The sequence below is a fragment of the Ostrea edulis genome, chromosome 3 (genome assembly GCF_947568905.1).
Source record: "Ostrea edulis chromosome 3, xbOstEdul1.1, whole genome shotgun sequence".
NCBI lineage: Eukaryota > Metazoa > Mollusca > Bivalvia > Ostreida > Ostreidae > Ostrea > Ostrea edulis.
In genome coordinates, this window is record NC_079166.1 from 3003591 (window position 1) to 3064538 (window position 60948).

At 35.2% G+C, this 60948-nt stretch overlaps 1 protein-coding gene and 1 long non-coding RNA gene across 3 annotated transcripts; one reads left to right on the forward strand and one right to left on the reverse strand.

Moving 5' to 3' along the window:
• Positions 1-31228: 31228 nt before the first annotated feature.
• Positions 31229-36381, reverse strand: LOC130053126 (uncharacterized). Its single transcript, XR_008801612.1, has 2 exons — positions 36217-36381; positions 31229-31466 (listed from the first exon to the last, which is right to left on the reverse strand). It is a non-coding gene; the product is annotated as an uncharacterized LOC130053126 (long non-coding RNA).
• A 1179-nt stretch (positions 36382-37560) lies between these two features.
• LOC125674283 (organic cation transporter protein-like) lies at positions 37561-58121 on the forward strand. Of its 2 annotated transcripts, XM_048911410.2 has the most exons (10): positions 37561-37857; positions 39721-39916; positions 40299-40402; positions 47144-47298; positions 50526-50694; positions 51370-51603; positions 52505-52728; positions 56482-56663; positions 57082-57242; positions 57455-58121. In XM_048911410.2, the coding sequence occupies exons 1-10, from the start codon at positions 37715-37717 to the stop codon at positions 57510-57512; spliced, it is 1626 nt and encodes a 541-aa protein (XP_048767367.2). In that variant the 5' UTR covers positions 37561-37714; the 3' UTR covers positions 57513-58121. The 2 variants fall into 2 exon arrangements, with proteins under 2 accessions (XP_048767367.2, XP_048767368.2); XM_048911411.2 differs by lacking the exon at positions 37561-37857 and having other exon boundaries at positions 39730-39863.
• The last annotated feature ends 2827 nt before the right edge of the window (positions 58122-60948 follow it).

Genomic DNA, 60948 nt, shown 5'->3' on the forward strand with positions numbered 1-60948 from the left:
CATTATTATGCAATAGACTGAATCGCGCGGGGAGAGAGAGAGAGAGAGAGAGAGAGAGAGAGAGAGAGAGAGAGAGAGAGTTTAGGGTTTCTATTGTCTCTATTATCAAACTCAATTTTGTAAGTAGACTTGAAGATGAAACGCCCATTAGCCTGGGAAATGTCAAGTATTTCGAATTTCAACATCTTTAAAGTAGTAAATTGCCAATAACGTGTTTAATCCATCGGTAAATATACCTTCAGATGTCCTCAGATTGAACAATTAGGACATAGTATTGACACATTTAAAAGCTCATGAAGTTCGTTTCATTAACCGACATTTAATTATTCACATTTGTTGTAATTGTTGATCATTGCTTCATTAAAATACACAAAGAAGTGAAAAGCTTTTATTTCCCTTTAGCCATGACGTCAATTTGAGAAATTTCGCTTAAATCCCTATTAAACAATATTGATTGACTGAAGTTTTAAAAGGGTCAATTTTTAAAATTTCATTCGTGCATAAAAGTGCGTGTTTTCTCTCTTATTATATAGGTTATCAAGAAGTTTCTTCTGGTCCTTTATATCTTCTTATCATAACACGTACAGAACGTTATTAAGACAATATTGATGGATTTTAACAGCCATCAGATTGTATATCAGTCGATACGTCAGCATTGGTGTAAACTTTCTTCAGTGCACTGCGTCTTGTTTTGATTTCTGACATTTTGGGTACACATATTTACACAAAAACTTTAAATCATTAAATGTAAATTGTCAGAGAGAGAGAGAGAGAGAGAGAGAGAGAGAGAGAGAGAGAGACTTGCATGTTATCTTTAAATGGGCAACAGCTGTTATTTTGTCGTCAAAATTGAATTCAATGAAAATTGATTTGTATTATATATTTCAGTAATAACACTAGTATTTAATTATTTAAAAAAAATTTAAACCTCAAAGCAAGCACAGTGAAATGTAATGTTGGTGATTAAATTATTGTCTTGCAAGGCAGTAACTTTTCATAGTTTTATTAAGTTTCTATTATTTTGTACAAGCTAAATGTTTTTATTGATCATTGATATATATTCCTATGCCATTGAGAGATTTTGAGAGAGAGAAGAGGTTGCCATCACTTTCACAGCTAATGCCTAAACTATCAGCGTGAAATAGGATAATGCATCCTTCATAATAAGGGGCGAGATGACGGATAAAAATCTGAATTCAAATAGTTACGGGGAAGGGGATAAAATTCTCCGTAAGTTTCTGTCTTTCGACATCGATTGCACTTTAGTGTAAAATGGAAGAAAAAAACCTAAGCGATTGTTATGTGATTGAAAAACCACATAATGCTATTACATTTTTATGAACATTTAATAGTTTTAATGTATATATGTACACTTTCATTCGTTACATGTAATAAGCAGTAGAAAAGGTATACAGAGTGTTATCTATAATCGTATGGTTTTACTTGTTAATCGATTAGTTTCAACATTCCTCAGCTTTAGTTTTAAAGGGGGTGGAGGTGGGGGGGGGGGGGGGGGGGTCTTGGTGAAAACTATGTTAATTTAGCTTTTTGTCAGACATCGAACTTTTGATCTCGCCCCATAAGTGTTTTTTTTTTTTTAAATACACAAATAATATATTTCCTTCTACCACAGCCTTGGCGCACAATATAACAGCTCACGGCCATACACGGTACACATACACTATTAGTCAGGGTGCGGGTAGTAAGGCTGAATAATCATTGACCATCTAACTTATTTCAAGGTCAAATGAACAATTCATTATCTTAATCTATTTCCGCTACAGCACACTCTAACATGAATATTGTTACGCTCCTCCTATATTTCAGTTTTTCAGCAGAATTGGAGAAATTATCCTCAATTGAAATTTAGTATAGAGAACAGAGCGAAGTTACAATGCTTAATACCACCTTCTCCTTGTTTGGGGGAAATTTCTATCACTTTAGTGGCCTGGCATTTCATCTTTAGTATCAATTAAAGTCGCACCCCTGAAAAAATTCTGTATTTACCCATAACATTATTTATCAGTTTTATCATACGTACAACAGCTTCGAAGATCTTGATCCGTTGCTGAAAATTTTATTTGAATTAAAGTAGATAGGTTTTAACGACTGCAAAAAATTTCCACCTGCTTTCATTGACTTTTAACCAACTCGATTATCGTAGGAAACCCCACAATCAACAGTTATTCTAATCGGTTCAGAACTAAGTTAATATTAGTGCGCCGAAAAAGCAATATCTTCTCATTACAAATCTACCGCCTTTATTAACGTAGGTCGCGGGTTTACAGACCTTTTTTTCTCACTCGTAAACCCCATCTGAAAATTTGACCTATGTATCTTGACAATGTATATACTACTCTGTGAAAATTGTTTTTCATTCAACAGCACAGTTTTTTTTTGGTAATTACATTTGTACGTCTTCAACATATCATTGTTTTAACGGTAGCGACTCTGTTTTCCATTGAATTATATAGAAAATAATAGTGATTGACTTTATTCATTGCATAATTTAACTTAAAATAGACATAATCTGGTGCTGTTCATTTTGATAATATTAATATCAAAGCGAAACAAAAATTATTTGAAAAATATTTATGAAAATAAATTATGGGGTATTCGAGTTCGTTTTTTAAAGAAAAAGATGTTAAAGTTTGATAAAAACCACCAAAGCAACAGTTTTTAACAAATAACGTTACAAATATTCGAGACGTCATTCAACAACGTTATTCATTCACTCTTCATGCATCACTTCAAAAAGAACTCAAAACAACGTTATTGACTCCTGGTTTTGAAGGGGAAATCAAATATGTATGGACAAAATGATCAATTATTTACAAAATGTATATCAGAAAATTTCTTAATTTATATAAATGTGTACATATATTGTGCTTTATATCTGAATTGTGTTGCGCGGCTAATAATTGAAATATTCTTCTTTTGCGATCGCATTAACAATGAATAAACTAATATAGCCTACATGTAATAGTGTAATTTTATTTTTGAGTCCCATGAAGGTTAAATTTTTAATTTCATATACATGTAGTTTAATCATCTCTTAATATTCTAACCAGAAATACAACTAAAGTTGTTTCTATTTTACAATATATTTATCTTTTAAAAAAAAAAACCTCACAAACACATAGAAATGCTCACTTTCCCAAGCCAAATAACCCCTCAAAAACATGAACGTGGTTTAGAATTATAATTATTTTTAACTTGTATCGCAGATTCACTTGAAATGGCAGCTATTTTTTCCCCCCTAATTTTCGACCAACTTCACATTCTTGTTCTTTATACATTTAAAGTATTGAGCAGTGTTTGAAATAACCGTGAGCCCAACCGCCCGAGACGCATGTAATTTACCACAGGCGAATAAATTTCTTGGTATAGTCGCCCGATCGGACGTGATAAAATTTCCGCTAAATAAAATTTAGCTGAATCAGCTTCATTATTGTACCTGTAACTAATTGACAGACCTCGTCAATTTAGTACATTTTACTGCATATCCTACCGTATAAAATTTTTCAATACAATATAATGTACTAGAAACGAATTAGGTCCATCGTACTTCATTAGAAGAGAGATACATGTAGTAATACATGTAAAAAGTAATTTTAAAATATGCAGGGCAAGTAGGTCTATGGCATGGCTAGAATACATATATTGTTAGTTTGCTGTTCTCCAATACCAGCATTCATTTGTAAATATGATAAAATCTCTCTCTCTCTCTCTCTCTCTCTCTCTCTCTCTCTCTCTCTCTCTCTCTCTCTCTCTCTCTCTCTCGTACTCGTATAGGCAACTCCTGCTCAATTTTTTCCATGGGTTCTGGAAATGTTTTCAGAGACATTTGCAGCAGGACACATTGAAACATTTCTCTACAGGATATCCCTGCCCAACGTTTTTAATTATTCAATGTTGTCCGATCTTCACGTATGATGGAGTAGGAATAAAATTATGAACTCGCCATTTTCAAATGTCCTCCATAAACGCGTCAAATCTCTGAATAAAATTTACATGAACTGGGAAACTCCCGTTGGATTTTTCTCGGGTTCTAAAAACGCTTATAAAAACATTCCCAACATCGCCAGCTGTCTCACCTCCCCAAGTTGTCCGCTGCTAAACTTTATACAGTAACAATATGAAACATATTACTAGTTAGCCGAAATTTTGCACCGTAAACGAAAATTAAACTAAGTACATGTATGTTCTACTTTGATAATAATTGTTGGTAATATTTATGTGATATCGGTAAAGTATTACGTTCTTTATATTCAATCAATGACCCATGTATACTTTATTCAGATAACTGTTACGTCACAATTGAACGTGCACGTAAAAAGACGTCGAGTCGTAGGATTTGTGTACCCGAAAACGATGACGTAAGCAAACCTGCGACCTACGTTAAGTTTCTGTTGTTTTCGTATCTAGGAAGCGCATGCGCATAGTGTGCTAATGTTATCTGAATTCAATTAAAACAGATGGGACGGGTATATGTGTTTTTAACATTCACAATTATTATATAAGGGGGAGGGGGGGGGGGGGCTACAATGTAGTTTGCGACACATGTACATATGTAGCGTGTTTGTGACAAACGAGATGAGGAAATTTTAATGCCTCCGTCTTGTGCATGATCCACCCCTAATCTTTTTTATTTCTTACGTGATTTCCATCGGAATTTTCATCCTTTCATTCAATATTACGGGTAATAATATGTTGTACGGTGTGACCGTTGAGACGAGCGAAGCCCATTAACATCTTGCAACACGACTTTTATCCGCCTCTTCATTTAACGCGGGAAATATAACACGCTTGGTGGAAACAGTTACAAATTGTGACGTCATATTAGCTGCAATATTTTCTTCTTCTCTCAAACCAAGCAAAAACAAAACGTTTGAAGCTATGAGAAAGCTTGTCTGGAATTTAAAAACGTTAATTGTACTTTCTAAATAATCTAATTATTTTAATTACGGGATTGTCAATGAAGTATACCCCAGTGACGGCGACATTTTTCCGGAGGCATTATGGGTAGTCCCCATCATGTTTCAGCTGATGAAGAGCAAACCACGTGACTCAAATGCGTAATCATTGGAGCGAGCTCATCGCGTCGCTTCGCAGCGAGCTTCGCTCGCTATAAGAAACTAATTATAAATGTTTAATATACATGTACATATATTTCACATCTTATATATAATCTAGTTTCATAATATATTTTTTTTTTATCACTCTATATAAAATAATTCATGATGCATGTTATCAATGGGAATTTCGTATTCAAAGTTGTATGAAACTATTGATTTGAAAAAAAGATTGATAATTCCACTTGAAAAAATACAACTATTGTCTTATTAATATAAACCCAGAACCGCGTGGCTACGGTTCTTTTAGTGAGAAGTATCCCAACATTTTAATAGGTATACATACTTCATGACTATTCGATCTATTTCCTAAATGGATTGGTCAAACGAAATTAAAAGAAGTTGATTCAATATAAATATCTAAAGGGTTTTCTCCACGATAGAATAAATATTCCAAGATTTCTTCCTTGATTGACCGTTGGTTTAAAACTACGGAGGCCGGTAGGTACCGAGGGGTAGAATATCAACATTACTTTAACCGGCGATCAGCATTTTATCTGTGATTTATTTAAACTATATTTCATTCACAGAGTGAATGGGATCGGACAGCAGGCATAACCTATTTAAAAGCCCTCTCCCTACAACAAGGTCAAGTGTGAAATGGAAATACAAGTCACACACATATACAGATAAATAACAAATACACCAGAGAACACTCACATGAATGTGCACATATATATAAATAGAAATAGATAGACTAAGAAAAGTTTTATCTGTGTGACGGCAGCCTCTACCTGCCATCAATTATCTAAATGTCGTCTTCCCTCTCTCCAAATTGAAAAGGGGTTGGGGGTGCAACTCCCTTGCTCATCTCTCCGATCATTACTACTTGTAGCTACGTAATGTTGTACAATTCAGAGTGTCATTGTTTGTCAATCTCACGATCTACGCAATGTTGTACAATTCAGAGTGTCATTGTTTGTCAATCTCACGATCTACGTAATGTTGTACAATTCAGAGTGTTATTGTTTGTCAACCTCACGATATACGTAATGTTGTACAATTCAGAGTGTTATTGTTTGTCAACCTCACGATCTACGTAATGTTGTACAATTCAGAGTGTTATTGTTTGTCAACCTCACGATCTATTTATAAAGTGACATGAGTGTACATTTTCTATAATGATAAGTCCTAATTCCTAATACGTAATATGAAATAAAAACCGTCGTAGCCACTTTGCACAAATGAGAAATCTTAGCAGCGTGCAGTTGTACTCATTAAATATGGAAATATCCTTTTTGAAAATTCAAATAATAATTTCGATCACTTCTCGGGCTTCCTCCCGGAAATGGGTCAGAATGTAGAGGTACAAGCTGCTTAGTTTATGTTTCTTCAGTGACTTTTGATTCTAAAAAGCACATATGGTCAAACAGTATATTTAGATTTTGTCCATAAAAGATGATATAAACAAGATGTGTTTGTGAAACACAAATGCCCCCGATAATGGCCAATTCCAAAGATGGCCAAGGTCACAAGGGCAAATATCTTGGTACCAGTAGAAAGATCTTGTCAAAAGAAATGTTCATGTATAATATTAAAGCTCTAATATTTACCATTTAGAAGTTATGACCAATGTAAAAAAAAAATAAAAGTAAGTTAAATGTCAAGGTCAAAAGGTTCAGTACCAACGGAAAGGTCTTGTTACAAGGAACACTCATGTGAAATATCACAGCTCTATCAGTTATTGCTCAAAAGTTATTAGTAAGGTTAAAGTTTTCAAAAAGTAGGTCATACTCCAAGGTCAAGGTCACAGGGTAAAAATATCGGTACTCACGGAAAGGTCTTGTCACATGGAACACTCATGTGAAATATCAAAGCTCTATCACTTACTGTTCAAAAGTTATTAGCAATGTTAAAGTTTTCATAAAGTAGGTCAAACTCCAAGGTCAAAGGGTCAAAAATGTTGGTACCCCCGGAAAGGTCTTGTCACAAGGAATACTCATGTGAAATATCAAAGCTCTATCACTTACTGTTCAAAAGTTATTAGCAAGGTTAAAGTTTCAGACAGAATGACAGAATGACAGATTTACAGAATTACAGAATGACAGACAGGACAAAAACAATATGCCCCCCCCCCCCCCCATGATCTTCGATCTCGGGGGCATAAAAATGCAAAACGCATTACATATGTACATATTAGTCTAGTCAATCTAGCTCAAAAATGAGCAAAACCTCAAACTAATTGCAACAGAAATGAAATTTTGATTATTCATGCAAGAAAACACATGCAAACAACATATTAAAAATCGGCTTTTGTATTTCCATGGGAAAATTGGAATTTTGGGGTAAAATGATGTGTTTTTTCATGAAAATCGCTAAAAACTGGAAATTAAAGAAAATGTCCATTTTATGTAACATACAGTAAAAATAAGTTTCATATCTCAAATTTCAACCTGGAAATGTTCGATTGATTTTTTTTTACAGCAAAATATATTCTTTCCTTGACTGTAATTTTTGGGTAAAATCTTGCTTTTTTTAATATAATTGTTAAAGATTGAAATTTTAAGAAGAAAACCCACATTTTGTCATACGTTTGAGTCTACCAATAAAAAATTGAAGTTAGGATTTATTTTAAAAACTGCTAAACAAATAAGATATATAGATTATTGGCAATATATTTGAAAAATACCATTTTAGGTTGGAAAACCTACCTTTTTCTAACACAAAAATAGTGAAAAACTGGAAATGATAGGAAATGACTGTTTTATAGAAGAGATGACATTGATCTTATAAATTTAAGAATAAAACATCCAAATGCACAACTAAACTTTTTTGCACCAAAATTTATTTTCCCTTGCCGAATTTTGGGCTGAAATCTTCATTTTCCAACAAAAATCGTTAAAAACTGGATTTTGGAAGAAAATACCTTTTCCTGTCCATTAGGCATATATGAGTTACCACATGAAGAATTATACATTAAAATAAACTGTTAACACAAAAAAAGTGCCCCTTCAAAAATGGTCTGTAAAAGATGACCTACATTTTTGCAGTTACTCCCCTTACATCGGAAGTTGGAGGCGCGCTTACCATTCCGGTCCTATATTTCACATAAATAATGTAGTATTTTAAAACAAACAGTGTATAGTAAAGCTTACGTTACCAAATTCTTTATTAAGCTGAGTTTTAACAGTTTGTACTACATCTATGACGAAACAAGTTTCAGTTTCTTTGATTTTATATAAAGAAATCTTTAATACGTGCACTTCCTCTCAAGTTCTAGAGTTTGGGAAAGAGGGAGGAGGGGTATAGCCGTATTTGATGTTTATTTCTATCCAAATTATTGTGCAATTAATACCGAAAATTTCAGGAGTAATCTGTTTTAAAAACAATGGACACATAGAATTAAAGCAAAATGAATCAGGCACGCAGCATCGTAAAAAAACAAAGGGGGGGGGGGGGTGAAGATAATTTCACAATATTGCCTGAAAATTGACAAGTAAATTTTAATCCAAAGTTATAAAAATCCTTGATGTGTGTGTGTGGTGGTGGTGGTGGTGGGGGGGGGGGAAGGTTGTTTTCTCAGTTCAATTTTACACTTCCACTGTGTACAGTTTACGAGAATGCTATTTTAAGGGGAAAAAAGAGGAGGGAGGGCAACCAATCTGTCTAAAAATCGACCTCTGTACGTAAAAATTTATCAACTTTGCATGTAATGAGAAAAGGTGTAGAGCCATTGCTACGTGCCTGATAATTATATAAGTGATCATTTGAGTAATTGCAGTACAGTTCAGTCCATGTTTTTACAAGTACAACGGCTAGTGTCACAATTTGCCTTGCATTTACAGCGAAAAACGTTCAAAAGTTTATCTGGCGCGACTTGTAATTTAGTTTTAACGGATACAAGAATTGCTGGAAAGTGATAAGCCCCAATTCGAAGGATCCAAATTAATCATTTCTTTAGTCCACTCTATGACTTAAAAAATAATTCTTGCAGTGCTCCTCTTCTGCAGCTGTAGTTAGTAGTTAATAGTGGCAATGACTGAACTTATAAAAATGATATTGTGTTAGATAATACTTCACAAAGCAAATATCCTATAAGTGTCTCTATGGTATTCCATCGTACAAAGTCGATATGATATCGACACCAGAATATATCTTTTTGCTCTATGAAATCCTCATATAGGAAGGTGAAGATAACGAACAGTGATCCATCTCGTAACTCCTATAAGCAATACAAAATAGAGAGGTGGGCAAACACGGACCCCTGGATATACCAGAAGTGGGATCAGGTGCCTATGGACTATAAGGAGTAAGCACCCCCTGTTGACCGGTTACACCCGCCGTGAGCTCTATATCTTAATAAGGCAAACGGAGTTACCCTTATTCAATATCATTGTGCCAAAAACGGCCTAACAATCTATATGAAACAAGTTAGACAGATTTGACCCAATGATAGGTTGTATTGGCAAAGTAGATTGTTATAACGACCATATAATCGCGAAATGCTGACTTTAAACGAAACAGTTGAAACCCTTCACCATCAACTTGTTTGTCAGTAGCCTGCCTCCATTTAAAAACTAATCATATACAGAATTTTTTCGCGATTTGTCTACATTTTGACTATACAGGACCTGTTCCGATGCCGAACATTCTTGACGTTGTGTCGCATCTTGTGAATGCATGTAGAAAGGCAAGGATTGACAAACTTCGTTTCCTAAAAAGACGTCTGGTTTTAACGATATTCTTCACTTAGGGGCAAGATCAAAAATTCAATGTCTCACAAAAAACTAAGTTCACATACTAGTTTTCACCAAGAACACCCCCTCCCCCTTTAAAACTTAATATGACAAATGTTGAAACTACATATGTAATCGAATAACAAGAAAAGAAACGTACGATTATAAATAACACTCTGTATACCTTTTCTACTGTTTATTCACAAATGAAAGTGTACATTAAATCTATTAAATGTTCATTAATATGTTTTAAATATTATGTGGTATTCAACAGTCGCTTGTCTTTTTCCTTTTTCCACTAAAGTGTAATCGATGTCGGATGACAGAAACTTACAGGAGTTTTTATCCCCCCCCCCCTAGCTAATTGAATTTAAATTTTCATCCGACATTGATTTCGTCCCTTAGGGCAGTTATGTTTATTTCAGAGTTCGTTGCTATTTCTGTGCTTTATATATAGACATTTCAAACACAATGTGCATTTTGTATGATCCTCTAAAATTTACGATAAATAACTGTATCCCATTTCCATTCTCAATGATCGTGTGCCAGCGTGGCGAGAATGCCATCGTCATCGAAAACAAGTTTTGTCTTGAATAGATGGCCGGGCGGTCTAGCGCGCTGTTCGCATGCTGCTAGGAGATGTGGTTCCGCAGGTCGTGAGCCCAAGACTAATTAGAAAGAGTAACTACTCGATTTTACACCAAATCATGATACTATGCGCAAGTGTTTATTATTTATATTATCAATGTTTTATTATCTTTATTATTACCCATGAATGATTCCCCAAACATGAATTTGAAAAAGAAAAGCAAAAATATTTTACTTACTTAGTTTTATAAAAGTTTTTAATACAAAGCGCTTGCTCAAATGATGAAGATACAAAATAACTGAAACTTTTAACCCGAATGGTTTTCCATACTTTTGTTTTTAACAACCGTAATACCCCCTTGTAAATTGATACTAATTCTTTAAGATTTCATTTATAATTGATATTTCATAACTTTTAAAGTAAATATTGTGTTTTATAATTAAAATTAATTCAGTAGAGGGTCAAACAAAATATTTTGAAGCTTTATTCGCGAAAGTTCCCCGGGATTGGAAGCCGGCAAAGAATATGAGATGCTGAGCAATATTGTATGTATATAGAAGGTCTTAAAATCACCTTTTTAATACAACTGTTTAGCTGTTTAATAATTTTTTATTACATGCACTTTAGATCGTCGTATATAACTTTATTCTGATGACTGTCACAGTTAAGTTACTCCCCTTTACGTGTACGGCGTGCCGTAAACACCACAAAATATCGATGGTTTACTAAAACATTTAAGTCTAAATTTTAAATATTTCCCATTGTCCGATTTTGTCCGATTTTTTGTATGTTGTTAATCACGCTTTTGTTTATTAAATTCCATCGAGTTTGTTTCTGTTGCAATTACTTTGAGGTGATTTGCTAGATTGACTAGACTATATGTATGACAAAATGAACTTTGTTTTCATTCTGGATTTTTTTTTTTTTTCCATTTTATTGATTTTTTTTTTTTTTTGTTGGTCTTGATCAATCTTTGATTTTTTGAAATAGTGTAATTTAAGTTTGAACAATATTTCATTATGTAAAAAAACAAACAAACAAATCATAAATGGATTGAACAACAGACATTACCTCTGTGCAAGCTCTCTCCATACATTATACATGTACATGTATAGTGAAATAGTCTGATGTAGATTGAAATGTAAATTTCATGGTAAATTTTGAACAATTTCACCTTTCACCCTAAAAGACTTAACCAGAATATCGAAAGCTAGAGTTCGGTCATTTAACATAGAACCTGAAATGAAGTAAAATACAGTTTGCTGGGAACATGTTTTAGCACTCGACATCAAACGAAGTAAAATTGAGAGACGAAACTTAGATTTTGATTTTCAATTTCAATTTATCTTTGTGAACTTTGTCCACTTTTCAATTGTAATAAATTTTGAGTTACACCTTGAGAAAATGACGTATAAGCTGTCTATATACATGTGCATGTAGCCGTTTAACCTATAAGGAATATTCGCCGCTTGCGGTGGGCAGTAGTAGTAGTTTTATTCAGGCAGAACAATCATTTTTGTATAAAATATAATCAAAATATGAATGAATAAATACAAATGTCAATTGTATAAAACTTAGCATACCAGATGTTATCCCGGTCATTTATCACAGTATTGTCATCACATACAAAATATTATCACTGCTGCATTATGTGCTTATATCACAGTCTACCTAGGATAATATATTAACGCAAAAATATTATTGCTTATTTCCAATGGGGTCCTTGAGAATTTAAAAAATATATCTATGTCAATAAATAAATTACAATTGGATGGCATGGACAAAAATGTGTAAAATATTTTGGTAAATAAATGATGTAGTGTGGCCTGAATAGAGTAAGAACAATGTACAATTAAAAACTTAAAATAAATAATAAAACGTGAATGTGGTTCAGTTTCTATATACAAACTCCTTATTCTCCCTCTGGCGGATGTGTTTTTTTTAACTATTAATGATTTGAAATTTATTTTATTATTAAGATAAAATAAGGGACAGCCGCTAGATATTGACAGCCGCTCAGTTAAATGGATATTTTAAAACTCTCCTCCCTGGCACCTACCGGTCTCCGTATGAAAAAGATTTATCTCGGTTTGTACAGGAGATTAATCTTTTTAAACATAAATTCTTAGGAGACTTAACATATATTCTATAAGTCACAACTTCCTCCTTCCTTATCACATACCGAAAACCTGTCACAGGGTTGTTCTTTTTTTACCATTTATTCTCTGAGAAACATGATCCTCGCCTTTTTTATGTTTCTTTAACAAAAGATTGATTGCTTAATTGTATATAGTGTAAGTGTTAGGGTTGCTGGTTAGGGTTAGGGTTACATGTTAGAGATAGGGTTCAAGCTAGACTCGAGTCAACAAAAAACTCCCCCACACCAGCGTACTGGTGAAGAGGACGAGTTCGTGAAAAAAAATTGATGTTTCTTTAACATAAGATTGACTGGTTAATTGTATATACATTTATATGTAGTTTAACGTCCCTCTTGAGTTTAACATAAGCAAGTTTACCGAAGAACTAGATGTGTTTTCTAAGGTGAAACCTGTCGCATTGACCAGGAAAGAAAACTCGTTTTCCAGATAATCCTACTAAATAATTTTATACACACACCACAGAAATTTTAAACTAGACACAATTCTAAACTTTATAACAGCCTCTAATGTTAATTGATATGACCACCTCCACACAAATAGTATAGTCTTTCACAGTTTTTGATAGCTACATAGTTATTTGTAAATTTTTATCGCTTTAAAACCCATGGACCACATGCTTCTCCTTCTTTCTTCGTTCGTCATGGGCTCGGCTAGGGCGCCATTGTTTTTCACACCGTGGGTTGATCATCTATTTCGCGTCCATTGGTCGAGGATTAGATGAAGTATAATTATCTCCCTATGATGGCCAAACTGTAAGTGATGTTCCTCCACCGACTTAACGACTTTCATGAAAGTGATAATCGCGCTATTTCTCCTAACGGTAAATCGGAGGGTATTTCTTTGATGATCCAATTTCTAATAAAGATAAATAGCAGATAATGATGACGCAGAAAATTGTTCGATAATGAATGGATTTTCATATAAATATTATACAGAACAACTTTCAAAATGTTCATGAAATCACAGCGACGCTCATGTGTGTGCATACATGTACAATGTCGACGAATTTAAAGTACAATGTAAAACGCAATTCCAGAGAGCGAAAACGGGTGCAACAGATTAACGCCATCATTCGAGAGCTGAAAAATAAACTTCCGGTGGAATGGACTAGTAAGAAAATGGGTAAACTGGAAATTATTCAAAAGTCTACCCTGTACATCAGGCACCTGATTGATTTATCGAACGACTGTCAAGAAACTGGACCAGTTTATACGGAGAGGTCTCCCAGCAATTTAAGATTTGAGCAAGTAAGTTCGATTCGGCTCCAGTCTCCTGTTGCGTTTGAGGAGTTAGTTCGTTGTGAAAGGACTACGACATCGGGGTGTCCAGAGTCCATACGTCCAAGTGCACAAAGTGAATGGAACACGGGTATCAACTAGTAACCCAAGCTGAAATGGAGGACAGTGAAAAGAGTTATTCCCTGTGAGTTATTCCGCTCAGACCGAATATTTAGTAAATAACAGTGTTAAATAGGTGTTTAAAATGTTTTAAAACTCTATATGTTTAGTTTGAAATTCTATGATACCGTCTGTCCTCCCTGATTACCAGATGCGTATTTACTTTTTTTTTTTTTTTTAATATATATATATATTTTATTTCCCAGAACCTAGTCTATAACAATAATGATAGTAATAATAAAGTACACTATAGGGCAGCTGTCAGGGATTGGGCCCTGGCTAAGCTCCCTCAAAATTTAACAAGACATTTCCTACTGTGCCACGCAGGGCACATTCTATAAATTCTATTTTATAATGTACAAGCTTAAGTATATTTATCTGTCTAGCGTATTATAATGTATATTTAAAAAATTATTATGTGTATCAATTATGATATTTGTTTGGACAAACAAAACAAAATATTATACATTTTTTTTTAAAGAAAAAAGAACATCACTATAGATGAAATGATTTAAGATTTGATTCATAAAAATAATGTTATATAAATAGACTGAAGAGTTAATATACCGCTCATGCTGCCTTAAAGGTCCACACACGCCAACTTAAAGAGTCCATAGATGACCCTTAGGCAGCCTAGCGGTCCACACACGCCAACTTAAAGAGTCCATAGATGACCCTTAGGCAGCCTAGCTGGGAGACAAGTTACTCCCGGAAGTAGCGGTTTATTAAATACATTTATAATATTGATTTCAATCACACAAAAAAATAAACCTTGTTACTATGAATAAGTTCATAGTGTGTATTATAAAAATATACAATGTGATGACAGTATGTACACATATACATACACACATATACATACATGTCACAAAACATACCTAGTTTTTCTATAACATCCATATTTAGATTACATTTACAGTATTTCAAAATTTTATACCAAAATAAAACTTTTTGTTTGATATGGTTCTGAATATTGTATTCCTGTTCATCCACATTTTCTAGTCTACAGAACATCTTATATTTATATATTTGAGAGCAACAAAAGATATGATATTGTTTAACAATTGTACCTTTCTGTTATTTTCATGATGAAATCCAATCAATATATCTTTCCATCTGATGTTAACTTTTGTGGTGAGACTTACAATTTTCCAAATGTTTTGTACATTTTTACATTTGAAAATCAGGTGTTCAATATTTTCAGTCATATCACATAAAAAACAATTTCCATTTTGCTCTTTCTTCCACTTGCTCAGCATTTGCTTGCAGCAAAGTGTATTATTTAATAGATTATAATTAAATTCTGCAATATTTTTGTCTAATGAAAATTTGATTTTTTGAATATATATCTGTTTCCAATCTTCTTGGTTTATTTCATATTCAGTTTGGAATTTTTTTTTATACAGGGGATATATAATTTACTTTTTAATAAAATTTCATAAAAGATTTTACATTTTATATTTTCTAAAATATGATACTCGTTTTATGAAATAAGAATGTTCTTTTATTTTTTATGTTAACAAACTTTGCCTGATTTTTTAGTTTTCAATTAGATTTTTGAAGACTGATTTAACACCTTATATTCACATATATAGTTAGCTTTACAACTTAATGTACTTTTTATATCATTGATTGTTTTGAATTCATTCTCTATAGATAGGTCTTTCACGTATTTTATCCCGCTTTTCACCCAATTCGTGAAGAATATCGGTCTTCCCATGTACGTAAAATATCTGTTATACCATATGGGCTCTTGGAGTATTTCTGATATGTTCATTGTACTTAACGGTTTTAATTTTTTGCATTTATTAAAGTATATGAATACTTCTTTGTAAAACATTGGCAGATTGCCAAATGTATTTAAATCTCTAATATCTATAGAATTCATTTTATGACATATTCAATATCTGTATTTTGACTTCTGAGTATGTTTTCTATATGCTTTTTAATAGTATTTTGATTATCATTTTTGATAAGTCTTGATACCCATGCAGCTTTAAGTGCTTGAAATTTAAGGATTATATCAATAACACCTATTCCTCCTTCATTTACTGGACCTATTATGGTTTTTCTTTTTATTCTGTCTTTTTTACTCCAAAGAAAGTTAAAAATGCTTTTGTTTATTCGTTTTAAAATATCAGTTCCTGGAATTGGTAATACAGATGCTATGTAAATAAATTTGCTAGTACCTAAAGTATTTATGATTTCGTTCTTTCCAAAGATTGTTAATTTTCTTTTTTTTCCATGTTTCAAAGAGTTTTTCCATGTTTTCACATTTATCTATCCAGTTTTTGCGGTAACATCTTTCTTATTACTTCCTAAGTATATTCCTAAACATTTTAAAGACTCAGTGTTTACTTTTATACCAAACATTTCATTTGTTGTGTCTTTTAAAGTACCAGTTAATATGCATTCTGTTTTATTAATATTCACTTTAGATCCTGCATTTTTACAGAATATTTTCAATTCTTTCAAAGCTTCTTTCATTGAATTAATATTTTTTAAAAATAAAGTGAGATCATCTGCATGGTGAACATGTTTTATTTCCTCACCAAAGTGAGAGGTTTTTATTCCAAATATTTGTTTATTCTGTTTTAGTTTCAGAACCAGGATTTCAGCTACAAATAGGTATAATATCGCAGAAATTGGACATCCCTGTCGTATCCCTCGTTTCATGTTGCAGGTTTTAGATATCCAACCATTATTTTTTAACCTAAATATTGGGTTTGTATACAATATTTTAATCCATTTTAGAAAATTTTCTTTAAATTTGAATTTTGTTAATGTTTTGAACATGAAATTCCATTCGACAGAGTCAAAAGCTTTTTCAAATCTACAAATAGCAAAATTCCTTCATCAGCTGATTCTTCGCAGTATTCTAAAATGTCTAGAATTAGTCTAGCATTCTCTCCAATATATCGACATTTGATATATGCGGACTGGTTTTTATTTATCAGATTATCTAACACCTTTTGAAGTCTTTTTGCAAATATAAATGCTATAATTTTATAATCAGTGTTTGTTAAACTTATTGGTCTATAGTTTTTCAAATCTTTTGTATCTCCTTTTTGAAAGATTAGAGAAATTACAGCTAATCTCTGTGCATAGCTTAGTTGATTATTTTTGTAGATATGTTTTAGTGTGTCATAGAATAAATCTTTGATATACTTCCAGAAGCACTGGTAAAATTCATTTGGTTAAGCCATCTAAACCAGGAGATTTATTTAGTTTTAAATTATTAACAGCTTCTGTGCATTCTTCAAGTGATGGAAATTCTTCACATAATTGTATGTCATTATCACTCATTTTCATTTTCTAGTTCAACAGATTGTAAGTAGTCATCAATTTCGTCATCCGATATGTTTTGGGAAGAATATAAGTTTTCATAGAAATTGCACATGGCATACATTATGTCGCTAGTTTTTGAAATATCTTTGTTATCAATTTTTAAATCTTTATAACACTTTGTTTTTGTCTACTTTTTTCTAAAGATAAGAAATAACTCGTACATTTCTCACCTTCAGTTATCCATTTGGATCTTGATCGTATAAAAGTATACTTTTTGTTTTTATTCTTCTTTATATAATGTACCTCTGACCAGTGTTATAGATTATGTACGTACATATATTGTTACCGTTCCTCATGTACCATTAATGGTTTGAGAGAATAAACTGAACTATGAACTATTGAACTATGAACTATGAATATACATCTATGAAATTGAATCGATTTTACGATTTTCTTACAATCTATGTACTTGAACTTATATCAGCAATCTGTTTGAGATTGGATTGATTGTATTCTTAATTTCGAAGAAATTTCGAAGAAGTGTTGCCTCTTGGCAAAATTAATGATAATATATATATATATATATATATATACATTTAGTACAGGTTTGTTGCACATGTATTATAGCATGGAAATTATATTTAAGCTGATGAGTAAAAAATCGTTATGCAGTATTTTTATTGTGTGTGAATGAGATGAAATTCTTTAGGTCACGATGTTGCATAAATAGGCTATCAAATTTTGTTTAGAGAATGCACTACATGTAGTGGACGCATGCGCAAGTCCTTACGGCCCGCACAAGAACGCGGTCCATTCTGATACGGGTGCTGCTACATATAGGGTTGCGCATGCGTTGGAATGGCAAGTTGGAAGTTTTTTCAGCTCATGATGAACTGAAAAGAAAATGGTTTCACGATAGAGGTGTGTGCATAAAAGGTTACAAAAACTGCACAACTGGTACAGGGCGTTGGAAAGTCCTTATAAATACTGAAAAATCCAAATGTATGCACTTCCGTAAAACTAGAACAAAAGGAACAGAATTTGAATTCACTATTGGAACAAATACATTAGAAATAGTAGATAGCTATAAATATCTTGGAATCATATTTACTTACACTGGAAATTTTACAAAAAAATGCAGAAAATCTTGCTAAAGCTGGAAGACGGGCACTTGGAAAAATTATCTCTACAATACACAATAATAAAGAATTTGGATTCACTGCTTACGAAAAATTATTTTACTCTTGCGTTTTATCTATATTAGACTATTTGTCCAGTGTTTGGGGGTTCAAAAAATCCCAATCAATAGATAATGTTCAAAATCGAGCCATTAGATATTTTTTGGAGTACATCGTTTTGCGCCTTTATTGGCAATCTATGGAGATACGGGGTGGATACCCAGTCAATATCGTCAGTGCGTAGCTTCCGTTGAGGCAACCGAGGCAGTTGCCTCGGTAAAAAAAAACCACACCCTTTACGTTGTTAAAATGTCGATAGCTTCGGGGGGGGGGGGGGGGGGGGGGGGGGGCGCAGCCCCCCAGACCCCCTGCCTCGGTAATATTCGAACCCAAGCTACGCCTATGAGATTCGTCGATGGATTAATATGATAAGATTTTTTAATAGAGTATTGTTATTTGACAGTGAACGCATTACTAGAAAAGCGTTTGAAATGGATTGTGATATATGTAGAAACAACTGGTGTAGTGCTTTGAAAGAAATTTTGCAAAAGTTGGAACTGGAAAGTTATTTTGACTCAAAATTGTTAATAGACATGAATGTTCTTCAAACAAAAATGCATTACTATTACTCAAATATCTGGGAAAATGAGGTATTTAAAGTACCTAAATTGCGAACTTATGTGTCTATAAAATCAACCTTTGGTCGAGAAAATTATGTAACATTGGATATGCCAAAATACTTTAGGTCAATTATGTCGCAGTTTAGATGTGGTATTTTACCTTTAAGAATAGAGACGGGAAGCTATTATGGGGAACCTGCTGTTGAAAGAATATGCTCATTGTGTTCATTAAATTGTGTGGAAGACGAAATTCATTTTTTACTCTATTGTCCATTGTATTCTAAACTCAGAACAACTTTGTTTGAAAACACGGGATTTGATCAAATGTCAATGTCAGATGTAGAGATTCTTCGAATGTTATTAACAAACTACCCAAGACAATTAGCAAAATACTTGTACTCCTCCTTTTCTCTTAGACAATCTATTACGTTTGGAAAAATCAACAACTGAGCTATTTATACATTATATACTTATTATACATGTATACACATGTATGTATATATAATTATAGAAAATGTTATTATGCGCAATTATTTGCATTATATATTATTATATCAACGTTTAAAGTGGCATATAGGCCCGACGGGCCGGGTGTTTATTGATTTGTATAATGTGATGAAATTGGATGTATGAATATATGTACACATATCACTATAATAAATAAAATTACTTACTTACTTATACGGAATTTGATGTTTTTATTTCTGCGGTGTTTTTGGATGTAAATGTACGTTTTAAATATTTCCAAAATTCATGTTATACATACTCAATTAGGCGTTTGAGTTATTGCTGATACATGTATATTAGCCTTCAAGTGATAACTAACCGAGTGGAGTCCAGACAACTGAAAATACCGAACAAGTATAAATGTGCAGATATGCCTTTTAATCAAAATCGTTATCCTGCTGCGTAAAATTGCTTGTACTTATTTTGTTACTAACAGTGAAATGTTATTCGAGTTTTACGTTTTTTGACTTTTATTATAGATAGATAGATAGACAGATAGATAGAGTTTGTTCATCTACTACGGTCTGATGTTTTTGACACTAGCGTTGCACGGTCTTTCGTTGTATTTGGGACACGTAGTCGTTGAAGTGTTTTAGTCATTAAAGGCTTGAAATCTAGAGTTTGCAAATTCTTTGTCAACATTTAAAGCAGTCAAGGACGGTATATAGTATTTCTGTAAAATTTTTTTTTATATTTGGTCATAAATTGATAAAAGCCATCACCCCAAACATATTTTTAAAGTCCATTTTAAAAGCATCATGCATGGTTAATCCTAACTTTCAAATAGCCATGAAATCTTCTTCACCAAATGTGCAAAAATGCAATTGGGCATGAATTCAATTTAGACCCTTTGATCAGCTCACCGCATTGATCAATTTCAGTTGACCCGAAGTAGTAATGACTTTTATTGATCAATTAATTTTAAGGACTTTCAATTTTACTTTACAGAAAGTTGTGTGTGGTAGGAATAATATGACATTGCTTCCAAAGCTACACACGGCGTTATTGGTAAAGGTACAAAGCATGATTTCGCTTATTAATGATTTCTTTTTTAATTCACAGAGTTCAAAATTGTCTGCAGAATTTTTTTTTTGTGCATTGAAAAATTATAAGAATCGATGATGCGAATTCGTTAAAAAACTTTTAAAGAGGTTTACACCTCAGATTTGGAGTAATATAAACTTTTTGGGAAGTGTATTTCTGATTATTTTTTTCTATTTCAAAGATAATTAGGACATTGAAATGAGAAACTGGGACCCCAATGCTAGTTATTGAGCTGCAGTGTTCTAAATATGGCCTTTTTGCACTTACAATTGACTCAAAACTTGATTTGTCTTTTGGAGTCAACACAACATAAGCAACACAAATCAATCATTACACAAAATAGATAAATAATCAAATCTTCAAACAATACTGCTAAAAATGTTTAAGAAAAGTAATGTAAATGAATAATTACCTTTTTGCACTTGATGTACAAAAAAAAAAATCATGATATAAAATTTTGAGAGTTTTAAAAGACACATTAGAAGTAATGTCAATTTCTAAACTTTCACATAATTTTCAAGATCTTGTCTAAAAAGTTTAAATGGTGCTTTAAAAATTGTGGGTCAGAAATCACATTTTTAAATCATTGGCAAAAATACTGAATTTTTATACAAAGTTTCAAGTAAATTGATTTAAACTTTTTGAAGAATCGGTGTTCTGTTGGAAAAAAAACATATCTACCGCATTTATAAATTACAACATTTGAACTAGTTCCAAGTCTGAACTACTTGTATCATAAATCATAAAACTGAAATACATTTATAGGATTATAAAAAATAGACGATATATTGGATGAAACAGAAACAGTAATATCACGCAGATTTAGAACTTTTTGATTAATCAAGATTATTTGATACATATCAAATAGTCCACAATTAATTAAGATTGGCTAATACAGTTCGTACCGTTTACGAAATAAACCTGGTTCGAACTATCTTGCCTCTTACAATTCCGCCTAACGGGGAACGAGTTAACTTTTCATTCTGCTCAAACCTTAGATTCAACACTTTGTGAAGAAAGTGTCATGTTTTACCAATCTAATTCCTATAAACAATACAATAAAACATCTCTTCCAACAATGGAATCGTCACCACTGTCGGCGATGGATTGCCTAACTTTGACCTGAGTTCGGCGTTTTCTCGGCCGCTTAGCGGGGAGCCTCAGCCTCAGCGATTTTTATCGTGCCACCGCCCCACCTGCTGTGACTCGGACCCGCGGTTTAATTTGAAGGCCTGTTACAACTGCGATGGGTGATGTGGACCTTTCTATCCTGGATCCCCACGGGACTTGAGTCCGAGACTTGGAGGGCAAGGCAGTGAAGCACGGCAACGTTATGGTCACCCCCCCCCCCACCTTTTAAATGCAGGAGGTACCCATTCAGCCGGTGATGGAGGTTTAATCCCAGGCGAACGCTACTCTCCTTTCTCAAGATCAACCTGAATAGAATCGTCACTGTCGGCGATGGGTTACAAATTTTGGCCTGTGCTCGGCCGCTTTGAGGGGAGCGATTTTTATCGTCCCACCACTCACGGACCTTTCTAATCCGGATCTCCACGGGACTGGAGCTCGAGACAAGGACGACATACCAACCAGGCAGTGAAGCACGACAACGCTGGTCCTCCCCTGAGGGCAGGAGGTACCTATTCAGGCGGCGATAGTCGTCTAATCCCCGACGAAGGCTATCATCCCTTCTCAAGGTCAATATGGTGAGTCGCTGCATTTATTTGATATTCCTTAATATTCACTTAGTTCAAATTCTACCGGCTGTCGTAAAGCACTCGTACAACATAGCCCGTAGGGCGATACTATACTCAGACTTAGTTTCTGTATGTATCTTCTGGCAGCCGCCATATGTAAATTCATATCCTGGTTATGTCCTACACCACCTAATATACCTAGCATCGCCGGTGCTCTATTATTATGCATCTCAATGGCAAACCTATGGCACAATTTTGATTGTATCTATTTGGCCAAAATGCCATTCATGATTCAAGGTACTTGGTTAACGTAGGTTTCATGATCTTTCAATAGGCATGGCTAGCGAGTCGGTCAAGCAAAGGGTACCAGCTAGTCAGATCATGCTACACATTCCAAGACTTGCTTACTCTTAATTCGTCCCATTCTGTAATCAGTTCATTATGTCGCGTTACTTTGTATTTATTCATTTACATGCCATACAAAGGTGAACCTGGATAACGTTCAGGTATACCTGATTGTGCCAAAATGACGGCACTGCATAGACCAGGGGCTCGGACCTCAACCTACCACGAGGTTCAATTTGCAATGTGGCCAACCACTACATTATCTCGTTAGGTTTACTTGCTAGGCATTATTGGGCCCAAGTTTCAGGGTAGGCATTGCTATTCACGGCCACAGGGGTTCACGGGTTTTACTACAGCACGATCACAATTTTAGGTACCAAGGACCTCACCGGTCAATTTATGCAGAGTTCATAGTACTTATTTATTATTAACATCCCTATGCAATCACGTGGTATTCTTGCTAGTTCAGCAACTTGCCTCTTTTTATTTTATGTAGTTTACAGATGATTCCGACAACGTACGTGACGTGGAGCGCTATATGCTATTTCGTACACACGTTTCAGGTTTGTGCTAGAACCAGCATCACAGCGTACGAGTCGCAGTATATTCTCACCTTGTCGTTCTTTGGATATTTAGCGCTTTCCATAGCACAAAGACCCTAGTTCCATATCATTAGTTGCATTTAATTGCAGTTTCTGTTTCCGATAATTGTCCACAATCTCAATTTCAGTTCGGACTTGAAGATAGTTGATCGGTTCGTTGTTGTTTATTCTCAATGTCAAGCCTAACCAAAAGTTATTGTTTAGTTAACTTTAAGTCAATCACCCTCCATTCCATTTTCATGTAAATAATTGACTGCTTTTGTCTGAGATGTATTCGGCGTTGAGTTTTTTCTTTCTTTCCATAATTCATTCAATAGGCATTTATTGGAGTTTGTATGGTTCCAGCAGTCGAGAAACCACGTTAGGAAGAGTCATGTTTTGTTATCCAACTTTTCCAACATTTGTTCTACGTTTTATAACCTTTACGTCTTAAATCGGGGATCTCGAGACGCTCTCTCTGTGCTGCTTAGGACTTGCTCCGAGGAGGCGTGCTTTGAGGGCAGAGGCTTGGGGGTGTTAATGGGCTGGTAATTTTCGTATTTTGGTTCGAGTAATCAGTCTTAATTTTAATTCTTAGCTGAGTTTGGGTTAATTCTCACTGGCTCTGGAACGTTTGGATTAGTTTGACGAATTTATGAGGAATTTCCGGTCTAAAAATTTGATCCATTACAGTTTATTGTTTTATCTTAGGAATCGTCGAAAACGGTACTTAGCAATGTGCCATTCTGCTATCATTACCTTATTTTTTACGGAAGTATTTGGGACTTGTAGTTAGATCTTTTTTGACGGAATTCAGACTTCAAAATTACTCTAGAATTTTCTGCTGAAACTCTTCAGAATCAATCGGAATCCTTTAGAGGTATACCAGTTTCAGTTATGGAACGTAATTTTCCTCCAGTAGGACTGGGAGATGGTTTGCTAAATTGGTGTTAGGAAATTTTGTCAAATTTTTGCTTTCCATCATAGGAGTTCTTCAAGAGCTGACAAGTCCTATGGTCCACCTGAACTGCGACCACTTTGTTGTTAATCTTACGTCACCTTTGAGATTACACATTTTGAAATGGTCATTTCGAATTCAGTCTAATTTTGGTCAGGAATCCTGAAGTTTTAGCTATTCCCTTGAAAAATGCAGGAAATTCAAATAATTTACAACTTCATAATCACTATCAAAATGTGTCAATTTGGTGATACCAGTGACATCTTGGTTAAGTCACCATTGCTTGAGAGTACGCAAGGGGGTTCGAAGGGGGTAGCATAGAGATAAACGCTCTCCCATTGTGCCTCCAGGGGGCCTGGGTGACGGACGAGAGTGCACGTCGCCCACCCCGCAGAATTGAGATGACCTTGTTAATTTATTACCTTCGAGACACTTTTTGCAATGATCAACTTCAAATTCAATCTAATTACTGGTCGGAAATCCTGAAAGTTTTAGATATTACCACGAAATCAGGTAATCTTCAAGTTGCGAGCGATTACCGAAATGTGTCAATTTGGTGATAACTTGGTCTTAGTAACCATTGCTTGAGAGTGCACAGGGGGTTCGAAGAGGGGAGAGTAGAGATAAATGCTCGCGCCTGCGGGCCCTGGGCGACGGACGAGGGTGCACGTCGCCCACCCCACTGTTTAAGTGCCTCCAATTTCCAAGTATGCATGAAATGAAAAAAACAACAACAACAAACAAACAAACAAATATCAATTTTTGTGGGGGACATTGTTCCAATGTCTGTGGCGGACTGGGGAGTGCGTTGGGGTAGTTGATCACTAATTCTGCGCCAAAACCGGCTCTCCTCCCACCTACTACTAAAGCAGGGGACAGGTATTTCACGTGTACCCTCCAGACGACCATTAAACTAGGTCAAGGGTCAGTGGATATTCATAGAAATACAAATTTCTTGCATAAGTTGCTAAAGTTTAATTCGTGGGGCTCTCCGCTAGTTCATAGCTGGGACCACATCCACCTCCTACTCAGGGAGGGGATGCTACAGGCTGGTGCATGTTGCGACAACTGTAGGAGGGTCTACAAGCTTGCTCCGCACTTGCTAATTAAACCAGGTAGCACGCAGGAGACCGGCGAGATGCGCAGAGATCTCTACCTCCCTTAGAACGTGGGGACTCGTTCAGGTTCGGACACCTATGTCCACATAGGGCCCCCCTATGTTGCCCCTACTTTGATAGTCAAACTGGCACACTGGCCGCCTCCCCAGTTCCCCACAAAAAGTTTGCATGCGACCTTTTCCACCATATATGTAAATTTGCATCCTGTTTCTGATCCAATTAATAAATATTAAACGTGTATCACTCTTGTCATTCCAGCTGCTAAGCAGCCTTTGAGGGATTACAGGGCAGCCAGTTAAGCTTCGACACACCTACTAGTCTATTCAGATATTAGGTTAAGGTCACTATTCAATTCGGGTAGTAGGTCAGATGTCTTGCGGCCGGTTGTGCTGTATATTAAGTTTGATTTAGCACAATAACTTCTCTAGGTAAATTTAACATACCCTAGGTCAGGTCATCGTCATGAAGCCAATTCTTTTATTAATCAAGATTATTTGATACATATCAAATAGTCCACAATTAATTAAGATTGGCTAATACAGTTCGTACCGTTTACGAAATAAACCTGGTTCGAACTATCTTGCCTCTTACAATTCCGCCTAACGGGGAACGAGTTAACTTTTCATTCTGCTCAAACCTTAGATTCAACACTTTGTGAAAAATACCCACCCACCCAACCCATTTTCTTTTATCATCGAATTGATTTGTGTTTACGTGTGCTTTGTTCTTTTTTTTTTTCCAGATTCCTTTCTATTTCATATGCCTGTTTTCAGATCGATGCCAGCTGTCTCCAAGATGCTGTCAAACTACTACATGCACTAATTTGGTCAATTTTTCTTTCTTAATTGTCGCATCTTTCTAGGGGGGTTCGGGACTGGGGAGTGCGTTGGGGTAGTTGATCACTAATTCTGCGCCAAAACCGGCTCTCCTCCCACCTACTACTAAAGCAGGGGGCAGGTATTTCACGTGTACCCTCCAGACGACCGTTAAACTAGGTCAAGGGTCAGTGGATATTCATAGAAATACTAATTTCTTGCATAAGTTGCTAAAGTTTAATTCGTGGAGCTCTCAGCTAGTTCATAGCTGGGGCCACATCCACCTCCTACTCAGGGAGGGGATGCTACAGGCTGGTGCATGTTGCGACAACTGTAGGAGGGTCTACAAGCTTGCTCCGCACTTGCTAATTAAACCAGGTAGCACGCAGGAGACCGGTGAGATGCGCAGAGATCTCTACCTCCCTAAGAACGTGGGGACTCGTTCAGGTTCGGGCACCTATGTCCACATAGGGCCCCCTGTGTTGCCTGTACTTTGATAGTCAAACTGGCACACTGGCCGCCTCCCCAGTTCCCCACAAAAAGTTTGCATGCGACCTTTTCCACCATATATGTAAATTTGCATCCTGTTTCTGATCCAATTAATAAATATTAAACTTGTATCACTCTTGTCATTCCAGCTGCTAAGCAGCCTTTGAGGGATTACAGGGCAGCCAGTTAAGCTTCGACACACCTACTAGTCTATTCAGATATTAGGTTAAGGTCACTATTCAATTCGGGCAGTAGGTCAGATGTCTTGCGGCCGGTTGTGCTGTATATTAAGTTTGATTTAGCACAATAGCTTCTCTAGGTAAATTTAACATACCCTAGGTCAGGTCATCGTCATGAAGCCAATTCTTTTATTAATCAATCCTTCCACAAAAAATACAATCCCTGCCAAACCCTTTAAAAATTTGAATTGACACACACAAAAAATTCAGCTGGATAGTGTTCAGTACTAGATGTGTAATATATTTGCACCAATGGGATCAGTACTGAACCAGTAAATACTTAGTTGTAGCACCCTGCACAGTTGTGTCCAAAAGCCCAGGAGCTATAATTTCTTCATACGAGTGGATGAATTTATAGCATGAAAATTCAGTAAATTTATCTCGACTATAAGATGCATATCAATCTTTTAGATCAGTCTTGGAATTTTTTTAAGCAATCATGGTATATAGTGACTTAACAATTCTCCTTAAAATTTAAATTACAGGTTGTTATATAAATCATAATCATTTTAAAAAAAAATATTGATTTAGTCAACTAAACTAAATGTATTTAAGAAATATTGTAGATTTAGAACTTGGAATACAAAGTTACTAATTGAGACAAGTACATGTAGATAGTTTGATATCAGGAGAGAGGAGAATATGTACTATTACTCACGTTATTACTTAAGACATATGTCACATCAGTTACAATATGTGTACATAAATACATAAAAATGGCATGGTATGGCGGTGTACAAATTCAAGCAAGCAATGGAGAATTTCTTAAACAAGGTTTTCTCGCAACTTTTAAGTGCAAGACATAAATATTTTCCTAAATTACAAAGTTCGTGTACATTATGAACACTTAATAATTGTACAAATTTTAAAACAGATGATTTTTGCCAATAACGTTTTTGATATATTTATGACGAAATTCCTCGTAATGAAGGCAAATCAATACACAGTGGTATTCGTCCTCTGTCATTTTTTACAAAATTTACATACTCTATTTTCTCTAAGTATATTGTTATGGCGGCCTGTTTCAATTTCAAGATTGTGAGAAGATAGTCTGATTCGACAAATATGCCTATTATAGATATCAAGTATAGATTTACAAAGGTAATACTGTAAGGAAAAGTGATCAATAACATGTTTGTAAATAATACACTTTGAAGAACAATTAATTTGTTCAACTAAAACTTTCTATAATCATGTTCCATGTATATACCAAAACATCGTCTATCCATTGTTCTGAAATTTGAAACACTTTTCAATGGAAGAAACAATATTTGTAAATCGTTAGATACTATAAATGAGAGAGTTAACTCCCCGTGTTAAAAACATTCAGTTATCCCTTCAACAAGCATGCACTATTTTCTATGGATTATACAATGTATATTTTGTACGTTTCGGTTCATTTGTGTCTTCTCCACGCTGTTTTACCGTTACGAAACTGAAGTTCATAGCGTATGATAATTACATGTACCTCTCCAATGTTTTTACCTTCAATACATTTACCAAGTGAAATGATAGCCATTTTCTCATGAATGTGAACAATGTGCGCATGAATCCTAATCAATATATAATATTGATACATGGAGTGGGACTATTTTAACGACTGGGAATTCCGACAGATATGAAAGTAAAATGTAAATATAAAAAATAAATCTCATTTTACAATTAATTTGAATTCAAATTGCATAAAAAAAATAAGATTTTTAATACTCTCTGTTCTTGTTCAATCGTCATGGGTAAAAGGACGCAACAAAATAATATTCATCGTACATGTAGCTCGTCAATAATCTTGTTTGATCTCGATGATCTTGTTTGATATAAATAATCTTGTTTGGTCTCAATAATCTTGTTTGATCTGTGATTTTTTGGCAGCTGTATTTACAATGACAGATGTCTTTAAAATGCTGAGCGTACTGGTCATGACAGCTTGCTATGGGTACCTGTAAAGTGTGAAACGAAATCGAAACGAAACGAAACGAAATCTACCGAAACGAAACGAAACCCACCGAAACGAAACGAAACAGATTGTATAACCGAACTTTTTTAATTATAATAATTAAAAATGGTATCTTAGGCCCCTGTGAAAATTACCACATATAAAATTCGCCTCCCCTTTGATGTAAGATTTCGGCTTGACTGTTACAAAGTTTTAAACGTTGGAAAGGGGGGGGGAGTAAGTACAAAGTACATATCCGTAGTTGATTAAATGACATGTACAATTAGTTTTGGATCCATAAATTTCAGACCGAGGGTTACAGTCTCAGAGTTCTGGGGAAGCTCGTGTCTGAGAAAATTGAAAGCAGGAAGAGCTCTTAACCTCTTATTTTATCTCTAACTGCTGAGGTGCGAGTACTTTCAATAATGGAAAAACTCTATACATTTGGGGTGTTGCTAAGACGGGGAATTGAAAACGGGACGGAAAACGAAATTTTTTTAATGCAATAATATTAGGAGGAGGTCGGCATTTTGTAAACTGAACAATTTTAAGAAGAAATCACAAAGAGAACGGGAGGACATATTCAGAATCCACCGTTTGATATACTACATACAAATACACAATATCCACATGTATACATATATTTGTCTTTAGAGCAAAAAATACTGAAACATGTATTTCTGTCCAAAAGCAGATCCAACGCCGACGACCCCATCCCTCGTTTAGTGTGTTTCCCCAGACCTCTGACCTGTGAGACTGTAACCTTCCGTTCTGAAATTTATGGATCCGAAGCTAATTGCACATGATATTTATGTACTTTGTGCTTACCCCCCCCCCCCCCCCCCCCTTTCCAACTTTTAAAACTTTGTATCAGTCAAGCCGAAAACCTACATCAAAGGGGAGGCGAATTTTATTTATATGCGTTAACTTTAACAAGGGCCTAAGATACCATTTTTAATTATTATAATTAAAAGAGTTCGATTATACAATCTGTTTCGTTTCGGTAGGTTTCGTTTCGTTTCGGTGGGTTTCATTTCGTTTCGGTGGGTTTCGTTTCGATTCGGTAGATTTCGTTTCGTTTCGGTAGATTTCGTTTCGTTTCGTTTCGCACTTTACAGGTACCCGCTTGCTATGCGTATTTCTGATGCGGATTTAAGGTAAAAATAACAATCTGTTTTCCATAATCAAACTTCAATATTCTTGTGCGAGAAACCTTGATAATATTCTACCTGTTTAGACAATATCCCGTAATATGACGTCAAAAAACGGATTAAGTCATCGAATTTTCCTTTGAGAATAGCAATAAAAATATTGCGCTTTTTAATATCGAAAACATCTTCCTGGTAGTGTTCTAGTGAATTAGATTTATTTTTGTCTATCGTTAACATTATTTTAATAAGGAATCACTGCCTAGTTTGTTGGGTATGCGAGGTAATTTTAGATAGATATAGATAGATGAATTAAACTATAGCATTTCGCAAATTCTATGGTCGTTATAACGATCTAGTTTGACAATACAACCTACCATTGGGTCAAATGCTGTCTGACGTGTTTCATACTGATTGTAAGGCCGTTCTTGGCACACTGATTTTGACAACGGATTACTCCGTTCACCTGATCAAGACATAGGGCTCACGGCGGGTGTGACCAGTCGACAGGGGATACTTACTCCTCCTAGACACCTGACCCCACTTCTGGTAAGTCCAGAGGTCCGCGTAATCCACAGTCAAAATCAGTATATGTGTTTTACGCAATGATTAGGCGCTCTAATCATGATGGCTTATTTTGGCGGTAGGTATTTACGCTCTCCGTAAATCACCACCCTCCACCCCATCATCCATTTCATGATCCACCTGTGCTGTGAGTGAGGAAGTCCAATGATAAACAATTCCATCGAAGTCAGACTTGTCACGTGAAAATAGATTGGTAACTATTCCTTTGCCAGGGGCTCATCTTAAAAAGAAGAGTCAAAGTTCTTCTACACGAGACTAAACACCGTGAACTAGGACCAACGTACATGTAGACACTGCCCTTATCAACTAAGGACAGAGAGGGCTAAAATAAAGGGGGGGGGGGGGGTCACACAAACAATATATACAAGAACTACACAACTCATTATGCAAATCCTTACTGCCTTCTACATATAGTGAGAAACCAATCTCATTTGGCAAAGGGACACACTCTTTAATATGGGGAAGGGCACATACCCCTCTTGACTCGGTATGATAACCGATACGTTCACGCTGTTTGGATGACTAGCAAATGTCGTCGCAAGTCGTACTAGACACCAAAATAAGTTTAAAACGCTTAATTGGATTTTGCCAGTTAAATTTGAATGATAGAGAATTCAATTGAATGCAGAGACATGCACTTTTGATGCTGTTAAAGGGATATTTAGCCGATTTAACAACTAAAATATTTAATTCTACAAGGCCAAATTGAATACAGCACTCCTCGAGCGTGTTTTGATCAATATTCAAATCACATAAAACATCAAACCGAACTATTCTACATCAGAGTGCCGAACGTATACCCATCAGTAGATTATTTGTATTGTTTGTTTTACTTCTTTAAATCATTTTTCAGTCTTTCCCATGGGCATACAAGGTGTGTGTCATCGTCAGCATCTAGTACTTCTCTAGCTGACGTCATTACTTTGGATTCCTTAAAGGCATCAACAACCTTTGCCATGTTGATTCTGAAACAAGAAGGCAGAATATCAGTATAAAACTAAGATTAATAAAATTCTAAACACATGATTCCGTGCTGCTGGCAATTCCCAGTGAATACTCTATCAAATCGCAATCTGTGAAGGTTCGGGGTTCGTACTCTCTGTACCATCGGTATATAAATTCTTCCGGTTGGATAGACATGTATGTACTACTGGTTTGTATCAATGTTCCTTAATAATTTATGTAGCATAACATAAACTATAAAATGTGTTATATATTTTATGAATATACAGGGCACCCCTGGTGAGGACTTTGTAAGGGGGTCTCTGAGGAGATTTTATTCCAAATTATTGTATGGTATATGTAATTTGGAAAATAAAATATTTGTACCATAAAAAAAAAGAAAAAGAAAGATTTGTGTCATCGCAAAACATGTTCAACCAAATTAAAAACTTTTTTGTGTTTAAAAAAAAAAGTTCGGGGTTGTTTATTTTCAGTAAGAAGGACAAATGGAGTGAAGTACGAAATATTTACCTTTCTCTCCCACTGAAGAGCAATGCGATCCTCAACAGAATGTGATTCTTGTATTATTTAGTTTACATTAACAAAACATATTTTGGTTTACTTGTGATGACATAATACGACGCACCTTGCTGTAATTATGTCTCAGGCCAGAGGAAATAAACAGTGCAACACAACAAAGCATCTGTGCGAACCGGACTAATTTACCACGCAGCCAATCAGAACCGGACTAATTCACCACGTAGCCAATCAGAACCGGACTAATTCACCACGTAGCCAATCAGAACCTTCCAAACTCATATTTGCCGATTGTTACCAAAATATCTAAAGCAGCTTTAGATATGTACAGTAAATAAAAATCACCATTGACACATCAAAATTCAGGCATATTGCAATCTTTTGCTGTAATTTTGACATTAGAATTTCGTTTGTTGATATAGAAACATTGTCCAAAGCATTGTTACATGGAAGTAAATGATTCACAGGGGAGGAATTTGGCACATTGTTCATAAAATTCAATTGGAGCCTGGAGATTGCCTTTTTTTTTTTTTTTTATCTTCAATCCATTTTTCTTCATTTTTAATGCATTCCAGCAGTTTAATCACGGTTCAGAGTTAAAGTTCTAACTCCTAGTTGACAGTTAGTGCCCCTTGTGGTGCAACTCTGGAGATCGGGTTTTAAATCCGGGTCTCGACACAGTGATTTCAGAAGTTGGTTATCTCCCGCCTTGACGTCGCGATGAACGACTTCGATTCGTACCCCAGTACTTAGTAGGCTAAATCCTTATTCATATGTGTAATACTCCAGCCAATCACATCCATCGTTTGATAACTGAAACATGCGCGTTACCATTTTTTTTTTTTTTACAAGACCGCACACTATCACACTAAACAGCATAGAAGGCAGGGTTTGTGTGGGTTAGAGTTTAACTGTCAGAATACGTCGTAAGAGTTGAAGTTCCCTCTGTTCTATTGCAACTCGAGAGGCACGCTTGATTGAACAACTCGAGTTACGCGAGTTGCTCGAGTTGTAGATAAAACGTGTATTTCATAACACAGTGTTGGACACGGGTTGGAGCATCAAGTGTTCAACATGGCGGAGAATGAAGAGAAATATTGAGTATGAAATGTGAAATTAAAACGTTTTGGGAATATAATGCAAAATTCCCATGAAAAAAGACACATAGCTAAAGTTTAAGTAACAGAGTTTTTAAAATAATCAATATAAATATTTGTAAGCAAGGCTAGTTGTTTCTTTTGATTCCGATATATTGCAGATAAAGCCACTTTTTGGGGTGAATTATACATCCTCATGTGTTAAATGGGGTTTTCTGAATAGAAATACAGAACTAATGTAGATCTACTGTATGATAACACTATATCAAACAAACAAGGACATTAGTTTTTTAAAGTCAGTCTTGCCGTTCATACCCTCATGTATTTTCAAAATTGAAAATTATTTCTTATTTGGAATTTCCATTCATTTGCTGCATTGTAGTATTTGAACCTGCAATATACAGTTAGGATTTCCTATTTTGAAGTACCATAATCTGGTGACGATAACCCTAGTACATATACAGAAACAAGATGTGTTTGCGACACACAGATGCCCCCATGCGGCAGAAAAGTAGATTATGCTACCCAAAGAAAGATCTTGCCACAGGGAAATGAAAGCCCTATCACCGTCCATTAAGAAGTTGCGACTGCGACAACCAATCCTAAGTGGATGAACGACAATCTCTGTGTTTTTTGAAGAACTTGACTGTGGAATAACAGAAACTGAAATCATCGATGCTATCAAACGATTAAAGAGAGAAAAATCGCATGGAACTGACTTGTTGATTAATGAATACTTTATTGAAGTAAAAAAAAATCCTTGTACCTATTATTCACAAATTGTATTTTTTCATCAGGTTTCTTCCCTCAAATGTGGTCAAAGTCGGTCATTGTTCCAATACTTAAGAAAGGGGGTGTATTAGACTAAAATGATTATAGAGGTATTAGCTTAGTTGGTTGTTTCTGTAAATTATTTACTTCTATTTTGAACCAGAGATTATTGTTATGGTTAAATTCCAATGATGTTACTACCGATGCGCAGTTTGGTTTTCACCCAAAGGCACAGCGGAGGCTATATTTAGCCCGAGTTCAATTATTGATATGACATTAAGTAGGGAAAAAAGTAGTCCTGCGGTTTTATAGATTTTAAAAGGGCGTTCGATTCATTTGAAAGAATAAAATTATGGAAAAAACTTAGTACTGTTGGCATAAAGGGGAGAATACTCGGTATTATTCGTGTGATGTATGAAACTATGAAGTCTTGCGTCAGATCAGCAGGAATGTTGTCGGAGTTTTTAAAAAATGATATCGGTTTATTACAGAGCAAGTATTGTTACCCATAATTTTTCATTATATGTTAATGATTTTGAGATCGAATTCTTAACAAAAGGGATGACCCTTTTACAAATACAAGAATTAAATACGTCTGCCTGCAGATGGCATGGTTATTTTTTCCGAAAATGCTGAGTTGCTTAGCATGCTGGATACCCTTTTTACTTATACCACAAAGTGGGATCTTTCAGTGGATGTAGAAAAAACAAAAATACTTATTTTCAAAATGGGAGTAAAATTAACAGTAATGAAAGTTGGCATCTGAATGGGGAGGCTATAGAAATTGTTGATAAATTCACATACCTGGGTGTTTTTAATGAATTACAATGGAAAGTGTAGCACCACACAAAACCAATTGGCCAGTCAGGGCAGAAAAGCAATGTTTTCCTCGAAATCTAACGTCAGCCAAATGTATTTAAACACCTTATTTGATACATATGTTACAAGTATATATAATTAATTACAGTTGTGACGTTTGGGGTAGCCATAGTGCAAAAAATGTTGAAAAAGTGCACTTGGAATATTTGAAGTCTGTACTGGGTGTCAGGAAAAATACAAATAATGCTATGGTGTATGTAGAAACAGGCAGACTGCCTATGAACATTGTTCGCTAGTTTCGACTTTTTAAATTTTGGTTTAAATTATTACAAAGTGAAAATTGTATTTTAAAAACATGTTACAAAAGTTTACGTGAAGAAGCTGACAAGGGTGGAAATAATGTGATTAATTGGGCTATCCAGTAAAAAACAAACAATTTGATAAAGGTTTGGGTCATATTTGTTGTAATCAAGAATATAATGGCGTATATTGTAATACTTATTTCCCAATTAATAATTAAGCAAAGAATCACTGATGTTTTTGGGCAGAGTATTGTTGAACAAATCAACTCCTCACCAAGATGTAAAACTTATATGTACATTTATGACTATTTTTCATTGCAATTTTACTTGATGGAGACTATACCACATGTTTATAAAAACACATTAGTAGAATTAGAATGTCTACGCATAATCGTGCCATTGAGAGTGCATTGACGTCATTTTAATGTAGTAAGAAATAACCGCTATGTAAACTTTGTAATTTAGATATTGAGGATGAATTTCTTTTTATTTTAAAATGTCCTTGCTTTATTGAATTGCGCAGGAAATATATCAAGAGGTATTATTGGGAAAACCCATCTATTTTTAAACTTATACAATCATTAAGTGTAAAAATTTCAAAAAGTTGTGTAATTTGGGGAAATATCTTTACTGTGCCTTTAATTTACGTAATGATTTACTTATATAGCATTCTCTGTCTATAAATTCACATCAATATTGTGTAACATACCATATAATGCCATGCCATACAATACAATTGTTAACTTGTTTATTATTTTTGTAAACATGCACTGTGTATGCCACAAGACGCATGTCTTCAGCAATAAAGAATATATATTGAAGTTATATAGGCCAAAGTTAAAGTTTTTGCAGACAACCAGATCAACATTTTAAAATCTATATGCCTTCCGATTCCGAATACCGACACATATCACAATATAATCTTCCGAAACCTGATCTCACTCAAATTTCCACCATTGTACATTCTCAAGGTGTGTATACTTTAAATTCCTTGCTAAAGAAATCGTCATGCACTCTTTAGAAAACTTTCATTTTATGAACGTGGCCGTAGAGCAAGGGTTGATAATCAACGCTGTCAGTTAATTAAAATGAACAAACGCTGTCAGTTAATTAAAATGATCAAACGCTGTCAGTTAATTAAATTAAACAAACGCTGTCAGTTAATTAAATTAAACAAACGCTGTCAGTTCATTAAAATAAACAAACTAATAATATAATATATCATATTTTCTCTGTATAGAACACACCTGTACAGCGTGGCAGAACGTTGTGATAACGTACAGGTATAGCGCGCAGTACCCCGGGAATCCGTCCAACGAACCTTTCTAACATACAGGACACACACCGTCGGTTTAATGAAATTGAATGCGCACCGATTCAACCATGTTCTCAAACGATCATCCCATTCACGATTTACGAAAGCCCTGAAGGTTCATTCGAAATTCAAAGTACGATATTTTTGAATTCGAATTTTGAAATTCAATATCCAATCAAACAATCAATATACAGGCCACTATATATACGAGACAGCATATCTTTATCAAACTCATCAAATGTAAACGATCGCCATGTTTATTTTAAGATTAGAAGTATGGGATTACATAAACGTGGAATGTGACAGAAAGCAAGTCAAATACAACACGTCTTAGTTTCCTTTATCTAGAGCTACGCATTCGTGTACTCGATCTCTGTGCCTTATTGAAAATCAACCATATTCTCTAATGATGACGATGATAATACATGTAGTATTATATCAAAATAAGAAAATTGGCAGGTGTCCCTAAGCTTCTTCTGTTTACTGGAGAAGAAAACATGTTGTTCAACGGTATGGCTCCACAATCACTCTGAAATTAATTTCAGTTCATAATAATAAATGAGTAATTGATGAATAGGAATGCGTTATTCAGGCATGCGCATAGCGTCCTTTTTCAAAGTGGGGACCAGTTGGAGAGGTTGACTCTATAATTGTTTAAAACTATTCACAAGCAGAAGAAGATATTTGGTCAAACACACACGAATGGTTCGCTACCAGTTAATTTTCACATTTGAAATTGCCGGTGACGGGCTTGTTTAAACACACGAGTATCAATTACATTATCGGCATTACAATTTTAATTACATTGTTTATAGTTTTCTTCATGTTAAGTAAATCCTAAGATTATAATCATTCAAGGAGAAAAAATGGTATGTGGGTACACCTATGAAATTTAAAACAGAATCAGTTGTTATGGAAGGGCCATCAGTTAAGATATTCCATTTTAATTTAAGGTGTATACGTCGATATCATTTGTCATGGTTCAAGAAATGTGGGAGCTGCAAGGTGCCCCCCACCCCACACACACACCACTACTACCGCACCAAAATTTTTATATACCTAACTTTCTACAGGCCTGTTTGTTTGCATGCTAAGAATACAAAATAACAATCTAATTTGGCAAAGAAATATATTGTTTAATTAGTTAGAAAACAGTTGAATTTCAACAAGACATAAAAAGTGTATAGTAAATGAGTTTGATTGATATATGTTGTCTCTTTTTAAATCATATATTTAAAATTTGTTAATTTCGAATTACAAATCTGGGCTTTCGTAGCATTGAATACAGGTCTCCGATTCGTTTCACCCATGCATTTCTTTTCTCTATGTTCGAGGCGCAGACACATATACTTTTTATTCATAAACTGAAAGTGGCCTCCGTGGTCCAAACATTTTGTCGCACACGTTGAATTGTAAGTAGTATCTGCACGATGGACTATGACGAAGTCATCAAGAAAATTGGCACATTTGGAAAATTTCAACTTCGTCTCTATGTCGTGCTGTTCTTTCCGGTGATTTTTAATTCTTTCAGCACACCTATTATCATATTTTTCCTTGGAGACCAATCTTTCAGGTATGTGGATTGTAATGAATTTTGAAAAAACAAATGAAATTAGAGAAGATAATTGGTATTTGAAATTTTTAGAGTCGATTTATTTTTGAAAGATACACAAACGAGATTATGCTTTATTATATACCCATCAATGTATCGTTCGTTGATACTGTGGATTTCACAGTGTGTGATCCGGTTTTCCGGATCACCACACTGTGGTTTTCTGATTCCGTATCAGTATCCTCTGAAACTGATGCCGTCACAATGACGTCACAATGCATCAACGCAACGTTATTTGTGGAAAATATTGACCGTGTCACAAAACAAAACTACGTACACAAAACATAATTTCATGGTATGTCTGTGTTTTTGATAATTTGGATTACATGTATCATCTTATAAATGTGGATTTAAAATGCACAAGGGGGTATATAATAAATTTATCATTACTACAGTAACTTGATCCGAAGAGTTGGATCACGTCTCGTTGACAGGCGCGGATCATCAGATCAAACTCGACGCTTCGCGTCTCGTGTGATCTGATGATCCGCGCCTGTCAACTCGACGTGATCCGACTCTTCGGATCAAGTTACTGTAGTAATAATATATATTTATTATATACCCATCAATCTATCGTTCTTTGATACTGTGGATTTCACAGCATGCGATCCGGTTTTCCGGATCACCACACTGTGGTTTTCTGATTCCGTATCAGTATCCTCTGAAACTGATGCCGTCACAATGACGTCACAATGCATCAACGCAACGTTATTTGTGGAAAATGTTGACCTCGTCACAAACGAACCTGCGTATACAAAACATAATTTCATGGTATGTCTGTGTTTTTGATAATTTGGATTACATTTAGTATCATGTAAATGTGGATTTAAAATGCACAAGGGGGTATATAATAAATTTATCATTACTACAATAACTTGATCCGAAGAGTTGGATCACGTCTCGTTGACAGGCGCGGATCATCAGATCAAACTCGACGCTTCGCGTCTCGTGTGATCTGATGATCCGCGCTTGTCAACTCGACGTGATCCGACTCTTCGGATCAAGTTACTGTAGTAATAATATATATTTATCTAATATGAATTTTGTGTTTGAATTTTGTGGATTTACTTTTGTAATGAAGCATAAAAGTAGCAACGATACGAAAATGACATGATATGAGATTTTTTTCCACAAGTGATTCAAAGTAAATGGAAATGCACCGAGACCTATCAATATGCATTTTACAGGATAATTTATAGATAATTTTGGATAAATATGTCTATGTAAAGTTAATGGATCTGTGTTCAAATATACTCCCCCCCCCCCCCCCTGATTGCTTTATGAGATTAATCGCAAGATATATCTAGTCACGTTTCCCACCATTTCTCTGGCAAGTTAATTTAGATTTGAGAGATAAATGCAACGCAACAGAGCGTTTTCTTCTAAAGTTTTCGATACGTTTTTATACATTTCCATTTACATGTAGAAATGTGGGTCACGATTCGAATTCAAAAGAAAGTCGTATTTATCTCTCAATCTGTTCTCTTTTTTTTTGTGGTGCTGTTCAGAACAAGCTAGGACAAGTTCATTTTTGGAGTTATTCATACATGAAATTTGATAAACAAACTTGTCAGACACCTGACACAAATGTAAGCATTAATGTAATTGTATCAACTTTTTAAAAGAGTTCATTTTAGGGTTAATTATACCTGACATTTTATGTATAAACTTGGTTGCACACCTGACACAAATATAAGCATTTGTGCGATTGTATCAACTTTTAAAAAGAAAAAGAGGAAACTTGTGGTTTTTTTCCTTTAAAGTAAAACATCACTTAATTGTTTTATGATTCACCTGAACAGATCCCCCATTAAAACATTACAGGTGTAAACTTCCGGATTGGTCAAATGATACTTACGCCATCCAAAGCAGCTACCATGAATCTGCCATCAATTCCTCCATCCCCACCACGTCAGATGGGAAATACAGCGAATGTAAAGTCATTCGTAATGGAACAAGTGAAAAATGTACAGAATGGGTCTTCGATATTTCAACGTCTACTAATACTATTGCTTCACAGGTGCGTTTCATAGGGTCATTAGTTGAATTTCTCCGCTCTAGAAGTGAAATGTACTAATTTAAAGGGACATTGCATGTATCTGTCAATTTGTCACCAAAAATTGAATTCAATGAAAAATGCTCTATATTATATATTTCAGTAATAACACCAGTATTTAATTATCTCAAACACTTTTTAACCACAAAACAGGCACATGAATATTGCAAGACAATTCTTCTACACTGTGCCCTACATATTTCTGTACACTAAAAACAGCGTAGTTTTATTAGGCTTCTCTTGTTTTTATACCAAAATAAATGTTTTTAAGAAGAAATAGTTGCGATCATTTTCACAGCTAATGCTCCAATACATTTGAAGCCTAATGACTTTGTTCTTTGTTCAGTTTAACCTGGTGTGTGACAGAATGATGCTGCGTCCTCTCGCCATGACCACCTACTTCATCGGGTACGCCACATCCACCGTCTTCCTGTCCATCGTTGGAGACATGTATGTTCTACATTTCTATACTACCCACAATAAAGAAATTTTACAACAATTCACATAGAAATGTTTGACACCAATGAAACTTGCAGCTAGGCATCATGATTAGGGACGGATCCAGGAAATTTTGAAATGGAGGTGGGGGGGGGGGTTCTACCATTAATTTTGGTTTTCAAAGGGGAGGGAGTACCACTCTCAAAATGCGTTATTTTTACCCTTTTGAGCAAACTTTTGTGACAAAAGGGGGGTTGGGGGTTGTTCCAACCCTGGAACCCCCTCCCCCCCCCTGGATCCGCCACTGATAATGTTAATAGTTAAGGGTACATTTGATAAATTGAATGAGAAATAACATTTTGTACTCACCTTTTAAATTTTCCAAATGATACCCAAAGTACGTCGGAAATATCGCCATTCTCAATGGTTTCTTCTTACACGTGTTAGAATAAGTCCTCAGTACCCCTTACTTGTCGTACAAGAGGCGATTGGTGGCGGCCCTTCGGATGAGACCGCAAAAATCGAGGTCCCGTGTCACAGCAGGTGTGGCATGGTAAAGACCCCCCCCCCCCTGCTCAAAGACCGTAAGCGCCGAGCATAGACCCAAATGCAGCCTTCATATACATGTAGTGGCGTCTCCATGTGAGTGGAACATTCTCGAGCGGGACGTCAAGCAATATACAACCAGCCCACTTAACGTTAGTGGGAAAAAAATTTATGATGTTTCCAATGATATTGCTTAATTGATGTTTCCAATGATATTGCTTAATTGATGTTTCCAATGATATTGCTTAATTGATGTTTCCAATGATATTGCTTAATTGATGTTTCTAATGATATTGCTTAATTGATGTTTCTAATGATATTGCTTAATTGATGTTTCTAATGATATTGCTTAATTGATGTTTCTAATGATATTGCTTAATTGATGTTTCCAATGATATTGCTTAATTGATGTTTCTAATGATATTGCTTAATTGATGTTTCCAATGATATTGCTTAATTGATGTTTCCAATGATATTGCTTAAGGTGGGTCCTTAGTCCTGGATTTTTGGGGTTTAGGTAGCATTTTTTTGTTTGGAATCAATAAATCAACATTCAGAGTAATGAAAAAATGCAAATTAATTAAGGATTTCCATATTAATTTTCATTACAGACGCTACTGAAGTCATGTACCCCTATGTAGATTTTTATGAAATTCATTGGAAACAGTTATTTATCGTTATTTTAAAATAAAAACAACAACAAAAATTGTTTAATTGCATTTATTTATCAAGATACATGTCAATAACTAAAACACATGTCATTTTCAATATGTTCATCAAGTTTTAGAATAATAAGTGCAGAATTACTGAATTAGCGTTATTCTCCAAAATGTTAAAAAACGAATAAATGTGGACACAATTTCCTTATAGCATGGTTTACATATCATTTTTTCTGTTTATATTAGTAGGTGTACATATATTATAGTTATTTATGAAAAAAATCCACATCTTTCCTTAATTTTAGATTTATAGCTTCTAGAGTATGTATACCCCCATAAAAAACCGAAGTCTGACACCAGACAGCTGAGTTATTCAAAATCACTCATGGATTAAAATTTTATGTAATTTCACGAAAAGACACAGATAATGATTCCTTATTATATACCCACCAATGTATCGTTTGTTGATACTGTGGATTTCACAGCATGTGATCCGGTTTTCCGGATCACCACACTGTGGTTTTCTGATTCCGTATCAGTATCCTCTGAAACTGATGCCGTCACAATGACGTCACAATGCATCAACGCAACGGTTTTTTGCTTAAAATATTGGCCGCGTCACAAACAAAACTGCACACAAAACATAATTTCACTGTATGTCTGTATTTTTTGATAATTTGGATCACATTTAGTATCATATAAATGTGGATTTAAAATGCATAGGGGGTATATAATAAATTTATCATTACTACAGTAACTTGATCCGAAGAGTTGGATCACGTCTCGTTGACAGGCGCGGATCATATCAGATCAAACTCGACGCTTCGCGTCTCGTGTGATCTGATGATCCGCGCCTGTCAACTCGACGTGATCCGACTCTTTGGATCAAGTTACTGTAGTAATAATATATATTTATCACCTTGGTAAAATGTTTGTGAAAAATAAAGGAAATATATCGCATAATGGACTTGATAAATAATTTATTGAAAACGGAGTTATTGTCCTTGGATTTAATATTTTGAAACATATCATTGACTATTCAAATATAACTAAGACTTTTGAAATATTTTATAGCTGACAATTTTTTTTTAAAAATAACTATTGAAAAAGACTCCAACAAAATTTATGTTCCAGTCATTAAATCATTGACTTTGCAAAATCTTATGACGTCACAGGAGTGTGGAACTACGTTAATTGATGTTTCCAATGATATTGCTTAATTGATGTTTCCAATGATATTGCTTAATTGATGTTTCCAATGATATTGCTTAATTGATGTAACACAGAGGCCTTTGACAAATATCTGTTTGGCCAAAATCGTCAGGAAATCAAAGGACGATTTTTAAGATTGTACATTGGCTGTACTATTACATTGTTTTACGTTCCTCTTGAGAATTTTTCACTCATACGGAGACGCCCCTATAGCCGGTTAAAAGTTGCATTTAGGTCTGTGCTCGGCGCAGTTGAAGTGCTGCAAAGTTTAGGAAATGTCTAGGGGGAAAATACCGGTAAATATATTCAATATACTTGTGTATTCGTTGAAATATAAAGAAAAATAAAGATAGCAAATCAACTAAAAACATATATACATACATAAACCGTCGTAAGCAAGGAGTTTGAAATCTTTTTTAAGCGCTAAGCGTAGCTTAAGCGCTTATTGCCGCCAGTTGGATTTTGCTTTCGTCATCATGTTTCCGGTTTATCGCCACCTATAGGCAAATTTATGCATCGCTGTAGTCAACAAGTCGTGTTTAAAGTAGACGTAATTTTGCAACCGATCTAGCACGAGGATAACATTCATATCTGCAGTTGCATTTTTTCCCGGAATACGGTTCTTTGAACAGTGAATAAAATATGTATAAAAAGGGTAATATTTTTGTCCTCATTCTTGGGGAAAGTGAGACACAGATGCAGGTCATTCTTCAGTTAAAATTTCCATTTGAATCTGCGTGTGTAATAATTAAAGTGATTCAAAATCTAAAATTGAATAAGAATATGTATATGAAACCGTTTTAGCTAGGATGCCTTTGCATTGTTACCTTCGCATGGCGCTTAGAGGCCAGGAAAATCAATTTGCATGGTGCAATCTATAATTAGAAGCCACGTCATTAAGCTATACACGAGTCAGGAGGGTTTTCCACTTGTGTTTTGGCTGCTGTTCCGACTCAGTAAAATGTTTGTCCGACGCAGCAAAAATGTGTGCAACACAGTAAACAATTACCTGATCCGCGTCCATTGTGAACGAGAAAGAATTTGTGCACGATTATGCTTTGACAGCGAAGGACAGAGATCGGTGTCTCAGAAGGATGATATTGCGTAACTGCTTACACCTTCCCCGATCATATATATAAGTCGGCCATGCAGAAATTTAGAGGATGCAACGGTGTAACTTAAGCTTACTTTATTATTTCTAAACGACCAAGATATTCTTCAGAATCATCGTCAACACAATCAAATTTGATTTCGTGATTTAGTTTCAAAAATGAGACTAAAAATGATAGTCTTGGGACAAGGAAAAGATAAAAGGTACAACATTATATTATATTATATTATGGAAGACGATACCCCGGTTTCAAGTATTCAAAATACCGCGTGAAATTTTACGAGGGCTGTATACTGAAATACATATGTTTAGAACAAGTGTTAGATAAACATTGCCATTGTGTCAAACATGAATGAGAAATGGTTTGCGGTCCACAGCACGCTACATACAACGAAAAGTAATCGTGTTTTCAATTTCTTTGTACTTCAAACAAACAATTGACAATGACATGCATATGCTACATGTATTTTCGAACGTACAAATGATGAAGAAGGGGGAGGGGCATGGATGTACTGTTGTTGTTCCCTGTCCCCACATTTTGTTTTCGCTGAACGATCTTTTCATATAAAAAAGATGCATTTAGATTTTTGGTGAGATGCCTCTTCATTATTTCTAACAGCGGTTTGAATATTACCATTTGAAAATTACTTTTGTAACTTTTCAGTGCCTAGTTTGGGATTCTCATTTAGATACATTTACATGTTGTAAATCTTGCATATTTATTGCGAGTCACTTCTGTTACTTTTTTTTTTCATATTAGAACTCCTACACAAGCTTCGAATCTTATGGTTTTTTGCTAAGGTTATTAGCATTTTCATAAAAAGAACTGTTTTATAAAATTAAAACAATAGCAATGTCTCATTCAGACAAACGGATGAGTCTCCTTTGCAATATGAATATGAGCTTTTACACAAGAAGTGTAATACACACAAGTTGATGAGTACAGCGTTTAATGTACCTGTGTACAAACTCTTGGGTTTTGTTTTTTGTTTGTTTTTGTTTTTTGGTTTTTTTTTAGATTTACGTATAATAAACAATCACCACAATTGCTAAATGCAAATCCATGCTTATATGTTAGTCTAATTCATCATCATATTTGAATTAGTATATCCTCTTGCACTAACTTTCATGTTAAAAATGAGCTATCTCCACTCTTGTTGATGACGCAGTATTCAATTTCAAAGTAATATTGCACATGTATGATAAACATCTTTTCTAAATAACTTCCTAAATTTTGTTTTCAGTTATACATGTATTTATCGGACTTATTTGGATTCAGATTCTCTCCAAACTGATTTTGAATTGAAAATAACTTCATTATTGATTACAAAAAATAATTCCACTTTCATGGTTTGATTGCTATTTACAGATAATTATGCACTGGATTCTGTAGTACAAGTCATACAGATGTATGTTTATGTGTGTATTTAAATGATTTCTGGTAAGGTAATGAAATGGATGTAAAGCGTTTCATAATCCTGCATTATTGGTGTGTTTTGACATGTGGCATTTGTTAGTGTATGTGGTTATGTGTAATTTTCTTTTTTGTCCAGTTTGTTTTTTTCTTTCTATTATAAGTGACTTACATATATGTATCAAACTATTGATTTGTTTCATTTCAGTTGTATTCTAGAAATATTTCATACACTATTTAACTGGAACACAAGAGTAAGTTAGATGCGTAATAACAATTGAACACTTTATACCGAAAACTACCATTACAACTGTTTTCACATTTTCTACCAAAAATGTTCTTCTCTATAACATCACATCTGTAAGAGAAAAAATGCATAGTCATGTAGAGCATTTAATGATCCAGGGACCGGAGCAGAGCGGATCAGAAACCCTTGCCTTGGGAAGATGGGTGGGAGCTAAACAGGGTATAAAGTGTTCATTTGTCAAATATTTGAATAACATAGCCTTAAATGCTGTTGATTGATTGTATCTTGTTTAACGTTCTTCTCAATAATTTTTAATTCATATGGAGACGTCACCAAGACCGGTGAAGGGCTTCAAAATTTAGGCCTATGCTCGGCGCTTACGGCCATTGAGCATTGAGGGTTCTTTAGCGTGTCACACCTACTGTGACACGGGACATCCGTTTTAAAGGCCATCTCCGAGGATCCGTGACGTTCACACCTGATGCCGAGAGTTTGGTGATGGAACTGTCACTACTTGTTTAACGAACTAGGTCTGTCGCGGCCGGGATTCGAACCCCGACCGCCCGCATACAGAGCGAACACTTTACCTCTGGACTACCACAGCGGTGGTAATGCTATTGATACTAAATTCTGATTATAGATATTTAATAAGAACAGGTGTCCTTTACCAAAATTGTAAATTTCATGATCCAAGAACAGGGATTTAGTTTAGTGTGGGTCAAAATTATCATAGTGACCATTGTTTTAACAACATCATATAAAATTTATATTTCAACGTGTTGAAAAGTTTCAGGACATTGCTTCCAATCCATATTTGTTATTTTCTTACAGAAAATGTACTACTTAGTTATGCGAAAATAAAGAATAATGTATAAACCTTTTTTAAAATGTTGTTCCTGCTCATTAACATCACATACAGAATTCATGAAGTCAGCTTAGCGCTTTTCAGTACTTTCAGTACTTTGAATTTGTTTTGTTTTGGACAAAGCAAACTCCTTTTGATTTCGAAATTGCAGTAAGCTATTTTCTACATCTGTGTCGTGATTTTATCTAGTAAAATTTACTTCATGATCAATTTATGCCTGTGTTTCTTTTTAATCTGAAAGAACTTTTTTTACTCTACATGTTAACCTGAATGTTTTTGACTGCAACCCTCTATTTCATACGGGGCCTCCGTGACCTAGTGGTTAGAGCATCGCGTTCAAAATCACACGGCCTCTCACCTCTGTCGACGCGAGTTCGAATCCCGCTCGCGCCAATAAGTGAGAAAGTTTCCCAGGTACATTGTATCTGGGTTCTCTCTTCCAAAAATAAAATTTGGGCGCCACCAAATAACTGAAAAATTGTTGAGTGTGGCGGAAAACAACAAAACAATCAATCAATCTATTTCATACAGCATCGGCCGGCGGCTGCAATATCGTACATATTTCTAACTGTCTTACAGCATCGGCCAGCGACTGGAATGTTGTACATATTTCTGACTGTACACTTTTACATCTTACAGAATCGGCCGGCGACTGGAATGTTGTACATATTTCTGACTGTTCACTTTTACATCTTACAGAATCGGCCGGCGACTGGAATGCTGTGTATGTCTCACCTGTCTGTTCGTCACCAATATCATCATGCCATTCTCAACATCCGTCTACATGTTCGGCGTCCTTCGCTTCCTTGACGGATTTTTCGCGTCCACCAGCTACCGAACCATCTTCATAATGGGTAGGGACCTGGACAGAAATACTATTTATTGTTTCTGTATCAGTTCATTTATGTGTCTCTTTTCATTTGAAAATCAAATATAAAAATCAACAGAATTAAGACTTCTTCGGGTTAAAGTTTACCTAAGGGTACTGATGATTTTTGAAGGTACATGGAAGAATAAGAAAATATATGTACATGGAATTAGAAGGCATATTGGGGATCTAGTAATAAAAAGGACTCCGAAATACATATATGTATATCATATCTAGTTAATATGAGATATGTATCATTTCCATTGTTCAATTTTATTTTATTTTAAACCGTATGTATGAAGCATTTTGTTTTCTTTAATCATGTTTGACTTTAATTTCATTTTCATTCAGACTTCTTCAAAATTATTTTCTGAAAGAAAAAAAAAACCCATGACATTATTGTACCTCACAGGGGCTAAGCCCATTTGGGCCCGAACTCTGTGATATAGGAATATAGAAAGGCTTCTAACTCTGACCTAGATAAAAAAAAAAACTACCCACTCTCTTCAAATAACTAAAAAATCTGAAACTAGGTGCGGTATGCGTAATTTACCGGCCTCCTTCAATATATTAATGTTGTAACTATTTGCATGCCAAATTTCAAGCCACAGGTTCTAAAAATAACATAGATATAAGTCACCGCTCTCTCGGTTTCACCTGTTTATTTTCACTAGGACATTTACCGGTCCAGGTCACTGGGTGGTTTCTTGCCTATGAAAGCAGCAAAATTCAGACAAGTGTGGAAGATTTCAGACCTATCAATTAAGATTTCACATAAATTATACGCTACTTACTTTCTCATACTTGAATAATGTTCTTCGTGTAGACGTTACACAGCTCATTTTTTCTTCAGCGACATCAACTGTTGACAAGACCCGCCATTTTAAGTGAATGCACTAAATACCCGATATGCTGAACATCTCGCATACCTTAAAATTGATCAAAACATTACTCTTGGGATATTTCTCCTAGATATTAAGGAAATTAAACATTATCTTTTGGCTTTCTTGGTTTTTTATTACTTCTATTTCATTTTGATTATTTTTACCCATTTCCCCCTTCTTTAAAGTTTTACATGCGGGTATTTCGGGTCTCTAGTGCGCTTCTCAAAATGGCAGAGTCGGGAGTTGATGTTTTGTAAATTAATTAAGCGACCCAGATACGGCGAACACAGAGAAATTTATTAAAGTATGAGGAAGTAAGCTTAGCCCCTTTGTTGTACGTCTACAAGTTTCAAATGTTTATCGACAGGTGTCTAAATTCGACATATTTTCATTGAATAATGTCTAAGTTTACGTGACCATTATGTTGGGATTCTCCCTGAATTGATACCATCGATTCAGTACTAGTTTAGCGATCAAATCGTTATATTTACTTTTCCAAGGTTTTTGCTTTTGATATTCTTATAAATTGTATATGATAGGCATTCCCTCATGAATGCGATGCAGTTGTTATAACAATGCGCGTATGAATCTCAATAAATGTGTATAGTACGTCTATTTGATGGTAGTTCCGACAGAAGTGTATAGAAATACTGTTAGAATGTTAATATAAGAAATGAATTCCACTTTGAAAAAATTTTGCGATGCTTTTTGCTATCATACTTTTCATGACGCAACGCTGTTCATACCCTCGTGTATTTTCAAAAAATAAATTCTTTTCTTAAGTAAACCAACTGTCTTGAATTCAGTCGTTTCTCTTTTGAGGTGCTCTCATCTAATTCTGAACATTCTCTGTTGAATTTTTATCACAATTTCGTGAACTTTAAAACCTTTCGTGTAAGTGTGAACGAACACGTCGACATTTTTCTTTAAAACCCCTAAAACACTCAATTATCCGTAACTACAATCAATAAAACTTGTAAAGATTCCCCGCTCAATGACCTCTGCCCTGTATTAAACGAAAGAGATTTAAACGGATTTTGTGACGAGGAAGTTATCCAGATATGTAGAGCATGACAACCGTTGATATGGGTAGCATTCTATCATGACAACCGTTAATAAGGGTAGCGTTCTATCATGACAACCGTTAATAAGGGTAGCATTCTATCATGACAACCGTTAATAAGGGTAGCATTCTATCATGACAACCGTTAATAAGGGTAGCATTCTATCATGACAACCGTTAATAAGGGTAGCGTTCTATCATGACAACCGTTAATAAGGGTAGCGTTCTATCATGACAACCGTTAATAAGGGTAGCGTTCTATCATGACAACCGTTAATAAGGGTAGCATTCTATCATGACAACCGTTAATAAGGGTAGCATTCTATCATGACAACCGTTAATAAGGGTAGCGTTCTATCATGACAACCGTTAATAAGGGTAGCGTTCTATCATGACAACCGTTAATAAGGGTAGCGTTCTATCATGACAACCGTTAATAAGGGTAGCGTTCTATCATGACAACCGTTAATAAGGGTAGCGTTCTATCATGACAACCGTTAATAAGGGTAGCATTCTCTCTCAACAATTATATTTATCAAAAACGTTTGAATCAGTGTTACCAACTCATTCTCTCAAACATTCTCAGCTCACTCACTCACTCGAATACTCTCACTCAAACACCCGTTCACTCGAACACTCACTCACTTGAACACTCACATACTCGAATACTCTAAATCTAACTCAAACACTCATTCACTCGAAAATTCACTGATACGGATGCTCTCGCTCGAACACTCATTCACTCACTCGAACACTCAAAGGAACACTCACTCACTCGATTACTCACTTCAACACTCTCACTCAAACACCTATTCACTTGGATACTCACACACTCGAGCATACACACGGACTCCAGCACTTTCTCTAGCTCTCACATACACTTAATCACTTACTCTGATTTGCTATAGTACAGTATATATTCACGTAAACTCCTATGTTGCAAAGGGATATCAATACGAAGAGGGAGGATAGATGCCATAAAAGGGATTTGCACTGAAATACAAGATGTCTGCTATATAACCAACATTCTATTATTACATATAAATCCCATATCATGTAGAGCACAAATCAATATAGACTTTTTGTACTTTTTAGCTCAACTGAGCCGAAGGCTCAGGTGAGCTTTTCTGATCAAAATGTGTCCGTTGTCTGTCGGCGTCAACTTTTCACATTTTCATCGTGTTCTCAAGAACCATTTCTTTTCAAACCGATCAAATGTTTCTCACAGCATGGCGAGTTTATGTCTCATTCGCTTATTTTTGTCAGGGTTGGAATTCATGACACCGAAATTTCGCCTGGTTTCCGGTACTGTCATGCTGATCGTCTACTGTACGGGGGCGTATGTACTCGTCTTCATTGCCTATTTCATCCGAGACTGGAGGTGGTTACAGCTGACTGTCGCTATGCCGATGGCAATACCTATCATCTACTGGTGGTGAGTTGGTTTTTTTTCTTCTTTCTGTCATTTTACCAAGAAGTAGACTGTCATTCCCTTTCGAGAAAGTTATTCCCTGGTCAAATGAAAACTCCATTCCCGGTGGTGAGTTCGTTTTCTTGATTTTTTTCGTTTTTTGTTTTTTTTTTTCAATATCGTTACCAATTTTCCTCATGAATGTGTTGGAGTAGTGAACAATGTGCGTCATCGTCGGATACCCACGGCTGATCTCGTCTTCTACTCATCACGTGATACCCACGGCTGATACTGATGAGTAGAAGACGAGATCAGCCGTGGGTATCACGTGATGAATGTGCGTATGAATCTTGATAAATGTAGTACGTCTATTATACAACTGAGAAATGAAAGAAGACTGTAAGTATAAAAGATAAATTTCCTTTTTGAAAATACACGAGGATATGAACTGTTCAAAACGCTTCACGTCAGCCTACTAACGCGCTTTATTAAGAGTACGCGCGCGTGAAGCGTAGCAGTTCATACTCTCATGTATTAAAAATTATTTCTTATAATCATAATAACTTCATTTGCACTTTCTTGCATCTTGATTAGAAGCCCAATCCTTAGCGCAGTTATCTGTAATTCATTACTTATTTTAACCATATGAAGTTACATGTAATGAGAATTTAGTTTTAGTATTCATGCATGTATTTCTAGGCCGAGAATTTTTCCAGAATCTCCGAGATGGCTGATATCTCGTGGAAGATACGAGGAAGCTACGAAAATCTTGCAGCATGCAGCGAAGATGAATAAGAAAACGTTTGACGATGACGTCACCTTGTTGAAGATTAATGAGAAAAGCAAAACAGATGAGGGAATAATGCATATCCTTAAGGACCTTTTCAAATCGAAAGAGCTGGTCATTCGATTGCTCATCATTGCAGCAAACTGGTGAGAGTAGTTATTAGAAGTTTTCTACGTCCGTCTACCGTAACATGTGCTGCATCGAATGTTACATGTAACAAAGGGTATCTAGGAGAGGCATTAGTACATGTATTTTACAATTTAAAGGGACTGCTTCACGGGTTTTTTTTTGGGGGGGGGGTTTAAAAAAGAATTATTTTTTTTTAATTTTATGTGAAAAATTAAGAATATAACTAGACTGCTTCACCTTTGGGGGGGGGGGGGTTGTTTGTTTGGTTTTTTGTTTGTTTGGTTTTTTTTTATTTATTTTTTTTTTGATGTTAAAAATTCAGAATATAACCAAAATGTGTACCTTCTGAATGCAAGGATAAGAGCAATATTTTGTTATGTAAACAAAGACCCGAATTATTTCATGTTTACAAACAAACCAGTGAAATGTTAATTTTGTAATTTAAGGCATTTTAATTTTTCACAGTCACAAGTGCAACCTTTAAATGATACATTTTACCTAAAGTATATCTGAAATGTGATATATATAATAAGCGATAATGGTAATCGATATACATTTCTTTTGAAAACTTTGTAAACAATTACACAGCCCAGTCTTTGTTCAAGCCAAATAATAAACTCTCTATAATGTGCTTCTGTCATGATATATAACCTTAACATTTTGCTGAAACGTTTTAAACATATCAGACTGTAGATTGTGATCATTTAAATTGAAATACAAAATTGGGGGGGGGGGGGGGGGATCGTGAATCCATTCCTTCCAAATGATGTTTTGCACCGACCAACACTTTCATCTCTTAAAAAAAGGAGATAATAGACTTGGATTTCGATGATATATTACACGTAGAAATATATATATAACATGTATTCCCCGTACAATATGAGCTTCCTGGGTTTTCTCTGAAACTTTTGTACTCAGGTTCACCGTTGCCTTTATATACTATGGTTTGACGATCAACATAGGGAAATTTGGCGGGAACTTGTACTCCAATTACGCCGTCTCTATCACGGCGGAACTGCTGGGATACCTAACGGGCTTCCTTCTCGATAAAACGGGGAGAAAACCGATGCATCTTGGTGTCTTTTTTGGAAGTTCGGTCGCGTGTTTCCTTTCTCTTGTCCCGATACTTGTGTTGGATGAATGTAAGTACATGTACTTCTTAACAATTCATTAAACATTTACCGTCAATACGCAAGTTCCGAGTTACCCAAAACTTATTTCCCTTTGTCGAACTCTTTAATTAGTAATTAGCAAATGTACTCACTGTCATCATATTTTACGTCATAATTTACGGAAGAGTTCGACAAAGGGAAATAACTCTTGGGGAACTCGGAACTTCCGTATTGATTATGTTGAATATACGTCTACGATTTATGCTGCGGGTGCAGAGAACGCACATTAATGTAATTGCGGTTGTGAATTGGAATGAATGTGGAGGAGTGTAGGTTGTACATGTATATACGTATAGAGATAAAATATCAAGCATCAAAAATATTGCTGGAAAATTGCTTGAATTCTCTTGCAAATTCTTTTCATTCAATGGTAGTTTTATGAAAATGCACATTATATCTGTATAACAGTATGTATACATAAACCACTCGTGTTTCAATCCTCATGTGATGTCATAGGTTTTTGCTAAAATCTTTATTAAATCAAACTTTGCGCATGATCGAAATATATCTTTCAGAGGAATCTTAATCACAGCGTAAAATTAAAAAAAAATGGTAATCTATTGATACTGAAAAAGTTTATATTTCCCATAGATAATTTAAAAAAAAAACATTGACAAGGGCAATAACTCCTATGCTGGTATTTCTTCTACTGTATGTCTATTATACATGATTTCCCTAATATCCAAAATTAATTTATACATATTTATGAATTAACAGGTTATTTTTAAACTGTTGGCATTTCAAATTTGTCATTTCAACAACTTTTTATCTATTTTAATTATTCTTTTATAACGAAAATGTGTGATTTTCTGATGTTAACATACACGTACTTCCGTTTTTGTATGTCTGACATCTTTAAAAATGTAGATATACATTTTATTTGGTTATTGATTAGATTAAACTATATTGAATGAAAATTAATACAGTCTGTCCACTTTTAACCATTAATATTGATAAGTCACATGAGGATCGATCCACCTTGAATGACACTCGTCCTACAATTGTTGCATGATAGCTTTCAGCACAGCGGAAGGACATTCAATGTCCCAGATATTCTTGAATTTGCACATCAAATGAACAATAAATTGACTCTACAGTTTAAATAATCATTTCAAATCCATGGATGTTATTTACCACTTCTCTTAATTTAAACATCCGAGAATAACAATTTTCCGCATCTTAAAATCAAAGTATACGGAAGTTTGCGGAATCTTATACCAGCGGACGAAACGAAAATAGTTCGCAGAATTTTGACCCCGTGGAAAAAAGTACTTCTACAGTAAAATGGACGATCACAATGTGACTGTGATATGTTTGTATGAATTAGTTTCTTTACAGGATTCACAGAATGCAATCATCATTTAGCTGAGAATTTACCCGTTGCTTATATTTGGTATAATAGGTATGGTGTAAGAATTTATTTTGACAAAAAGATATTTTTTTTTATTCTATAGACCAACAGATTTACTTAACAGCAAACTTAAGCACGTTTACGGTATCTTTTCTATTTTAGCTCATTGGAGCTGAAAGCCAAAATGAGATTTTGTCCAACGTCCGTCTGTCTGTCTGTAAACTTTTAACATTTTTGACTTCTTCTCCACACCAACGGGTCATTTTCAACCAAACTTCCCACAATGCACCCTTAGGTTAAGGGAATTCACTTCAGTTTTGTTCAAAAAGGAAATCTACATCCTCTGTTAAGAGGAGATGATAACGAAATAAGGAAATTTTAATTAGGTCATTTAAAAATCTTATCAAGAACCACAAAAAAAAAAAAAAAAACAAAAAAAAAAAATTAAATCATTTGAAAGCATTCTCACTTAGTGTAAACTGGAATTTGTTCAAATCATGGTGCCCGGGGTTAGGATGATTGTAATGCAGTGAGGATTCACGTTTGACCAGGGTTAGGTTTAGATACATGAGCATTTAATGGATTTAAAAAGAAGTCAAGAGTAGGGCAGACTAAAATATGTCCCTATACCAACGTTCACAAGTTGTGTGATTTTTTAATGGACACTGGGGCTCTGGAGGGGCAAGAGTCATGGACCATACTTTTACAGAATGCATGAATATAAGTGGGGGATCTTTAAAAACAATCATCTCTCGAACTGCAAGACCATATGTATAAGTCATATTCATTTTGAATTATTTATTACTGTGTAACTTCAATTTCGTTTCAATCATAACCCCATCGGGGTAAGTTAGAGTCATATAATATTGGGTCTAAATTGTCATAGGATCAATGGGGCAAATGTCTTTTTAAAATATTCTTCTGAAGAGCAGCAGGGCTGTAGGGACTCAGGTGAGTGTTGTGACCCCACGGGCCCCTTGTTGTCTGATTCTTATCAAAAACTACTTATTCGAAACGAAAGCGAGAAAACAAAACAATAAAGGTCATTTCAAGGTCAGAGGAAGAGGTTAGTATTAGTATACATACAATTACACTGTATATTGGTATGTGGGTTGAATATGAGTCAGTTTAGTAAATAGCAACCCGGATGAAACATGATGAGAAAGTCCCACTTCTGGTTGAATCTCGTATATAAGTATCCATTTGTATTAGAATTCATCTCGTATAAGTATCCATTTGTATTAGAATTCATCTCGTATAAGTATCCATTTGTATTAGAATTCATCTCGTATAAGTATCCATTTGTATTAGAATTCATCTCGTATAAGTATCCATTTGTATTAGAATTCATCTCGTATAAGTATCCATTTGTATTAGAATTCATCTCGTATAAGTATCCATTTGTATTAGAATTCATCTCGTATAAGTATCCATTTGTATTAGAATTCATCTCGTATAAGTATCCATTTGTATTAGAATTCATCTCGTTTAAGTATCCATTTGTATTAGAATTCATCTCGTATAAGTATCCATTTGTATTAGAATTCATCTCGTATAAGTATCCATTTGTATTAGAATTCATCTCGTATAAGTATCCATTTGTATTAGAATTCATCTCGTATAAGTATCCATTTGTATTAGAATTCATCTCGTATAAGTATCCATTTGTATTAGAATTCATCTCGTATAAGTATCCATTTGTATTAGAATTCATTGACGGATCTAAGTGGGGTTTACGAAGGTTTCCATCCCATTCCATTCCCTGGGTTGAATATTTTGAACACAGATGGTAAGTTTTGCCACTTTGGGGTCTTCAAAGACCCCTTTCTGGACGGAAAAAGTACAATCTTAAATTGGGTTACACCACCCCTTTCTTTATAAAAAAAATATCATGGATCCACGAACTGTAATTGGAGTGTATTTCTCCCTCAACCTTTTTTTCGGAAACGAGTGTGACTTGTATGTAAAACATCTGTTAACATAAAATTCTGTAGAAAGGAGATGCCTTTATTTCCCATTAACGTACAAGTATTGATGACTTTTGCAGAAAGCGATGCCTTTATTTCTCATTAACGTACAAGTATTGATGACTTTTGTAGAAAGCGATGCCTTTATTTCTCATTAACGTACAAGTATTGATGACTTTTGTAGAAAGCGATGCCTTTATTTCTCATTAACGTACAAGTATTGATGACTTTTGTAGAAGGCGATGCCTTTATTTCTCATTAACGTACAAGTATTGATGACTTTTGTAGAAGGTGATACCTTTATTTCTCGTTTACGTACAAGTATTGATGACTTCTGTAGAAGGCGATGCCTTTATTTCTCATTAACGTACAAGTATTGATGACTACGTTTATGGTCAATTCCAGCATATAACTGGTTGTTGATCGTGTTCGCTATGATTGGGAAGTTCGGAGTATCTGCAGGATTCGGGGAGATCTACTTATACACAGGAGAATTGTTCCCGACCGTCGTCCGGAGCCTCATTATGGGTCTCTCTGGGGCAGGGTCACGGATAGGAGCCATACTCTCTCCATACATGTTTTATCTGGTAAATGAACTATTCTCAGTTTGTAATTTAACACTGTTAATGTCCTTCGATTTTATTTTTTCATTGCGTCTTAAAATTTACATACATATGTCGATGGATGTAATGATCCTTGCGTATTGTCAGGTATTTTTACGCAGGTGTTGACATACTATAAATCCCAGTGGCGGATCCAGAAAAGGGGGGTTCTGGGGGGGGGGGGGGGTGTTGAACACCCCATCCACTTTCGTCAGAAAAGTATATTCTTTAAAAGGGTATAGATAATGCATCTTGAGTGTGAAAACCCCCTTAAAAACCCTAAAATTAATGGTAGACCCCCCTTTTGTTTAAAAAACACCTGGATCCGCCCCTGAATCCGGTCTTGTTATCACATATTTTCAGCCTAATATAATATCCCACGGTCTTGATATTGTTTTGTTAGGCTGATGGGATATTTGGAAAGGTGCTACCCTTCTTGATATACGGAATATTGACCTTCTGCGTTGCGATCTTATCACTGAAACTTCCAGAGACAAAATTAACCAAATTACCCCAACAAGTGCAAGACGCGCACATTGAGGAAAATACCAAAGATTCATCTATGTAAGTAATTTTCTGCAGATCCATATTCTAGTTTCCGTGAGAATGAATAAAGTATTTCTTATATACAAAATTTCGGCTTGAGCTTCACTGAAGAGGCATTGTTTGTCGAAATGCGCATCTGGTGCATCAAAATTGGTACCGTATACGTTTTACATACATGTGGATATGTCCCATATTTACTAAGAATGATTATCATAACCTTTTTTTTCTAGAAAAAAAGATGGAGAAGATGCAGAGGAACTAGACGGATTTGTAGAAAATGAATTTTGATAAAAGCAGCGTGTTTTGAAAATGCTTCAAACAATATGCAAGCTTGGAACAAACACGCCACGTGACATTTGTAGTCACATCCACCCAGTGTGCATGTATACACCGTGACGTAACCACATCTACAGGATCCTAATATCAGAACAAACTCTCTTGGAATTCTGATTACACTTTCTCCGCTGTATGTCTTCCTCACAGAATTGAGACTCAGACTATTTTAAGTGGCACAGTCCCGGGACCAGTATACCCGAAAGAGCATTTCCTGTTGTGTATTAGTCTAATTAATGCTCTTAACTAACTACTCGTATATACATTTATTTTACCTCGGATTAGGTTTGTGCTCTGTCATTGGATAAAACGCATCACGCGATTGTCGGCTATACATGTATGTCACTGGACAGCTAGTAGCAAAGATATAGACAGCTAGTAGTCAAAATATAGATGGGCGTTTTCGGAATTAACGACAGATGCTGTATGAAAAAAAATATCTGATGTCGTACGGTCCTTGAAAAGTAGAATAGTTATCGGGAATATAAGGTTTTTTTGCCTCGCAGTCTATGGACTGATACATTTCTATAAACGGTCAGTAATAAATCTTCTACAGAAAGGTAATGCTGGTATTTCGTGCTTGTGTGGTCTGTCTGAATGATGTTTACTGAAGACAGCACACATATAACACTATGATGAGTGAAATTGTGTTTCAGAGTGTCCAGGTTTTCCGTTATCACTTACATGTAGGTCATCCTCTTCGTCCCGGATGTGACATACAATGCAAGGCTTCAACAAGTAGCCGTCATCTACCCCTGTCTATTGTCACAAATTGTGCTTGTCCCCATGGGTAGTCCATCTCCTCTAACTCAGATGATATAGTTCTTCCAGTGGCGGATTTAGAGGGGGCGCAGCCGGCGCCCCCCCCCCCCTCCCCCCCTAAAATTTTTCAAATTTAAGGTAAATCGTGGTATCTTGTATCGGAAAATATCCTAAACGATAAAAGAAGCAATAATATCTTCCACTCCCGGAGAAATAAATGACAAAATCCTTTGATTTCTTGAATTACTTTATTGGGAGAACTTAATTTTTTCCAAAAAAACCCCTTAAAATTTGGGTCATTTGATTAATTTCACATTATTAAAATGATAGAAATTAGTACAAATGACTTAATAAGAGAAATACTTCAAGCCCCATAAAATCAGTAAAATCCAGGAGCTTCCGGGAGCTTTGCCCCCTGGACCCCCACCAGGGCTTCGCCTTGCACTCACTGTCTCATAAAGTGGCGCCCCCCGTAACCACAATTCCTGGATCCGCCCCTGTCTTCGCGAGGTGGTGTGTGGTCTACCTATTTCCTTTGGTGGTGTCCAAGAGAGGGCTATCTTTGTACATTGTATCAAATAATGTGAAGAGTCCAACTGCTGGACACGTGTATTTGTCTACTTTATTTACTGGACACGTGTATTTGTCTACTTTATTTACTGGACACGTATATTTGTCTACTTTATTTACTGGACACGTGTATTTGTCTACTTTATTTACTGGACACGTGTATTTGTCTACTTTATTTACTGGACACGTGTATTTGTCTACTTTATTTCTGGACACGCGTATCTATTTACTTTTTTTCTGGACACGTGCATACATGTTTGTCTACTTTATTTACTGGACACGTGTATTTGTCTACTTTATTTACTGGACACGTGTATTTGTCTACTTTATTTACTGGACACGTGTATTTGTCTACTTTATTTACTGGACACGTGTATTTGTCTACTTTATTTACTGGACACGTGCATTTGTCTACTTTATTTCTGGACACGCGTATACATGTTTGTCTACTTTTTTCTGGACTTAAGAAATGAAACTTATAATTCATTGTTTGATACATATATCAAACGAAACATTGGATGGGAAACTTCATCAATGCGCGTAGTAGCGCATTGATGAAAAAGTTTTCCGTCCAATGTTTCGTTTGATACATGCATCAAACAAAGAATTATAAGTTTTATTTCTTATCATTTAATTATGTTTTTAAGAAAGAAAAACAAATAGTTTCTCCCATCAAAAAGCTTGAATTAACGTTTCTGAAATGGCGCGTAGGAATACATATAGGCAAGAATGAAAACAACAATAAAACGGCATGGCTAAGCGTTCAGGTCAGTAACAGTTACTGTGCAGATTTAAATGGATTATACGCCAAATTAAAGGTGCAATGGTTATAAGCTGAATCAAATGTAAAGGAAGATAACAAGTGGTGAATGGATTTATGCTGCATCGTGTTGGAGGAGACGTTGAACATCGATTGTGTCGTTGGAACGGTGGAATGCAATTCGGCTCCGTTTCAATATGGAGGAAAAAGTTCAAAACGCACTCGTTGACTGAGCCCCCATATAATACAGTTCAATTTCATTGATATTTACCAGATCAGAAGTCGCCACTTGCTCCGTCATGTTATCGATCTCGTAAAGCAGAGGATTCATACCGGGAACTCATGTAATCTGTCTACTTCTACCAGTAAGTGGTCTACGTCATCAAGTTGACTACTCTGCCACGTCATCGCCTATGTATGTTGTTTCTTTAAATTAGTTTGTATTTTATTCATATCTTTAGTTGTGCGAATTTTTTATAGCAATGAAAAACTAAAATCAAACAAATGCATTTCGTTATATATATAAAATGCTTGTGTGGAAAATCCCGTTCTATAAATAGCGCTTAATTTGGAACGGGGAAGACGCATTCCATAGAAAAGTAGTCCCGCGTGCTTAGTACAGATGAACACCGAACGAAATTTTGACAGAGAAATCAAACGAATTTTTCAACCAATCAGCATCTTTGATAAGTCATCACTTGAAAAGTTATTAAATGATAAGTGTATTTGCCTACTATTATACGTAAATCGGTGTGTATTCATTCACATTGCAATCCAACGTTAGGGAAGCACTGGGGGTTGGGGTTCGAATCATTAAATTCAAATAAATACAATTTGCATTTCAATTGGATTCTTTATTTTTGGGTCGAAAAATGATACATGATTTCATTATTAGAATTTGCACTTGTAAGAATCTTACATACAAAAACGTTGATAGAGCACAGAGCTGCAAGTAAAGCTTGCGGAACGCACCCTCAGGCGGGACGATGCTTTCTTTTATATTGTGAATCAGGACAAACACGTTTGACATCCATGATAACACTAAATAAAACTTTACCTATAACTTACACGATTATATTTCCAAACATGCAGAGTTACAGTGTGTAATCAGAACAGTATGAAATGGACATGCTCATCACGTGGTGGTTATAGCACTATACAATTAATTATATTTCAAATGTTATTCCATGCTGTAAGTTCAGTTGACAATAATCATGTGATAAAATACCTATTCTGCCCATTCGTTCGCAGATAGTATAACCATGATACTGTACATGTATAAAACTTCACAAAGATCTC

What these genes read in the sequence shown, in the direction of transcription:
- LOC125674283 (XM_048911410.2), top strand. Translation starts at nt 37,715, where the DNA reads ATGGACTATGACGAAGTCATCAAGAAAATTGGCACATTTGGAAAATTT. An exon ending in CTTGGAGACCAATCTTTCAG is followed by an intron (nt 37,858 to 39,720) that starts GTATGTGGATTG and finishes AAAACATTACAG; the next exon opens with GTGTAAACTTCCGGATTGGT. An exon ending in ATACCTATCATCTACTGGTG is followed by an intron (nt 50,695 to 51,369) that starts GTGAGTTGGTTT and finishes ATGTATTTCTAG; the next exon opens with GCCGAGAATTTTTCCAGAAT.